Source organism: Lottia gigantea (genome assembly GCF_000327385.1).
Source record: "Lottia gigantea unplaced genomic scaffold LOTGIsca_28, whole genome shotgun sequence".
Classification (NCBI taxonomy): domain Eukaryota; kingdom Metazoa; phylum Mollusca; class Gastropoda; family Lottiidae; genus Lottia; species Lottia gigantea.
The window spans coordinates 2,761,857-2,833,945 of NW_008708898.1; the positions used below are offsets into that span (position 1 = coordinate 2,761,857).

A 72,089-nucleotide genomic window follows, 5' to 3' on the forward strand; every position below is an offset into this window, starting at 1 on the left:
TTTCAAAATACAGTATGGTAAAAGTGAGAACTATCAGTCGTACTTTTTAGGTTACTATTTGTGATGTGTTTATATTTATTGTGTGTGATTATAACGGTTAATGTGAGTTAGAGGTAGATAAATACAATGAAATAGAGAGAATAAATAAATACTAGAGAACAGTAATTACAGTAAAATAGTAGAAATAAAAGTAGATAGCAGCCAGTAATTATTGTATTACTGATTCTATTGTTACTACTTGACATTTACATTCGTTCTTCTATTGTTTAAACTTACTGACACCGGGATATTTCTAGAAACCAAAACATTACAATAACATTTAGAGAAACAAGGATTTTCAAGCTAAAAACATTGTTGAAGGCTTTTTTAAGAAGTATCTTTTGATTAGCCTGATGGCATACCGGTACTATAAATCCATACGACATAATATGTGTTTTAACCAAATTTGTGAATTTGTTTTTGGAAACATTCCATATTTTTCATTGTTCATCCTAAATTTAGATTAATTCAGAATGAGAACAGCTCTATCTGTTGGAAAGCATATTTTTAGAGGACTCAATCACTTCAGTACTATTGTAAATAGGTCAGGTAAGAGTTTATCTGATCAATATTACCATTCCTTTATTTCAGTATGAAGTACTATCATAGAATAGACAAACAGAAGAAATCCAGATTGAAATGAAATTGGTAAGTTGTCAAACTTTTGCAGAGTTTTAGAACATTGTACAATTTTTTGTAAGCTAATACCAAACACCTCCTCAACAGAGAGAAAATGGACTTAAAACTGGCTTTTCTCAGATTTCATCTGAAGGTATCATTAAATAGCTTTATCAATTCCGATTTTAATGATGTAAAATGTAATAATGTTTGAGTTAATAAGAATTCTAAAGATGTCAATGTTACCTTTTATGTTTGCGTTATGAGCCTCATTCTGGATTCGATATGGCTGATTGGTGAATAAGGTCTATGGTTATAAATGTAATCAAGCTATATATCCTGTGTTGAAACACAAGTAGCATTTTATTTTGATGAAAATGTCAAAAAATGAATTGCACATTGTGGAAGATATCAGCCTACAGTCATTAACATGTTTTTATCAAGATGGTGCTCATTATTAGCAGATTGGTTGTATAGTTACATCATGTTAATATCAGGGGAACAGAGAAATCATACACATTGTCTTAGAATGAGGTAATGATGAAGTTTACCATATGGGTTTCATTGTTCTACATCTCCTGACACTTGTTAAATCTTTATCTAACAAAATCTAACATGGTTGCATCAAATGGCAAGGTGTATGCAGCTCCTTTACACCAGTTTATTGTTAAAGAAAGGGTTAATTGTAGCTACTCTCCTCAAAGAATGTGCCTATGAAAACTTGTTAAGGATGGCGAATAAATACTAATAATTGAGCAATTTGAAAATTACTTGCCAATCACAGCTATGTGGGTGAACACCAGAGTGTTGAATTATTTGGCAATTTTACATAAAGAATATTTCCTTCCCAGTAATTGTTTGAGGTTTTGGATTGTCCATCCCAGTGAAACATGGCCTGACTGGATAATATAGTCCAATAATTGTCATTAGATAATGATTCAATGTTGACACAGAATTTTCAAACTTTGAGCATCTAAATATGATACATACTCAAATATTTCTAAAACTATGTATTGTCACTCTTCAAACGATTGATAATACATGCTGGTGTTGATAAGAAATGAATAATTAATACATTTTTGACTGTCTATGCTGGAAATTGCACACGCTATCAGTTCATTTATAAAGAAAAGTACAATGTAATATAAAGTGCTATAAGACAGTAAATAAGTTTTCTATTAATTCTAGACTGGAGAATGATTCAAGTAAAGTGTATTTTGATGTTTTTAGATTCAACTCCATCATGATTATTGTCCAATCTGTAAAGAGGTACACACAGACAAATTCTCCCTACATCATTATTTCATATCACTTTATATCCATTAGAACCTCGCCTCTATTCATGTCCAAGTGTTTATTAAGTTGTTTTTCAATGTTTATCTGAAAGGTGGCAATTGCTTGCAGACCCAGACATGATCTCACTTCGTGATATTGGTTTTGAAATAGGGATTTTAAGTTTGGTGTATTTGTCATGTCTGAAAACTCAAAGAATTTGGGTATCCATTGGAATATTTGATTAAGTTAATCACTTTCAGAATACTAAGTCCTACCAAATAGACTGAGTATGTGCAAGATTCTGTGATACTTTGAAAGTTCAGGTGAGGTGTTGTAGAAACATTACGCAGCATGCTCTAAAACCATTTTAGATACAGAAATTTTTTTTTTTTTCAATATAGAATGCGAGCATTGCCATAAAATCATAAAAATAAATTGAAACTAAATTCAATTTGATATCTCATTAAATTCAATACAAAGATGCATTGTTTAATAATATGTTCATTGATTTATTATAACACTACTATTTAATTACAACCAATCAATCAAGTCAGGTTTTTGATGTCAGTTGATTTGTTTCCTGTTTCTATTGTTGTTTGTGAAGTAAGATCCATCAGTCATTATTTACCGTTTTATGGCCTATTATACTATGATACTAGTTGTATCCTGCATGGTCTATGATACAGGTAACTGTAAGCCATCCTAGAGGTAAATAGTCGTATATTTTTCTGGATAATTCCTCAATAGAAAATACATTCAAGATTCAAGTTGTACAGATAACAGTATGTTATTCTGTGGGGTGCACGGATGTTAGACTATTCAATCAAAGCAGGTAAAAGTAGCTTTAAGTCTCTTCCCTTACAGTGGTGAGCGGTTTTTATGTTGCTTATTCGCGTTATATTGAGTATAAATATTCTGTTGATACGTTTCAGATATGGTATCATTACGTGAGAAATACAAGCCTAAGTATTATCGATATTATTTGAAATATACAGACTGCAGAACATTAAATCCATTTAATTGCTGTCTGTGTTTATTGATAACTAAATATAAATATTGTATTATTCTGATTATGATTGTGATATGTCTGGAGGCTTCAGCATTTGTAATGAATGTTTGATGTATTTTGAGCTCATCTATAATAATTATACTTATTACTTAAGTACTTCAGGACATATCAATATGTAAATAAGTGCAGTAAAAAATATTGAAAAGGCCTCAAGACGCACAAAGGAGATACCAAATCAAACTAGGTAAGCTTCGTTGCTCTCTCTGCCAAAACACTTGATGCCACTTTGCAAACTTAATTCTTATAGACTCATTTCAGTGGTCTATCCAAGCAGTAAATTTGAAATCTATTGAATTTAAAGTTATCCAAATTTCATAACAGCCATTTGTAACAACCAAGACAAAAACCTTGATCTGAAGCTTTCAGTCAATGATAACTTTGATGTTGAAGCTATACCTGAGTGGCAAACAGATGGAATTTAATAAATATTTGTTATCCATGATCCTGGCTTCTCATAAATGATTTCTGAACAAGGGTATGCCCTCATTTTACACATTGCCTTTGCCTTTATAGTTCTTACCTTTCCAGAGCCCAAACAGAATCAAATTTTATTTCATATAACCTGATTTACAATCAGATTGATATTGTCACTGTAAAATCATTGACTTATCAAAGAGCTTTACATCATACATGATTATCTAAAAGTTATGATGTTCCGATAGTAAGCCCTAGGCATATCAGTTAAACTGTCAAAATTTGAAGTAAACTTTTCTTGAATGCAGAAAATTTCTAGCTGTCCATTGAATGGTTGTGTGGATTGTGTTTTATATGCTGGACTGCTCTGACCTGGACTCCTAATGGGTTATTAAGTTACTCTTCTATTAAGTTGCCTTTGAGGCTAAAAAGTGTGTAAATGAATATTGAGTTAGGAATTGATATTTTTGATGACATTCTGGTTGAGTAGTATTTTACATCAAGTGAAGTAATCAATAGACTCTGCCAATTGGTTCTTGGTAATATCAGTCAGTCTGTGGAATATCAGGACACCTGCCTGTTGGTAGAATTTAATTAATTTTCTAACAGTTTCTCTATCTTCGACTGGGTAGGTTAATTTCATTATAATACACTTGATTTTCTTTTATTAACTTTGCCTTTGAAGTGTTTCTAATTGTGCTGTGGTATAATGTTGTTTTTCTTTGAATTTTTCTACTAGCAAGTTTATTGGGGTTTTTTGTGTAAGAAAATAAGATTTTTCTGATTGAATATTGCAGTTAAATTTATTAGATTGTATTTCACATTCCAAGTAAAATAAACCAGGGTTTTAAAATTTTCTTTAAAGGGGCAGGTTCACCATTTTGATGAGTGATTTTGGTCTCAAAAATAAGTAAAAAGTTCTCAAAAGTACTAGAAATGGACAAAAATCGTATAATTCCTTCAAAAATATCTCAAACAAGGAATTTATCTTTCCATATGGCAGAGTCTTGAGAATGACGAGTCATCATTTTAACATTCAAATGTGGATAGTTCTGAACACACATTAGAAGGCTCAAATTATGACGGTGAGCTGTGTACACTATTACTGATTGGCTTAGCTTAAAAAATCCCTGTTTCTGAGACTAAAGTAAAATCCTTCAAACGGATGACAAACCTGTCTCTTTAAGACAGTCGATTTAGAATTTATGAAAATAAGAATAGATATTTGCAGAGAATATGCAAAGTGAGAAACATGTAACTGAAGAAATCTAGCGATATTGAGGTTTAACTAGTGAATCATACCAATTCACTTAAACATTATTTTATTGATTTTGTTAAGTTGGATTCACATGTTTTTAATTTTATATATCCCTCATTCATGACTATGAAATTCTGATGTGTCTGACCAAGTTTTTATTAGATATATAAGGAGACTGACTGTGATATTTATTTTAAACAATTACACGTGCAATACTCGCAAGTTTGTGATAAAAATACACAAGGTTTGAATTAATGCATTTAAAAGTCTGAAATGAAATTTAAAACCAATAGCCCTAAGGATATCCATTCATTTAATCTCTACTGAAGCAAGATTTTTTTTATCTTTGGGCATTAATTTCTCATACTGCATCATTGTTTAATATTTGATAGAAATTTTTTTCCTTGTAGCTGCTACACAGACCTTCATTATATTGGTAGGTGCTAAATTTTAAAAAAAAAGTAACAACAAATCTGCAATTTTGGCTTTTTTACAAAAAAAACTTCCAAAATGACATAATATGGAGATTAAAATGAAATTTATGTAATATAATTTCGTCTATGAGAATAAATTATCCTAATATATCAATCGAGGAGGGTGGGTGTTCTTAGATAAAACACCAGAAACTTGTCTTATCTCACTTTCTTTCTCAAATCTTAGCATAAATATTTGTAGAAGCAGTTGAGAAGATGGGGGTTAATTCTGTAAGGTAAACTTAACTCAACTGATTTAATCAGAAAATGGAAAGAGATCAGTTAATGAGATCCATATGTTCTCAAGATTTCACTGATAGCGGCTATTTTTTGAAAATTTCAAATACTGTTGTAAACAAATCTTTACTAGTAAATTCCATTAAATTTTATTTCTTTACATTAGGGGTGAGTAAAGGTTGTGTACTGTGACCTCATTTCTTTAATTTATGAGTTAATTATATAGTGTCAGATGTTAAAGCCATCTTTAAGTAAAGTTAAACTAATGTGTTGCTGAAAATTGTTATTAGGAATATGACCCTTGTCTAATGGACATTATATTGGTTAGAAATTAGGATGAAAAATAGCTGTCATATTTGATAATACTGCCGAAGTGTCTGGCTGTCATTTTAAAAAAAGGTGATAATTAACCACTTTTATCAAGTTTTGCAGTTTTAAACCTTTAAAGGAACATATTCGTCAGTTTTTAGGGGTTAATTGGTCTGGAATACATGTAAATTGTCTTCAGAAGTACTAGAAATATACTAAAATCGCTTAATTCCTTCAAAAATATCTCAAACTGGGAATTTCACTTTCTATTTCTGTATGTTTTTTCTCTATATGGCAAAGTGATCTATTTAACATGGATAATTCTGGGCACAAGTCACACATGGTTTTGAAGGCCCAAGTTTCAGTAGTGAGCTATTACTGATTGGCTTATCAAAATTTTTAGTAATGAAGTTGCGAGTGATTATAAAATGAATTACTCTCAACATCTCTATCAAACAAATTCAGTAATATTTAAAAAGAACTATATGGATATTAAATAAATTAATTATGAATAGATACTTCTAAAATATTTATTACTTTCAACTTTCATTGGGTTCTATAGCTCAGACTGTAGCAAGTTAGATTGTTATTTGCTAGGTGATTAGGTTCTGTGCGTTTGAATCCTCAAGGTAAGAAAAATTCTTATTCCTGTGCCAGTGATTCCAAGAGTGAGAGAAAAAAAGTTGGTTTTCATTGTTGAATATCCTGATCAAGGATATAATGATATATCTTGTATTCCTAATGACAATGTCACATTAAACTTTGAGAGTAATAAATATTCTAGAATTTATCCATTATAAATGTTTTATTTATCTGTAACTTGTGCTTTTTATGTACAATTAAAGGATCAATGAATATTATCACTTTAACAGAGCTATTTGAAGGATGAATGAATATTACCACCCTAACAGAGCTATTTGAAGGATGAATGAATATTATCACTTTAACAGAGCTATTTGAAGGATGAATGAATATTAGCACTCTAACAGCTATTTGAAGGATGAATGAATATTACCACTCAAACAGAGCTATTTGAAGGATGAATGAATATTAGCACTCAAACAGAGCTATTGAAAGATTAATGAATATTACCAGTCTAACAGAGCTATTTGAAGGATCAATGAATATTAGCACTCTAACAGAGCTATTTGAAAGATGAATGAATAATAGCACTCTAGCAGAGCTATTTGAAGGATCAATGATTATTACCACTCTAACAGAGGTATTTGAGGGATGAATGAATATTACCAGTCTAACAGAGCTATTTGAAGGATCAATGAATATTACCAGTCTAACAGAGCTATTTGAAGGATGAATGAATATTACCACTCTAACAGAGCTATTTGAAGGATCAATGAATATTACCAGTCTAACAGAGCTATTTGAAGGATCAATGAATATTACCACTCAAACAGAGCTATTTGAAGGATCAATGAATATTACCAGTCTAACAGAGCTATTTGAAGGATCAATGAATATTACCAGTCTAACAGAGCTATTTGAAAGATCAACGAATATTACCACTCTAACAGAGCTCTTTGAAGGATCAATGAATATTACCAGTCTAACAGAGCTCTTTGAAGGATCAATGAATATTACCAGTCTAACAGAGCTATTTGAAGGATTAATGAATATTACCACTCTAACAGAGCTATTTGAAGGATCAATGAATATTACCAGTCTAACAGAGCTATTTGAAGGATCAATGAATATTACCACTCAAACAGAGCTATTTGAAGGATGAATGAATATTACCACTTTAACAGAGCTATTTGAAGGATCAATGAATATTACCAATCTAACAGAGCTTTTTGAAAGATTAATGAATATTACAACTCTAACAGAGATATTTGAAGGATGAATGAATATTACCAGTCTAACAGAGCTATTTGAATATTACCACTCAAACAGAGCTATTTGAAAGATTAATGAATATTACCACTCTAACAGAGCTATTTGAAGGATTAATGAATATTACCACTCTAACAGAGCTATTTGAAGGATCAATGAATATTACCACTCTAACAGAGCTATTTGAAGGATCAATGAATATTACCACTCAAACATAGCTATTTGAAGGATTAATGAATATTACCACTCTAACAGAGCTATTTGAAGGATTAATGAATATTACCACTCTAACAGAGCTATTTGAATATTACCACTCAAACAGAGCTATTTGAAAGATTAATGAATATTACCAGTCTAACAGAGCTATTTGAAAGATTAATGAATATTACCAATCTAACAGAGCTATTTGAAGGATTAATGAATATTACCACTCTTACAGAGCTATTTGAAGGATGAATGAATATTACAAGTCTAACAGAGCTATTTGAAAGATTAATGAATATTACCACTCAAACAGAGCCATTTTTCACCCCAATCTCTCACTGTATATATTTATGGTGTAATATTACTCTGAGTTAATTTGATAACTAATTTCTTTTCACCATGTGTTTAGTTGTTTTAGTTAAATCTGAACCTAAACACTGGAGATTATGTGCCGTGCTGTGACTTATGACTTTTATATTAACTCCTCTTTCAGCTGGTCGGATTTCAGTATAACTCGTGTTTTCACTGAGTATTGTTCTATAATAATCTGGTTGAAGCTATCCAGGGAATAGAGAGAAACTAGAGGAAATTATTGAATAAGAGAAGTGTAAAACTTGTTAAGTTGTTTATGATTTACTTGTCATATAGCGTTAGAGTGTTTGAATTAGGAAATTAAATTGGATTCCTTCAAGAAGAAAAGGTTTATTTTTTTCCAATTTTCTAATGTGTCACACTCAATCAATTACACAGTATTGGTGAGTAGAATTCGTTCTCTATTGCCAGATTACATTCTTATCTCATTAAACTATGCCATGTATCAATGTCACAGAATAACAAGTGAATGGAAGTGTTGCCTGAGCGTTGGTGAGTCAGTGACTTTGGAAGGTGCCAAAATCATACCAAATAGCCATAAAACCAGATTTGCTTCATATTGACTAAGGTCATCATTTTGTTCAATCACCTTCAGTTGATCATATATCTGTGTATTTTTTTTGGCTTATTTGATAACAATGATTACAGGCAGTTTGAGGTTATTGGAGTTGCAGGGTCATAATTTGTGCATTGAAACCTGTTATTGAATGAATTGCCAGCCAATTTCAAACTTTCAACATTTGTTCAAAGGCTATCATAAAGACATTGAAGCTGTTGAAGAAAAACATAGTAAATGAATGCTATTTTGATTGCAAAAAAACTTTCTCTTCTATTTCAAACGAAGAGAAAGAAAGAGTTGTTCTTTTCATGTTTTCTTTTAAGAATTCTTTGATTCTTCCAGTTATCTGACAGCCTACATTTGTCTTGGAATTCCATGGTATCTTACAAGTTAGCTGTAAATTTAATGTGTTGGTACTTAGTTTAGTTAAGTCTTAATGGATATCTAATTGGTCGTATGAAACCTAGAGCAATTTTCTTTCATAAGGAGTTAGTTTTCCAGTTGTGTTAAACATCTAAATGTGTGGCAGTTGTAATAAACATACAGACATTTTGACTAGAATTCAAATTTTTTATGGTTGAATTGGCTATATTCATGCCTTATTAAAGCTTTCAGTTGACAGATTTTTACGTGTAAGAACATTTTATTTTTTAAAAAGCCAACTCTTTGAGAGACAAGCGTTCAGAATAATAATATTTCTTATTCTAAAATATTCTGCAAGAGCATCTCTATCCGATGTCATATTGTATGTAATGGACTCAAAAAGCTCCCAAGAATTTGTAAATGTCTTGGATAATTGCAAGAGAAATCGTGTATGATATAAGTGATGAATGATTCAGATCTAAATAAATATGCAGGTAAATAGTACCTAGCCTAATGTATTGTTTATAAAGTTTGGGCACCAGATGTGTTTATGCCTGCTGTCAATATTCTATTGCTGCCAGGAATCCCCAGAGTTCAGGGAATCCCCCTGAGGCCACATCTAAAGGTTTGTAGATCGAGATAAAAATAAACAATATAGGTATAGTTATATGATTAAAATCAGTTATATTTCCACATTCAGAACAAAGGAATAATTTGCAGCATCCTGTTTGATTCTTTTGTTCCATCTCTGAATCTGCTTTAGGTTTCCTGCATATTTTTCCAATTAGTGATTGAACTTTAACTGTAGATGGTAACAAGAGAAAATTTTACAGCACAAACGAAATTTGTAAGCCTTTTTTTTTCGCAATTGTAAACTGATGTTTTAAGGTGATATGAGAATAACATTAACACAAAAAGCACAGGCCAAGGTCCTGGTTTTGGTGATTGTAAACAAATGGTTTCAGTTGTTGTTGGAACAAAGTAATCATAAAATTACATGTTATTCTTGTGGAATGATCCTAGATAGTTTTTTGGGATTCCTTTCATATTGACCTTGTAGAAGATATAAGTATAGATTGTAGTTAAGATGGTGTGTAATTGTGGTCACCACTGATGTCCAAGGATATCATATTAACATATATTCTATACACTTGTCAGTCATTTCTCCTATAACCTATCAGGTGAAAACTAATTTTAATAGGTACATTGTTTTGTACTTGTTTCACCTGAATCTGACCTACAGGTAATAACCTAGGTAATAACCTCCCCAGGTTTAATATGGGTTATATTATCCAGTGAATCCTCCTCAGGATATAGGCTGAACTGTATCAATATTCTCAGATAATAATGTTTCAGTTTCTCACTGGACACCAAGGTGGTCTCTTTTTATTATATTTCTCATTCATTTTACGATCTGTTTTTAATCAGATTGTTGGTGTAGAATATTATGGGATGTAAATGTGTTGGTAGATTTCTATTCACTCAAATCATACAAAACAGTGGATATTAGACTTAGGTTCTGTTAAGTATAAGTGTAGTATATTACTATAAAGTTGAGTGCTATTTGGAATACAGTATCTGTATGTGTAGTATTTGAATTGGTCTTTACCACAAAATGTCACTTCATCATTATTATCATTATATATAAGTGAACCATTTATAATAAAAATACAAGTAAGCAATACAAATCTCTGACTTTCTTTTTTCAATTTAAAGTTATTTTTTTCTTTGCAATATTAAATTAACGTTTCAAAACTTTGCCCTACAATGATTTTCATTATTTTTTATACATGCATAGATCAATGACTTATTTAAACCTATTATCATATTAGTATATATTTGAAAGAGCATTAGAATGTACAGTTTGATCTTGCATGTATTATACATGTAGTTCTATATACCAGTAGAAAGCAGTATAGGTTATCTCTCACAAAGACAATAGATAAAACATAATGTCAATTGTATGTATGTATATATTTATATATAATTAGGTTGACTGTTTTAATGTGCATGAACATACCCTAATTATCATACAATTACATTTTTTTATTTTTAACACAGTATAGCAAATTGAAGAATTTGAAAGTGTTTTTGAGATCTGTTGACAGTTGTAAATCTGTCACCACAATGGATATTGTTATAACAGATATGTAAATACATTGCTAGAATAATGATTTGACAGTTGCAAATCTGTCACTACAATAAAAACCTTAGTAATTTTCTGGTCCGTGGTAGACTCGATCCCATTGAATCCAATAATACTTGACCGCCCTCTCTATTATCTAGCTCATTAAGTATAATATATTCTAATCCTTATATATAGATGTTTATCTTTTCAGAACCTATTCATACTCTTTTCCTTTAGAACTGGTAACAAGAAAACTTTCATATTATAGACTTTTGTTTATTGTAGATTACTCGTGGTTGTTTTTTTAACTTAATACTAACTATGCTAACTTCACCTTATCTTGTATTGAACATTTATCTCTTTATTTGTGACCTTGGCCAGTGCTTTACATGGAAGTTTTTAGGAACTTCTTCACTCTTAACCATACATGTGTACAGGTCAGGAAAAAAAATCTGGAGATTGGGTGAAAAGTCGTGAGATTTTTCCAAAGCGCGTAAATTTGTGATTTGTAACTCCAAATTGATTGTTTTTTTCTTCTTTTTTTTTCAAACAAGCTTTAAGCCTTGTAAATTAATCATAGGCCTACATGACACAGTTAAAATTAACAATCTATAATCATGGATAATTCTAGAAATAGTGCCTGATATTTCAAATTTAGAGGCCCAAAAAAAAATTGATATTATCATTCTTCAGTAGGCCCTATTGATTGAATCAAAAATAATGTCAAGGTGAAATGATGTTTGAAAACAAGAAAGCAAGCATAATCCCAGCCCTCTAAATTAAATGGTACCGGTAGGCCTACATGTAATACCATATTAAAAATCAGTATGTTCTGAAAGCAATATTTAGTAAATAATATGTACTGGCAATGTTACTTTTTCCAAAGGTGTAATTCATGACATCTTAAATATCTCCAGTCCGATCATTAAATACTCTTCCTGCAACACTCTCACGAAGTATTGAATTGAATTTTCCGCTTCCATTTTGACGTTTTTCGGAAAGGTAAGACTTGTAATAAGTAAGCCCGTTATGCAGGCAATCAAATGAATGTTTACAGGCTACAGTAAAATTACAAAACGATTTTATGAAACGAAGTTTGAGTTTACATAAGAATTAGACATCCAGTCGCGTATGATAATCTACCGATAATGAAAAATAATTCTGAAATGACGTCTATGTTATATAGGCCTATTATAGACCTCTCAGATTGGCACTGACGGTATAAAATACTGAGAAGACTTCAAGATTTCGTTTTTTAGTAAAAGTAGGGCTACCGTAAAATTTATTATAAAAGCGAAAGTAGAATCTACCGGATGTTGTTATAAAAAGCGTGTCATGTGGGCTTAAAATACACATTATCGGGTGAAAATAGATCAAATTACCATCATAATTGGGGGATTAATTAATCAGGCAATGATAATATTATTACATGATGAGATTAACGCGTGTTACTGGCAATTGAGATACAAGTGATGATAGATATTTTGTTGATTTATGGTAGAGAATTTGAACATTGAAAACGGTAGGTCCCCGTGAAAATTTTATCAGGAAAAAAAACCCAAAATCGGTAGAATCGGGTATCCCGCCAGTAGAGCGGTAGACAACATGCAAAAGCGGTAGAAACCTGACAACATCGATAGATTACACATGTATGCTCTTAACACTACAATGAATATTGTTGCATCCACCGCCATAAGAATATAAAATTACATAACGGATATGTAAATGTGCATAGCAGTAAATTAATAACATATTTTTCAATTATTATGCATGCTATATGCAAGACAGGTATGCTATGCTTTTTTTTTTGTTTTGTGCCCTTTGAAATTCTAATGAAAAAAAACAGCCCCCTCCTTTTTCCTCCAGACTTTTACCATGGCATTAAATTAAGTAATTGGTCTAAACGTAAGTACTTAAAGTTAGTTTATTATAAACAGGTGTTACAGGCCAATCAAGAATTATTGTATTTGTTATATACTTTTACTGAACTATAGACCACATAATCAATATAAATGTTGGAAACAATATGTGTCACAGGATGGTTAACTCTTCAAATGTGGGTTTCTTGTCAATGTAACGGTACTGTCATGGCTGTTTGGTACAACAACCTACAACCCTCATTCATTATTGTTAGTGCATCATCCCTAAGCGTTTAGCAGAAGTGATTATCTTGTCTTTGAATAAGATAATTTTTCTTCCAATATGTTTCACTGGTTTGAGGTCTCTTAGCTTGCTTTGACAAGCAGTTGTGACAAGGTAAAAAAAAAGTAGTTGAATTGGATGATTCTATCTTTTGGCAGTTTACGTCTGTAGTCAGACAAGCAGATACAAACCACATCTAGGGCTCTAGTTCCAGATTCTTTATGACCAATATTTTACATCAGTTGGTAATAGTGGAGATTACTCACTCTGGATAATGAATGGCTATAACAAATTATGTTTAAAGCTAGGAAGTACAATTGATTTATGTTGAATCACTTTCTTGAGAAATGAACATCTCCAGGAAGATTCTAATATATTTGGCGCCATGTATGACACAGTGGAGATAAAATGCCAATATATCAACAATGTTTCTCTGGATACTTTTATTGGATCATTTTATAGGCAGGAATATTGAGGTTTTCACTTATTAAAGTTAGGGTAAGTGCATGTTTTAATAAACCAAGAGTCATGGGATCAATCCTTGCTAAAAGGGTGGTAAAACCTTGGATAATGTGTTGTGCTATGAGTGAATGAGCACTGGACAGGGTCAACTGTTAAGAACAGTTGCTTCAGAATTAGATGAGGAATCATACCTAAAGAACCAATGAGACAACAAAAATTGATGCTAAGTATCAAACTGACAAACTTTCTAAAATTTATCCTACCACTTACATTGAAAGAAATTACGTCAAGTTAAAACTTTGAAGCATAACTTGTGTGACATCTCTCTTTATTGAATTATTAAAAATTCTTCATCTGAAGCACATTCCAGTATGTCAGTTTAATAATGGCCAGATCCCTGAGAGAATTGCCTGATTTGTAATAATTCTAACTCAACTTCAAAGGAATGTCTCATAAAATGGAATAGAAAATGACATGCCTGGTTTATTTATGGCTTTCCATTTATTCTGGAAGTGACAGTCTAGGAATTTCAACTGATTATTTTATGAAGCACTTGAAATAAAGTGGAAAAGCCATATTGGTTAATAATATAACATTGATTATTTTGAGTAGAAATGTATGAAAATTCAATGAAAATTACTATATTTAAAGAATTAGATTGATTGAGAGTTATGTTGATTTGTTTTTATCAGACAAGAAGCTAATGATCAGAGGTAAATTCAAATTCAATTTGTACATAATGTTATTCTGAATATATAATTGTTGTTTCAATAAGAATTACTCAAGAAATATTTCAATGGATGTCAAATGGTTTGAGCAATACTGACATCATAATCTGGTTCATTTTTATTATGAAATCTCAGGAATTTCGAACTTTGAAAATAGCAGTTTAAAGGCTGGAAAGTATCTTTGGAATCCCTAAAATTTAAAGTCATCAGATCACCATATTTTATCTTTAAGAAACAGGGACTAAAAGTGTGGTGAATGATATTGTTCAACATAGAAGTTGACTTTAAACTACCAAACAAACAACAAAGTACATTATTCCTTGGACAGTTTTTTTTTATTTATAAATGTAATTTTTGTTTTATATAACAGCTCTATTCTGAGACCATTATAATCACATCACATCTTGTGAATTATTTTTGAAAATCATCCAACAATTCCATTAAAGAAATACTGTACATTATACAGCGCCTAATTCAGTTACTATTGTTTATTGAAACCTGAACAAAAGCCAGTAATATGAAGGATGTTTAGAATTAATGTGTGAAAAGGTTGTGTCTGATGACTGGGGAATATTACTACAATGTATAAACTAGGATTCTATAGTTTCTATTGTTTATATCATGTCATCATGAAAATTATGACTCCCATTTAACAGTTAAGAGTTGCAAAAAGATGGAATGGCCATTAAGCAGACTATGAAAGCTGGGAAAAGATCAGACACAGTGTCTAATGCACTTTACGATGCGGGTGCAGGATATTTAATTCAGTAGAAAATATAGACAGCGAATAGGATTATACAAGGTATGGGTCTGGATATGATCTGATACAATTGGCTTCTTCTATTTTCTGCTGTATCTTTTATCCTGCACCAAATCCCATACTTCATCTAATCAAACCTTTGAGCCAAATGATGTTCATCAGATTGAACAATGGTAAATCTATTCCCATACATGTGTATGTACCGATGTTGTCGTGCTTCTACCGCTTTTGCATGTTGTCCATCGCTCTACCGACGGGATTGTATTCCTGTATGTATTGAAATATATTTAATGCTCGTTTGGCTCTGTGAAATTAGTACCAGTATGTATTAATAGCTCCACTATATCAGCATTATGTTGTGATAAAACTCAGTGTCCTGTTCATGAAGAAAGATAAGCTACTATAACCCAACTGATTATAGGCGTTCATTTAACTTTTTTTTTTAACTTAATTCTTTAAAGGAGGGTTTAGATCTGAGAGCACTTTAAGAAATTTTGTTTTTATTATGGCCTAATGGAATCATAAAAACATTTGTCTATAGTTTGGTCTAGAAGAAATGTGAGAATCTCAGAAATCAACTCAAGACCATTAGATTTATCTGATTAACACAGACTAAAATCAGGCTGTGGCAGGAATGGTTTAGACATGATTCATTTTGGAGATACTTACAGGATGAAAACCTATATTAAATATAAGATAATATTCAGAATATATCAAGTACAAGTTTTACAACTTTTAGAATATTTGAATACTTTTACACAATTTTTCATGATATTTTGCATTTCATAATTAGCATGAGGAAGAATCTTACGAGTGACAATTACTGTCACAATTTCTGTTTGAAATTTGAATTGATATTTTTTGTGTAGTACATAACCTTAAAAGTTTTTATTCTATGATTTAGAAATAATCTGCACCAGCCTGTTTCTTATGAGAAGTTATCAGATTAAGGCCACAATGACAGAGGTTAGAAGATAACATCTGGAGTTTTAGACTAGAGCAGGGTTGGTGTAATTGTCTGAATGTCCTCAAACCGACAAAAGTAACAATATTCTGTTATAATTAAATCATGGTCTTGTCTGACATGATAAGCATGCATATCTTCATTATATCAGATAGCATCAATTGAATATCAACCAGGTTTTGACCGGTGAGGCAATAAGAGTTCCAAACATATTATATCAACCTAAACACCAGGGTGGGATGAAGTCACTAACATTGTTTTTCATAGACAAGAAACGAACCATTTGGTGAGGACTGTTTGTTATGACAAGAATCTAATATCTACATGTGAACATTAAAAACATCCTGGCCAGTTGGAGGCTTTCCTATTTAAATTGAAATTTGGAATAAGAATTAGGAACTGTTGGTTTTGGTAAGTTGGATATATATCATAGGAATTGGAATTGCTGTTGTGTTGATATTTTGATTATTTCTGACACTAGATTTAATATTTGATTGAAAATGTGTTGAATACTGTAAGTTATAAGTTAGATTGGTAAATTGTAAATCTGAATTGATTTGACCTAAGGCATATGAACAAATTAAGCGAACTCACTGAACAGGTGCTTGTTAAAAAAGTGACATATTAAAAGATTATAATATTGAAATATTAAGTTATAATTATAGTTAACCTATTTATATTAAGAGAAGAGAAAACTATAGAAACATAAATAAATCAATATTTGATTGACCTTGTAGGACTTATACTCCATTCTCTCTATAATCACTGTGTGTGGGTTGCTTTATTGACAACGACACTTGGCTAATACTATTTGTCATTATGTTCGTGATCATTTGATGCTTGGAGGTTTTTTGAATTTAATGTTAAGGATGATTTACTATAAAGGTATGGTAATTTGATTATGATTTGAACTATGTGTTATTACAAGGATTTTATAAAGTCCAATATGTGATGCTATCATTGTGTTGGATAGTTGCATGACACTAGGCTAATATTATTTGTCATTATGTTTGTGATTATCTGATACATAGATTTTATATTAACTATGAATAAAAGATACTAATACATGGTACATTTTAATGATTTGATCTATTATATATTATAACTCTGTCATTTTCTGTGTGGAGTTGAGTGACACAATTTACATCAGCCTACCACTTGAATAATTGAAATAATTTGTTCTTTGAATGTATTTTGGGTTCGTGTTAACTATGAATCAAAGGTACCATTAATTTTTTAAGAATTGAAGTATGTTATATTTCAAGGTATTAAAGTTCTAATTGATGCCAGTGCCTGTGTAGGTTAGTTGCATGAAATTGAAATCAGCTTGGTTAATACCTAGGCTAGTGCTTCTTTAAGTGAGTATCTCTTATAAAACCTGATACTACTTGACAATAATGTGGGTGGTCATTTAATGCTTTGAATGTTGAAGTTTTGTAGGCTACTACAATTGATAAGATACACAAAGACACTAGGACGGATGGAAATAACATTTGTCTGATTATTTTTCTTATTTGCTAAATTATTCTGACCTGTTATATAGTGAATATTGCTTGGTTTATGAACAACAATATTTATATTGAAGATTACTGAGCTAGAGAATTATTCTCAATAATTTTATCATGTAGATCTGTCTGTAGAATATTGTGTAGGTTGATTTTAATTGACACAACTAGCTGATCTTGTCTCTAGGATTTAGAAATGTTTATAACACGAATGTACAAACTGTCTGTCAAGATGTTAAATTGTTTATAGACCAATAAAAAGTTGAGTTTTTTTCTCAGATGGATTTAGAATTCCTTATGATATGTACCAGTATTTGTTCATGAAATTATAAACGTAAAGATTTGAGGTAAAAATGACAAGTTGGTCTGCTTGGCAAGTGTTCAATTTGATTGACTTATTTTGGAAATTTTATCTCATATATTGCATTAAGATTAAGTTAGCCAAGCTCAGCACTGTAGGATATCAATTTGATTTCTTTTATTTCAACTTGCAGTGGAGAACTCATTAAATCTGGATTCATTTACTCTGGCAAAAAGTACAGAATAAATAGGATAGATTTCAGAATTTGGCTATGGGAATGTTATCTTCAGAGTATGCTTGGCAAGACGTGTCTATTATTTCATGTCCGTTTTTTGGAAATAAAATATTCAAAATAAATGTCTATTCCTTTTAAAAGTTTTAATGTAATGTAACTGAAACCTTTTTTATACTTGGCAGATTTATTGAAATTGGAATGAATCTACCAGACTGCAGGTAATCAATAAAAAAAACTGTTGACATCAAATCTCAGTGATTACTGTGATAATCTGACACAGTGTGAACTACTTTTACTAATTAAAGATAGATTCCCACAATATAAAACTGTTGACATCAAATCAAATTGGATAACTGGCTTGACATTGTGTGAATAAATTTTAATAACCAATTCTGGATTTCGTCAGATAAAATGAAATTCTGAGCTCTAAATGCATAAAGTGGTTTAGGTGATTTATTTGATGGCTATGAGGATGAAGGTTTGTTCCTAACAGATGCTTAAAATGATGTATTTCTTATTTGTGCCACTTATCTTTGTCTAGCAGTGTTAACATTTCATTTTTAGAATTTTTATGACTTCACATAGTTTTGTTCACTAAGTGTGAATCTTAAACATCATTTCCAGTGACACCCTGATAAAGTCGTGATGTGAAATCTATGGAAATCCTTTCCATTTAGGCTGTGTTCACTAAATTACTTGATAATAGGTATCATTCTGATCTCCTGCTGGATGACAATCCACAATAATACTATCATGTAAGCCACAGATCTCAAGATTCAACCATAAAAAAACTAGATATGCAATGAGTTTGTATGATTGATATATTTACTGTAACACATGGTGAAGCCTAATATAAACTTTATCAAAAAAATCAATTATAATAAAGGTGATAATGATTAGGATATAAAAACTGTTTGAACTTAAATTCATTTTATTATTTATTTTATTGATTATTGATCAGTAACTCTCTTTTTATGATGAACTCATTATATGTATGATATAAAGTTCAAAGTAAACTTAACTATTGAATGCATACCCTTCCATAACACCAGATGTTAATCTTAGTTTGTCAACTTACTTAGAAAGTCCACCTAGCTTATGATGATTATTCAAAATGTTATGCTTCATGTGGCCAACATGGAACAAACCATACCATGGTTTTCATTCTCAATATGATACGCATATTGGTTCCTACCAGCAACCATACATTGTACCTTGTTCATTCTTGTGACTGAGCATTTAGTGTTGATTTCAATATGTTGCTTACAATACTGGTTGAGGAAATATTAGACACAAATAATCTCTCAACTATGTAGCAGATATTGTGATATCTATTATTCAGTATGTAACAATCCCAGCTGTGTGAAAAGAACTAATATCTTTACATAATTGATGACTACACCACTGGACTTTTCTAACTAGTGGGACTGGGATAATTTAGAGACTGGAAGAACTAAATAAACATTGAGTTTATTGATGTATATAATAAGATATTTATATATAATGTAAACACCAATTAAGAAAACTGTCCAATATTTGTTTTAAAGAGGACATTCATAAGTTTTAGCTCATTATGTTTCCCCAGGGAGTGAAGGAATGACACAACAAAGAAGCTGAAAAAACAAGGTTTTTACTTCCTTAAAGTTACTGGCCACAAGAGACTGTTGCTTGCATTCTGTTTTTCATTAATTTTCATGAAAGGTTTTCAGATACATCCTGTAGTATGTGCTGGATTGACCCAAGGGGTAGTTCCGAAAGCCTGGGCTCTAGGACCTCCTGGTTGAGAACCTGGTATCTAGTACCTCCTGGATGGGAATCTAGGCTGTAGTATCTCCTGGTTGGGAACCTGGGTTCTAGTATCTCCTGGTTGAGAGCCTGGTGTCTAGTACTTCCTGGTTGGGAACCTGGGCTGTAGTACATCCTGGTTAGGAACCCTGACTCTAGTACATCCTGGATAAGAACCTGGACTCTAGTACATCCTGGTTAGGAACCCTGACTCTAGTACATCCTGGATGAGAACCTGGGCTCCTGTACATCCTGGTTGGGAACCTGGACTCTAGTACATCCTGGTTAGGAACCCTGACTCTAGTACATCCTGGATGAGAACCTGGGCTCTAGTACATTCTGGTTGAGAACCTGGGCTCTAGTACCTCCTGGTTAGGAACCTGGGCTCTAGTACATCCTGGTTAGAAACTCTGACTCTGGTACATCCTGGTTGAGAACCTGGGTTCTAGTACCTCCTGGTTAGGAACCTGGGCTCTAGTACCTCCTGGTTAGGAACCTGGGCTCTAGTACATCCTGGTTGGGAACCTGGGCTCTAGTACATCCTGGTTGGGTACAAGGGCTCTAGTACCTCCTGTTTGGGAACCTGGGCTCTAGTACATCCTGGTTGGGAACCTGGGCTCTAGTACCTCCTGGTTGGGAACCTGGGCTCTAGTTCATCCTGGTTGGGAACCTGGGGGCTAGTACCTCCTGGTTGGGAACCTGGGCTCTAGTTCATCCTGGTTGGGAACCTGGGCGCTAGTACCTCCTGGTTGGGAACCTGGGCTCTAGTTCATTCTGATTGGGAACTTAGGCTCTAGTACCTCCTGGATGAGAACCTGGGTTGTAGTACATCCTGGTTGGGAACCTAGGCTCTAGTACCTCCTGGTTGGGAACCCGGGCTCTAGTTCATCCTGGTTGGGAACCTGGGCTCTAGTACATCCTGGTTAGGAACCTAGGCTCTAGTACATCCTGGTTGGCAACCTAGGCTCCAGTACATCCTGGTTGGGAACCTGGGCTCTAGTACCTCCTGTTTGGGAACCCGGGCTCTCGTACATCCTGGTTGGCAACCTAGGCTCTAGTACATCCTGGTTGGCAACCTAGGCTCTAGTACATCCTGGTTGGGAACCTGGGCTCTAGTACCTCCTGTTTGGGAACCCGGGCTCTCGTACATCCTGGTTGGCAACTTAGGCTCTAGTACATCCTGGTTGGGAACCTGGGCTCTAGTACCTCCTGGTTGGGAACCTGGGCTCGAGTACATCCTGGTTGGCAACCTAGGCCCTAGTACATCCTGGTTGGGAACCTAGGCCCTAGTACATCCTGGTTGGGAACCTAGGCTCTAGTTCATCCTGGTTGGGAACCTAGGCCCTAGTACATCCTGGTTGGGAACCTGGGCTCTAGCACCTCCTGGTTGGGGACCTGGGCTCTGGTATGAATGGAATGTAATGATAAACTATTTAATATAAATATATAATTATACTCACTGACAGTTTCTTAATGAGGCACTTCAAAGAATAACTTTCATTTTAATTTCTTTACCATATTTTACAGTAAACCCAATTATACCAGAACTGGCTAGAGGTATTACTCACTACTTGAATCAAATTTACTTTTCATAGACACTTTGTTATTTAGCCCATTGCATGTTTATCAAATATATATTTTGGTTCAATAGTGAATCTAATTGACACGAGCTAATCTGAAGCTGTTGACACATGTATAGGATATAAATTCAGTTGGTTTTGAGGAGTATTATTTGGAAAGATGATTTTACTTTTGAAATGCACTATTATAAGGAAACTGACCTTATAGAAGGAAGATAGTGATAGAAAATTATTAAAAAAAAACAATACCAAATATATTAGACAAGGAGTAAAAGAGTTGGAATTGGAGAACACTTTGATTCAACAAGAATATAAAATCATTTGGTTTGGAGGAATGAAAGGAGAGAAGGGAGAAACGAACTGAAAAAAAAGCAGATATGTAAGCTAATGAGTTAAAAAAAAAGCAAGGGTTGAAAGTTGAGGCGACTCTGGTGCAACTGGGCTGACTTAATTAATTTGAACTAGTATTTACGTTTCCGTTTAACCTCAGAATATGAACCACTACCTTATATATCAAACAAACACATTCTCTTGAATGTTCTATTATTATATATCAAAGAGTAAATTGTTAATATCAAAGACTTTGTTTGTAAGTGTTAATTAGGCCTAATTAGCTTACTAGTTTATGTCAGAGTATTTATGAAATGTTACACAGTTGGTTGAATTGTTAACAACTGTTAGCTTCCTATTAAAAATCTATTTATTTACAAAATTCTGTAACATAATCTCATGGTATTAATAGGCTGTAGGATCATTTACATCATTATGTATGTTAGTACAATTTTAGACCTAGGGTATTAACAAGGAATATTCATGAACCAACAGTAATCTTTCTGTGTGCTAGAGAAAATTGTCACACTTCTTGTTGTGGGTATTTGATGTTGTAACATTGTGGTTAAGTAAAGTACAGGAATGTAGACAGAACCTCTAGTAAGACAATATTGTTTGTGAAGTTAGTTGTGGGATTATCAAAGCTAACCATCCATGCCAATCTGCTTGGTTGGATTAAAGGAGACAAAATTTTTGTCTAGTGGTTTTTACCTGTGGTTTATTGCAGTACATTGTATTTTATTGTATATGGAAACTAAGTTGTCCTTTTAAAAGATCGGTCTGTACTTTAAGCATAGGTATAAACTTATTTCATTGCCTCATGTTAGACCTATATTATCACCACTTCTTCAATTGATTATTCACTGAGATCTGATATTTTAAATTCATAGTTTCATAGTTGGTTGAAATATTCAAATTAATATGAAAGAATTAAAACATGTTGATTTTCAAAAGACACCACCACGCAAATGTTTTTTTATTTGTTTGGTTTTCATTTTTTGATGTTGACTAAATTCTTCAACATAGTATTGTGAGTATTTTCTATGTGATATGCTTCGGAATGAATTAGAAAAAAGAATTTTATTAGTTTTCTTAATATTTATAATTAGAAATTTTTTACTCTATATACTGTATTATTGATTGATAAAATCTTCCTTCTATTTTGATGTGGTTTTTTGTCTCTTGTTCTGTGAAAGATTTTTCCTAATTGTCTTTTCAAATAGATCTCTGTATTCACCATAAAAAATAAGCTCTTCATTGTTTATTTATGAAAGTAATTATAGTTTCTATGATTTAAAAAAGATAGCTGCTTTTAGTTTAAATTTTTAATGAATATTGAACAACATATTCTCTGTCAGTTCATTTTGAAAATGTCAAGTTGACCAATTCTCTATCATGCTTGTGTTTTCTGTATTATATAGTTTTCATTGTGGACAAGTCCTGAAATTGGACTATTTTTCCTCATGGGGTTGTAACTTCAGGCTGGTTTATTTCAAGATTGTTCTGTAGGTCAGTAAAATTATTTGATGTCTTGTTTAGATGTTGTCATTATTACCAGTACATTATATAGAATTCTGGAAAAAACAAAGGTCATCTATATATGTCATCTTAATCTGGTATTTATTCAGAGAGCTTGAAATTAGTAGCAAGAAGTAAAATTTCCAGTCTGTGTTTTAAATGTATAAAATGATCTGAGAAAACATCTCAAATGACATTGGCAAAAGTGCTCTTGATCCGACTATCAGATGCAATGGCCAAGTTAGGTATTATAGATGAAATTTCGGTTCTTTCATTATGTTTGTGAAACCAAGAGGAAAATAACTCAAAGTATTTGTTGTCAGTAACTTGATGTCTCATGTGAAATGTCGTGAAAGATATGCTATTATTTTTGATAGGCAGTGAAAAGAGTTCAAGTTAGAAATAACATCTGTGAAAATATTGATATTACCAGCTTACATTGTAATTTCTACAGAATACACAGGATTAGGAGAAAAAATTCAGTCTTCTTTTATTTCAATGTCATTGTGATATACAACTATGTCAAAACATGTGATTTGTGGAACAATGATGTAACATCTTATACAGTGATTTATTAACATCTCAAACTCAAGGGAAATCTTGGTTATTGTGTGATTTTTTCACTAGTGAAATTATTGAAAGGCAGTTGATTGTTAGTCCTGTTAGGGAATACTTGAAATAGCATAGGGGCAGTTATAATAACTCCTAATTATCCAGAACTTGGTTTCTGAAAAGTTTTTTGAATCAGAACTTGTAAAAATGAGAATTCCTTTTAAAAAAAAAGTTACACTCGCTATGACAACAATCTGTTCATAAGATATATTGAGAAACAGAGACCTAATTCTAATGTTAGAAAGTGCTATTGTTAATTGGAAATGAGTTGATACTCAGATGAAATAATTAGCCAGGGATTATTTTGTTAATAGTATAATATCAGAGATGAGATGACCTGTGATAATGTAGAAACTTGTGTTATGATGCCATGGAAGTATTACTTAATAGTGTTAAGTGTTCAATATTTCTATGCTGATAACAAAATAACACTGCACCATTAACAATATGAGCATCAAATTCCCTTCCAATTATTACCTCATTGAATGATTATAAAAAAGAAAATTCAACACTGAATATTGTGTTAGTGGAGGTTTCATTTCTTTCTAAAAAAACTTGAATTACTTTTTTTTTTTTTCTCATATTTCCTTACATGCATATGTTATTGTGATAATTTTTTCATGCATTATTATTGCTTCATTTTGTCAATAATTTTTTATTATATTTTTCAGATAAGTTAAAGTAATGAAAATACCTCTTATGATGACGTCTGGTCGAAGCAGCATTAAATATCATATCATACAGCAGGGAGAAAGACTGGATGAGACCAGGAAGAAAATATTGTGTCCAAAGTTAACAAGATATAAGTTATTGGCTATTGTGTTTATTTTAGTGGTAACTGTATTCTGTATTGTTATATCCAATAGTCAGTTACATTTTTTACGTGGAAATTCAGTTTGTTTATCAGGGAATTCGTCAAATCATAAAGAACGTTTAGAGCACCTGCCTCATACTAAACGTCGTCTACCTCAGTGTATTATTATTGGAGCACGGAAAGCAGGCACCAGAGCTCTACTTTCATTTTTAAACATTCATCCAGATATACAGGCAGTAGGGCGAGAGTTACATTTCTTTGATTTTGATGAGAACTATGAACTTGGGTATGATTGGTACCGTAAGAAAATGCCTTATACTTATAAAACTCAATTAACTATAGAGAAAACACCATCTTACTTGGTAGAAAGTGTTGTTCCAGAACGTGTCTATGCCATGAACTCGTCCATTAAACTAATACTCATAGTGAAAGATCCAGTAGAACGTACCATATCAGACTATGCTCAATTCCGTGAAAATAAAATCATTCGTCACAAGCCAGTGATACCTTTTGAGAATTTGGTGATAGATGCAGACACTGGAGATATCAATCGTTCATATAATGCTGTTCGAAGGTCAATATACTGCAGACATTTACAAAAATGGTTGAAATATTTTAGTTTTGATCAAATTAAAATTGTGGATGGTGACAATTTAACTAGAGCTCCATGGAAAGAAATTCGTAAAGTGGAATCCTTTTTAGGTATCAGTCATGAAATAACCAAGAGTGACTTTGTTTTTAATGTGTCACGAGGTTTTTATTGTATTAAAAATGACGATGCATCAGAAAAGTGCTTATCACGTTCCAAAGGTAGAAAACATCCCAGCATTCAGCCATGGATTAAAAATAAACTACGTGCATTTTTTCATCAGTTTAATTTGAAATTTTATCGATTAACTGGTCGAGATTTTGGATGGGATGACTCGTATTATGAAGATGAAGAAGAAGAAGAAAAAGGGCAAGAATGAAGTGTAGAAACATTTTTAAAACTTTCTTAATTTATTTTAACTTGTTAACAAATTCCTAGCCAAAGCCACTGTTGCTTCAATTTTTTTTTATATTTTATTTTAAGTGTTATGGAAGCACAAGTTTATAAATCTTTTGAAGAATATCGAAATTGTGACAGATATGTTTATGAGTAGCCAAATTGAGATTATTTTTTTGTAATTGTCAGATATTTTCCTATTATTTTTCCCATCGGAGAAACAAAACAAAATATACCTCTATTAAAGAATGGCAGATGACATTCCAGTACTGTCAAAATACAGTACGCTTCATTTACTAACCACATTTTAACATTCACGGACCTGTAGTCAGAAACTTTATAACTTCCTGATATCAGGCTATGATCGTAGCGCTAGAAAATGGTGTTAGAAGACCCTTCGTATCATTTCAAGTAAGCGGCCTGATTCTTCAATGAAATATACCAATCAGAACTCTTGCATTGTATTTTTGTAATTTTTGAAAAGTTATGAAGCTTCCATCAACCAGCTCCTTAATATTTTACTAATGGAAGAGTCCCACTATTTTTTAATAATAGTCATTAAACTAGTCATTTCTTCTAAAAATTCAGAAGGGCCAAGGGTCCAGCTGCAGAACCACAGTCACAGTTAATAAGCAGCTTTCCTGTTAATATTGTTAATATTATTTTGAACTAGTTTCAGGGTTTGATTTAATCAAAATATAAAACTGTATTATAATAAGTATCTAGTCATTGTTGTGTTCCTTCTATAGCATTATAATTTGTTGATTATTGTTTCAAATTATAAATTGCAATGTTTTTTAAATTATCATTGTATGCAGCAAACTTTGAAGTGCAAAAAACAATTTACATTGTTATGTTTCTTGTATAGCATTAATTTTTGTTCATTGTAGAAAGTTGAATTTTCGCATCTAATTTAAAATTATTTTGTACATTTGAAGTCAATCAGATGTTTTTTGTTATTTAATGTTACAGTTATATATAAAAATTGTTAAATTTTAAAGTCATCATTTTCAGACAATTAAAAGACAATCTTTATCATTTTTATTTGCCCAGTTTTAAGTCGAGAATTATTATTATTTAACAGATAAATAAAAGTTTTAGTAAGCATTAGAAGAGCATTGTCACCCTCATTAATATTTCAGACCACAATAAACTAGTAACTTGTAAGAGGTCTTTCACAGAAGAAATCGCTACCACAGTTTTTACCTAAAAAGATAAATATTCATGGTCAATAGACATGAATGGACATGATTTGTAGAGTTTCTTCTTAAGTTGTTATCCAAGTAAAATGTAATAATCCATGGATTCATTTTAGTATTTTTGGTATTCTTTTATTATGCTATATAAGTTTTACATTCATGTGCCTATTGAAATAGAACTCTGAGTTGTGAGTCATCTATAAATATATATATTCTATTTATTATAGAATATAGTAGATAATTAGACTTATTATTGTAATTATTATGTAATAATAAGTAATTAATATTAATGTCTCATAATGAGATATAATTAATACAGTATTGGTACACTGATATCGGTCAATAGTTGATCAAAGAAAGGAATTTAACCTTAATTTTGTATATTTTTAGACACACAGGTAGTCAAAATAAAGGTAGTATTGTAGGGGTGAGGGAAAAAAATATTATTGTAATGAAATCAGTGCCAACACTAGATGTCCCATATCATATCTTGAAATAGATGCACATGCCAGTAAGTCAGTCAGGTATCTAGCCATCTAGACTTCTGTTGAGAACGTTTTGCTGGACCCATATGCTGTGTCCTGACCTCAGCTAATTGTTGAATATATATAGTCCTTTCATGGTTGATTGAGCCACTTACCATACATTACTAAGGGCCTATCCATCCGCTCTTCATCACGTTGAAAATTATTATATTTGTATCATAATGGAGCTAACTATCATGAGGACCAATTGTCTTAATGCTTTCCCTGTCAAGAAGTAGTTGACATGATTTGGCTAATAGTTCTACAGTAATTCCTTTTGAAGTCCATGATATCATTATTCATATTCTTGTGAAATTCATTGTTAAGACAATTGTTATACAATTATTCCTTGTGAAATTCATTGTATCATGATTAAGACAATTGTTATACAACTATTCCTTGTGAAATTCATTGTATCATGATTAAGACAATTGTTATACAACTATTCCTTGTGGAATACATTGTATCATGATTAAGACAATTGTTATACAACTATTCCTTGTGAAATACATTGTATCATGATTAAGACAATTGTTATACAACTATTCTTTGTGAAATATATTGTATCATGATTAAGACAATTGTTATACAACTATTCCTTGTGAAATACATTGTATCATGATTAAGACAATTGTTATACAACTATTCCTTGTGGAATTCATTGTATCATGATTAAGACAATTGTTATACAACTATTCCTTGTGAAATACATTGTATCATGATTAAGACAATTGTTATACAACTATTCCTTGTGGAATACATTGTATCATGATTAAGACAATTGTTATACAACTATTCCTTGTGGAATTCATTGTATCATGATTAAGACAATTGTTATACAACTATTCCTTGTGGAATTCATTGTATCATGATTAAGACAATTGTTATACAACTATTCCTTGTGAAATACATTGTATCATGATTAAGACAATTGTTATACAACTATTCCTTGTGAAATACATTGTATCATGATTAAGACAATAAATAAGACAATTGTTATACAACTATTCCCTGTGAAATGCATTGTATCATGATTAAAACAATTGTTATACAACTATTCCTTGTGAAATTCATTGTATCATGATTAAGACAATTGTTATACAACTATTCGTTGTGAAATACATTGTATCATGATTAAGACAATAAATAAGACAATTGTTATACAACTATTCCTTGTGAAATACATTGTATCATGATTAAGACATGTTATACAACTATTCCTTGTGAAATACATTGTATCATGATTAAGACAATTGTTATACAACTATTCCTTGTGAAATTCATTGTATCATGATTAAGACAATTGTTATACAACTATTCTTTGTGAAATATATTGTATCATGATTAAGACAATTGTTATACAACTATTCCTTGTGAAATACATTGTATCATGATTAAGACAATTGTTATACAACTATTCCTTGTGAAATACATTGTATCATGATTAAGACAATTGTTATACAACTATTCCTTGTGGAATACATTGTATCATGATTAAGACAATTGTTATACAACTATTCCTTGTGGAATTCATTGTATCATGATTAAGACAATTGTTATACAACTATTCCTTGTGGAATTCATTGTATCATGATTAAGACAATTGTTATACAACTATTCCTTGTGAAATACATTGTATCATGATTAAGACAATTGTTATACAACTATTCCTTGTGGAATTCATTGTATCATGATTAAGACAATTGTTATACAACTATTCCTTGTGAAATTCATTGTCTCTTGTCAGTAAATGAAGGTAAAAAAAAAGTCAGTTGTGTTTCTTGACCAAATGCAAATAATATCATAACTGTGCAATTGTACCACAATAATTGATGACTGTTTTCAGTTTTCCACTCCACTTTTTTGACTTTTCTGGTCCTGAAAGCGCTTCTCTAAATATGTGTTGATTCCCGAGAGGTTTTCTGGACTTTTCACCATGCAATGTGGTCTCTTGCAAGCGGCTTACGACCCTCACTAGAAATTATGTTAAGCATTCACCGCCCTATTATACGATATTTATATGACAAGAGGCTCGAAAATATATGTGGTCTGAAACTATAGTCGTGATTATCTCCCCTTTTTGTCAATTGTAGTCTGTGTTTTGAATGTGGAAAGTATAATTACCTCCCATGCTATTCATTTGTATCTTGTCAGTATGGCATTTTGCTTCAAGATGTTTAGAGTGCTGAAGTGGAATGTATTATAATTTATTGTCCATTTATAATAGTTTGTACACGCTAAAGATACAATGTTTTTATTGCTGAATATCTGGTCACATACACCGTCCACTTGGTAATGAGTGAACAAATAATATAATATATGCGGCTTTGATAATAAGCATGCTTCAGATCAGTTGTAAAACTGAAAGGGGTATAGAATCTTATAAATCGTAACTTTTTCCGGTTACCAAAGTTGTCGTTGATTGCTCAGGTTTGCTGCTTCATTCGACGTCCAGTTGACGCAATTAGAGGCCATATTGATCACAGTTGCTAGTTAACGGTCAAATTGACTTCGACTGATCTGATGGGATCATTTGAATCGTCTGTCGACTTCAGCCCACCTAATATGAGAGACTCGTGCTGTAAATCCCAACACCCCTTTTAACAAAAGATATTCAGCGGTTTCAGATTTTAAGACATAAAGAAATGTTGACCCCGATTAACTCGAATTAAATCTTATTACACACATTTTTATATTGTGTGTTTTTGTTATTGTATATAGAGTGTCCTATTTCAGTGTTTTATATTCTGTTTGTATCTTGGCTTGTTTTTATGAGCCGAGAAGGTTCAGTGAGCAAAGCGCTTCAGATTGCTACCAGATCTTGGTGATTCTATGAGGGAACGCATGCTCGCCTGTCAGTAGATAGCCGAGTGGTTTCTTCGTCTTCTCTTCTTCCTATAAAGTGAAAGACCGACTCTGAAGCATTATCTCACTATGTATAAAGAGCGTGTGCGGGATGTCCGCGCCACTATGTACGAAAAAACTAATAAAACACACACTGCCTCCTCTTATGGTGTTTCCAGACTCAAAATCGTGGAGTCCAAGGACTCGATCAAGATCCCTGGCTTCCCCAATGAAGGATAGACGTAGTTCAATGCGTAAGATCTGTTCTTTAGATAAATTACGTGTAATTCCATATCTCATAATAATCATAGATATGACACTCCTTCGAAAGCTGTGAAAAGGCAGCGTGACTTTCACATATAATTACCTGTAATTGCCTTTTTTAAAAATACTTCAATGTCCTAACGATCGAGATGACCAAGTTTTTACAAAAGTGAACTGTATACGATCGATTAAACGAGGTGCTAAAACATTTCAAACACAAATCAACCTTTCTGTTGAAAAAAAGATCAAAGTAAATCGACCTATTGACAGTTAAAAACGATGATATTCAGAAACATTATAATTGATAAAATCCTGCGGGTTATTTTCTTAATGATATTTTAACTTGTATTAGCACACACCAAGACTTGATAAATATTACTACCTGCAGTTAAAGAGCATGTACCGAGATATTACACAATTTATCATTTAATCTATAAAGTGCCTAGGAGATATGTTACTCAGTCGACCCAGGCATGACCTTTTTCAGATTGAACGTCCGAGGTCAGGTTTGTCTATAAATTTATCCAAAACAGAACCTGTAACCAATGCATGTGACTATACGGTAGTTGATTTTGGTTTCAATTTCACAACATTTTGACAGCATATCCCTAAAAATTAAAAGTAGAGCTGGAACATTTAAACATCAAAACCAACGACAATACCCATATCCTATACGACATCGACAGCGCGTATCCCTCCTCTTTCATTCACTTAAGCGCATCTTAACCCTATAATGAAGGAGGAAAGATTTCAATCAGTTGGTATACAAAGGTGAATTAAGATCTAGCTCTATCTGGCGACAGTTATTCGATCATCTGGCTTATAAAAAGGTATGTATAAAAGTATTTATTTACTCATTATGAAATGGAGTGAAATTCGGCAACTAATTCGGTAAATGAAGACTGGCAACTCGATGTAGCGTGCAAAAGGGGAATTATGCAAGGGACATGGACATAAGCATTCTCTATTTCAAGAGATTGCACAGTCTGCAGCACAGAAGGCGTTTCATTTTAAGCTTTTTCTGTATCGGTCCTCAGACTCACATTGCTGACGGGAAGAAACCGAGTTGAAACATCCGAAGGTACTATTTCGACCGACCATTGCGGAGATCGTAACCAGGATAAGTTCATGTAGAAGTTAAAATGAAAATGTATTAGATGGCACGTACGCGATTGCCGAGGAATTTCGCTGGAAGGCAAAGTGACAGAGAGCCGGATCATTACGTGGTCTACAAATCCTGACGTGGTCAAACAATGCGTCAAATTTGATCCTAATCCGTCGATGCTATCATATATATAGTGATATGATATTCGTCAAGTTGTCTCTGTTTTCGTATAGATAGATCGAACTAAATAGCAATGTTTCTTCCCATAAGGTGCATGGAGGACTGAGGAGTATGGGCCCTGTGACCCGAATTCAAGGGCCGCGATAATTTCTCAAGATTGCGATATTTCTAGCCACTACGGAAATTCGTCTGCCGTTTTGACCCTAGACTTCAGTTTAAATTGTTTGGTTATTGTAGATATTTAGATACCTATATGATGTATTTTTTCAAAATCTTTGACATCCTAATCCTAAAACAGCGTCATGGAATACGCCGGTTTGACAAAATGATTTATATCATACACAAATAAGACGACGATTGAATCATAGCGATCGTATATCTAACACCAAAGCTGGATTACAGAAATAATTTTAAAAAATTCCAGTAAACTGATATATGCTTAATTTAGTTAGTATTATTTGTATTGTATATAGAATGTCAGCAGTTGGTTATTCCATACTGATTAATGACATAAATTATAAACTTACTTCTATCGTTTCATGACTGGGCGTTGGTGGTCGTTAATATGTCAATCACCATTTTAATGGTCTGTTTAGCTGTATTCACATTGCATAATTACTCTCCTAAATTCAAAAAAATGAAAGACCACGGAATACCTAAAAAAAATAAGACGTCGTTATAGCCCAGTCACGCCAGACTGCGATATGAAACTACTAGGTCGCGGGCAAACACGAGGAAAACTAGAAAAAATAAATAAAAAAATTACAAACTTAAACACAGTCGACCTTATACCACGAGTTATAGTTCTAACGTTTTGCAGCGTCTTTGCCGAGACTGTACCGCGCTTTCAAACCGTTCAAAGAGATGGTCTTCTCGACCCCATGGTGTTCTGAACGCGTTCCAGAACAGATCGTCTAACATGTCCAAAATAAACGCCGCGACGCGAATAGTGGCCACAATGGCGACGATGTCTGTCGTGGCCTACACGCTTATACCACGCTTATGCCGACCTTACCATGCTTTGAGTTCATTTTCCGTCGCAGTAGCAGCGCAATAAGAACGGAGCCAATCTCGGGGTCAATCTCTTTTAATGGTCTTCCTAGCTGTAATGAGATTGCTTAATTGCTCTCCCCAAATTCCCTCAAAAGACCACGAAATACCTAAAAAAAAAATCGTTGATCACATGAAAGACGTGGTAGCTATTAAGTTTAAAATTCGATTGAAATAAAATGGTATAAAAGTGGCGTATCAAGACATGGAAATTATATTCTGACGTCTCGAAGTGAGATATAAACTATTCAGTGTGATAGAAACTATTCAGTGTGACATCCAAAGCAAGACAAAAACGGGAGTAATAATTGTGTATAAGGTCCTCAAACGAGAGGTACAATCAGGTGTTTAGAAAAGAGTATTAATACTCTGCTTCTCTCATATGAAGTGTGACTTATACTCTTTTTGTGATCTATAATTTATAATGTAACACATTTTTCAGTGTGGTATAATTTTCAAAGACGTACCTTCTGTGTGGCATTTTCAGAGCATTTCAGGGTGACATTTATTCAGAGATGAACTTGCACATTGAAGAGGAGTAACCTTTGTGTTTATTAGAAGGTAAGAAAAGGCTTTGTTAATGTTTTTGGTATAGAATTAAAGACGCAATACTTGTATTGTATTATATGAACATCATACCTTTTAATACATTTCTATTAGAATATTGACCAAGTAAAATGTTATGTGGCGTATATTGCATCTATATTAAGCGTTATTAACAAATATCCAGTATATAGTATAATAAGAAGATAAGTGTATGCAATTATAAAAATGTAACATTCTGAATACTTGTCTCTCTGGGCGAACTGAGTAAACATCGTGGATTTTATTAGGTCGAATGAAATGCTTTATAAATAAGATATGAGCGTTTGATAACAATCTAAATATTTCAGGAGTAAATTGAATTATTATGTTTATTTCATTTTATGATGATTTAACTCTAGGGATTAAAATCTCAGTTTAAGAAGAAGAAAATCGTATTATTATAAATGATGATATTGGACTCCATAGAAAATTCTTAAAGTGTAAGTTTAATATTATATTTATAAGCGACATTTACTCAACATTTATAATACAATAATAAAATATTTTCACTGTTAAAATAGTCCCGAATACATTAATTGTAGAGCAATATAGAAACACCACTGTTAAAATAGTGCTCAATATATCAATTGTAGAGCGATATAGAAATATTAAAACAGAACCTTAAAACCATGTTGTTACACAGGTCAGCTGTCTGAAGATCACAGCGTACATCTCTACGTAACATCATATATTTTGTTTTAATATTTCTAATATAATAATTATAAATAATAATTAGATGATAGTTTGTTATATGCTAATTTTCATTAGCTATGAACAAGGTTTGAATTGCAATTCCTGAGTGTTCTGCATGTAATATTTTTAAATCTATTGATTCTAAATATGTTCAACAATGTTCAACGCTCCATTCTTCATTTACAGAATCATTCAATACGAAAGCCAATTTTCGATGTTGGGGCTAGAGCACGATATAATAGCAGTGTAGTTATTGTTAGAATGGACTAGAAGACATTTCTCTTCTGATAAAATGCAACCTCACAATGTCTGTCATAACTACAATGAAAATGCTTTTCATAATTGGTATTGTTTATGAATGGAAACAATCTAATGCCCAAACCTACCTACCATTTGGTCTTTCGGAAGGAGATATACAACCGCCAGTTGATGCTCAATTCGCTCAAATAAATTTGACAGAGAGTTTTAAATTGTATGGAAACCTATACAGCAAATTATACGTAAGTGCCGAACTTGTATCAAGCTAAAGTATAAACCGTATCTTAATAAATATGTTATCTTTGATGGGTATGTGTTTATAATATATTACACAGTACCTTATAGATATAGATTCGACTGATAGTTGATAATGGTTGTAACTGAACGAAAATCACTATGAGCACAGTCAATTTTAAAAAGGTAAGATCAGGCCGAAGACCTATGTAACTGGGTCTGATATAACCCCTTTAAACAGGCTGTATATAGATTCACATGGATATAAACTATTCATTTGTATTTCATCATACGGAAATGTATCTGCTGACGGCCTGATGGACAAGAATGTGCCAAATACTGCATCTGTAATACTGCAGCCTATAAAGCACTATCCGATGTTGTGGGCCGGAGACCAACAATTACTGTGGTGCTTTTTTGGAGGGCCACAATAGTCAAAAGTTCCAGAATATGATTAATTGATTATTTTCATTTCAGATTAATATCGATGGTATTATAAGTTTTAATTCTGAATTAAGAGTGACACAAATTCAAGGCGCTTTCCCAATTGGTGATGGTATAACTGTCATCTGTGTACTGTGTGCAGATGTTAAAGTTGCTAACGGCGGAGAGGTTTGGTACGGGATGAGATCTGACACCACAACGCTGAATAAAGTTGGTGATGATGTGAAGACTTATTTTGAGAATTTAAATCCATCTTGGGTGTTTGTTGGTACTTGGAACAATGTTAAATCTTTTGCTAATGATGAGTCGGAAGGAACGGTGGGTGTTGTTTTTTTTTATTTCCCGATTCATATATCAAGGTTGGATCGCCGTCAACTATTGTAATGATGTGATGCTTTAATAACATTGCTTCTTAAAACCATTGCTTCGAAAACGGTCTTGGTTTTTTCATTTTCGGGGGTAGAATTGAGTCTTGAATATATATATGAATAGTCTTCAGAACTACCAGAACAGACAATGACATAATTCCTTCAAATATACCTCAAACTATAAATTACTCTTTCTTTCTCTAGCAATATCTATTCTATATATTATGAAGTAGCAAGGTTCATTGTTACCTTTGCATTTCATCGTCGGCTAACTGTGTATCCGTATTAATCGGTTTTAAAAAGTTGGGATTCATAATATAACATTTATTGCAACGTGTGCATTATCTCAAGCTGTGAACATTGCAAAACGTTTGCGTTTGCCCACGTCATGTATATATTGTTAAAGATAGAAGTGGCAAAATCAAAACTATATTGTTAAGCATGTCATATTTGGCTTGACTTGAACTCTGACCTACAACACATCCTATTGTAGGTCGTAATGTTGATCATTCTGTAATTTCAGGGGAATGTGTTTCAAGTAATCCTAGCTAGTGATTCTGAGATGTCTATAGTTATATTTCATTATTTTAACATCACATGGGTATATGATAGTAAACCCTTTCCTGATGTATCCATTCAAGTAAGAGCCAAGGTAAGACTTGTGGGTAATGAATAGTGCGATTCTGTTGTGGTGTGTGTCGCAGTGGAGGGACTTGGGGAACGAAAGCGTCAACCCGTAGTCGGGGGTCTTATCTCCTATTTGAACCGTTATATCTGTCACCCCAAACCGTCCTTTTCTCCAGGGACTGGAATTAAAGCTAGCAAATTAAGCAGTCTTCGATTCCATCGATTTATCTTTATTATATTGCAGACAGATATGATTTTCATTACGAAGATTAAAACTTAGAACTGAAATGAAGTTGGCTTTCTAAAATAGGTCTTTCATAAGTATTTATTTTCAGTCTGGTTTTAATGCCGGAGACGGTGTGTCTTACTATATTCATCCTGATTCTAAAACTGAGGAAATGGTAAATATAGATGAAGATAGTAACTATAACGAGTTAGGGATGTTTATGTATAAGGTTGATGCGATAATAGAGCAACCAACTCTTGGTAAGGAATTAACTAATATATACCTGCTAAAACATGTCCAATAGGAAAGTCTAAACTTTCCGATCGTTTCTAATATAATATGACTATTAATGTCGGAAATCCTACGGAGCCCCTAAGGCGCAATTGTAAACATATTAATAATAATTTAATTCGTTTAAACGAAATAATTATTTCGTTTAAACGAAATAATAAATAAATAGGTTTACAATTGCGCCTTAGGGGCTCCGTAGAAATCTGATAGTAGACTATAGTTAGGTGTCTTCGTTAGTCAAATTCATTGTAGAATCGCAGGATTACGATTATTCTGGTGGGTGCCGCTAGCCAGACAGAACTCTCTTTCAGATCACTTGATGAAACCATCGTTTGTTACCGCGATATCTTGAAAGCTTCCTACAACAATAGATAACAGTGTCTTAGGTACTGTGCTTTACAATGCCCCTCAAAACAAGAAATTCTTACACCATTCCTGTCATACTGTGTACTCTCTGAATTCCGATATCCGAGGTTCGAAATTCTCCGATATCCGACAATTTTTGGTCCCAATTCATTTCATTCTTATGACAGTTGAAATTAAAAACATTTTTTGTAGTACTACGCTATTATATAGTGTGATTTCTTTTCAACAGTGTCATCAACAATTGTAATATCAACTGCTCCCACCACACCCATAACGAGCACAGAAAGTGTATCGTCTTCAGCATCTTCAGAAGCGTCATCTGGACCTACCATGTCCCTAACCAGCACAGATAACATACCATCTTCCCTTTCTAGTCAAACAAATACAGTTTCACATAATGATCTCACAACATCCTCATCTCCGGTGGTTTCTACATTATCGCCAGACCAGAGTGGATTACCTGGGTATCTCACAGTGATATTCGCTTTATTAGGGTCAGTCTGTGGATTATTGATCATTGCTGGGGTTGTCTATTTCTTTTGCTTTAAGAAGATACACCAATCTCTGCCGAAGCCTACAAAGATTCAAGTTATGAATAATAATGTGTTGAGTGATTCGAGGTAGGTATATCTTGTTTTGTGTACATTTATATTGCTAAAGGAAAATTCGCTATAACGTTATTCATGTCAGTTGACTCATAATATTCTTGTGACTAAAGAGATTTGAGACCTAAAGTAATGTAGTTCCCAATGATAATATAATGATCATATTTAACAAAATGATCCTTGAGTGGGTTATACGAGTTAGAAATACTGCAAGCTTTTTTGCACATGCATAATTGGACGAGGGGCGCGTAGTGGCCACAGAATCGTCCCCTATGTACAATGATATAAAGGGCGGCAAAGTGTGGGCCCGGTCACTTTTTCTGTGGCCTATCAGTAAAACACCTTTTCAGTTCGTTTCTTTGCCATTTATTTCAGCGAGGAAAGAAAATACGAAGAGCCATTTAAAATACCAAGACCGAAAATATCACACAATAAGATACATGTGGTATGATGAACTGTTCTTTTAGAGCCAACAGCCATAATGGTCGAAAACGGTACGACTAACATTTAAAGGGACAGTTCGCCATCCGTTAGACCAATCGCACCTTAGTCTCAGAAATGGGAATGTAGAAGCTAAGCTAGTTTTTTACAGCTCACCGTCGAGCCTTCAAATCCACGTGTGTCTTTTTGAATTTGTATGTGTACATCACCATCAATCCTGAGATTTCATACAGGAACAAAGGGAAATATAACCAACAATAAATTATTTATTTAAGTCCAACAGTTTATCAATATATTTCATTCATTATTATCAAAGCTAACATCTATAGTCTAATCAATGTTACTAAAGCGACTATGTGTTGTGCCATTTGTTAGAACATTCAAAATCAATGCACTTAAGCCTTATACATTTCACAACGATTAAAAGTTTCTTAACCAAAAACCAAATTTATCGGACATTGCAGTATGATTTGATCCAAAAAAGGATGACTATTTGGTCACGACACTTTTCTGTGAAGCCTATTCATTACATGTATTACCAGTGGAGTGGTTTCTCTGATATCTGTCTAACAATTAATTTAGGGTATAAACATTAAGACAGATTGTTTGAAATTTTGTGAAAGATTCCTATAATCAGAAGACCAGTTGCTGAATAGAAATAAGCTATGACGTCCTCGGAATTTTAACACTTATATAAATTAGTCTGAAGACCTGCATTGGGAATTTTAACACTTATTGGTTGACTTAAGATCTGTATATCGTTTCTTCATGGTATGGACTGTACTTGTATGAATGGGCATGTTGAATTCTTCGGTGAACTTTTTGGCAGAAGCAGTGGTTCCGTATTCAATAGCAAACTGAACTATTTCTAGGCCTTGTTCGGGAGTGTAGACGTTTCGAGGGCGTCTTTTAACATAGCGTCTTGGAGTAGTGAGAAGGGTTTCAATGGTTGGGCTTACTTTGATTGAAGCTTCGTTGCTCACTTTGTGTGTAGGTGGTTCTATGGTGTCTGTTGTGGTATTGTGTGTTACTGTTTGGTTGGCTGGTTTTGTGGAAGCATATTTATTTGGTCGATGATCTAGATCAATCTGTGTGATTTTCAAATCGGATCTATCGGGTTCATAGTCGCACAAAACTGAAAATTCCGAATTTAGACATCGGGCGCGTTTACTTCTGAAATACATGTTATCGCTGGCTTTACGTTTACTGGTGGTGCTTCTTGGGGATTAAAATAATGGAAAGTATGTATCGACGATCTTTAATGGAGTAGTGTCCCTTGAATTACGAGAAAACGCTGTTGGTAATTTTGCCGAGTGGGTGAGTTTAGAACGTCCGGTATCACAAGCACTTTGGTGGACGCCGTCGTCATCTGGATTTGGGTTAATACTATCACTTTTGGGTTTAGCACTTGATTCATTACAGTAACGAGGTTCCCTTTTAATGTACACCGATTTGACATCAACGTCCTTGCATATTTTATCACTAGAGTCTTGCGGTTCACATTAAATAGCGCTAAAATCGGTCACTGTGGTATTATCTGTATACGACTCTAATTTCACTCTGGAATCTCGAATGCGCATGGTTGTAGTGGAAGACTTACGTGGTGTGCGTATAACGAATTTCAACATTGACATTTTTGGATAGATGTGTCTACAGCACCTACTTGTACAATTAAACCTTAGCGAAAATTGTACTTTAAATATAAAATCATAGTTAATCCGCAATTTGACAGTATCAACTATTGAGTATAGGATTTATTCTTAAAACAATATGGCGGCATGACAACAAAGTAGAATTTTCTTGTGAAGTTTGTTTTGATAACAAGTTTATAACAAGGTATTACCGCCTGGGTATGACAAATCTCATGTTAGGAGATGATTTCCTCCGCAATGATCATCATTTTGATTGTTGAACAAAATCAAAACCTTTCTATATGATTGAACATTCGGTACTGGTACAACTACCTAGTCTTCGATATAAGCTTCAAGTGGACGTTAACTGTCATCTAATGACCACCGAATTCGGGTCTTTTGGTGAAGATGTAATGGTCATGGTGTCTTTATATCTATATTTGTTGGTATGCAACCAGATCCATTTGGAAATAACTAACACTGATCATTTGACATATCATTATTGAACTTGGTCTTGTAAGCACCGGCGATTCAAGCCTAACAATAGAAAACAATTCTACAAGTAGGCGAAATCAATAAGTTTCGGACAAGCTTCTTGCTTCATAGAATAGATGAATATAAGTGTTTGTGTTTTAAGAATTAACTTCGTCAGTTACGATCGCCAACTTCAACCTCTGTCAGGATACATGATAGAATTTGGAGGTATATGCAGATAAACTGTAACCCTACAGATTGTAGCAAATGAAAGGATTTCAGATGTAGTATACGAAAACCCATAAATAATTTAATGAACATATCGGCTGGTATCATAATAAATACTGTTAAATTGTAATCAGAATATATGATAGAAGGAAAGATGTCCTATTACTGATGGTAATTGACATGTAATGAGTAGATGGGATTCCAGTTATCCTGACACTTGTTATAATTATTGGCAATCACAGTGGACCGTCACTCAATCATAATCAACATAACAACTGCACTGTGGCCTTAACCTTATACCATTCAAGTAGTTTGAAAGGGATTTTTGAAAGGTTTTCGATAGTATAAAAACTTCCAGTTCGACCTATGCGTTTCCCTTATTTCAGAAAAACATGATTATGTGTTTATCGCAAATACCTATACCAAGATATTAAGGAATTGCAGAAACAACAGATGTCAAATTGATAATCGGAACGTTGCAAAAGAACCACATAGAAGATTTTTTTTTGAATATCTTGAACACTCACAGCTGTATGACTATTATTTGCACTATTTTAGTTTCCAGCTCGACTTATGAGTTCTCTGTATTTCTACAAAACAGACTTGCGTATGATGTTGTTTTCTTGTATGTGCACTAAATATGTAATGATTAGTTAATGCCCCAGTGTACATCGTTCCAAACACTGGGCAGAAGAAGAAGAAAGACATAATTACAGCTATTGACACTATTGTTGTCAATCAGATGATCAGAGTGGACAGTCACTCAATAATAATCAACATAACAACTGATATCAATGTGGCCTTAAAGGGATTGTAAAGATGGTTTGTAAATTTTATAGATGAATCGGTGAAGATAATAGCATCAAATTGCATCATTCCAATTTTCGATCAGACGCCCGTTGGTCATGAAAAATGGAATGGTGCAAATTGTACGACCTCGATCTCTTTTTAAAAGTGATAGTTAATCATAGCTAACGGAGCACACACATATCTATTCGCATCTGAAGACAGTTAAAAGACATTGTCGCAGGAGGATATTATAAGTTCAATCTGACTGTGCATTATTTATTACAGATGTGTTGTCATGACTTTAAACAATCTGAGATAAACCATAGTTATAGAATAAAACATATAAACACATAAAAACAATGTTTTATAATGGCTTGTGACTAAAATTAAAGCAACACATCAAAAAGGATGTTCTCCTTTACAATTACAAAAGCTGGAAAAAATCTTTTGGGTGTTTTAACGGGGTTTTCGGTATTGCTTTAGGTTAAAGTATGCCGACACATGTAAATGCGCTTAAAATAAGTCCATTAATGCATAATTTATAGTTAATATGCATTTATAGTTTGAAAAATATATTGATTAATACCATAAATATAGAGTTTGTAACACTATGAAATAACGATTTGAAGTCAACAGCCTATCATAGTGCATGTATATGAATGCAATTTTGCGTAATAACGGCACTCCATTATCTAAGCCATATATACCTCCCTGGCGGCCCCCTGCAGACTTTATAGTAAACGAGTTATGATGGGAGCTTAGTGGGTCTTGCCCTGGAAAATTTTGTTATGTTGAAAGCCAAAAACACATTTAACGCGATTTCGTAAGTGACAGTAGGTTAATTGTTCCATTTGTTATTCCACTTTCGTACTGCACACGTAGCATCATAATATCATAGGAATGTAATAACACTCTTACTTATTATTAGTAATTGTATAATATATCTGAATGTTGAATTAATTGGTAACAGATTTATGTAAGCTCGTTTCTGAAACCATATTTATATGTATGAATACATAAATTGTGACGCATAATGAATAAAATATACTCTTCAAATTATCTTTGATTAATACCACAGAAAAAATATTGATAACACCGTCACGATCTTTTTTATCAAGATCCTTATCCAAATCACTGATCACATCGGATATCGATTATATAGAAAGTAAACACAAAGACGTTGCGAAGATGACTCATATGTAAAATTTTCAAAAGATAGGATAGGAGATTTTAAGTAACCTCTTGCATTTTTTCCACTGTGACAGAGAAAACTATATCTGTTGATCTTCCAGCTGTAGACTTTCTTGTTTTCGAAGTATAGGCGCCTCAGGGCCCTTTCTTTTATAACTACTATACCCCTTAGATATTGAGATCTGAAAAAATAGAACATCATAATATTATAATTAACTGAGAATCAAAATATTATCAAGCAGTTCAGCCGTGCTGGTATTCAGTAGTAGCAGAACTAATTTCTAGCAGCTCATCACTCCTGGTTCCGCTATGTACACATTCCGTCTGCGTGCCTGTTACAAATAAATGAAACATAGTATCGAAAGAGTCTTTAAATCCAAATAGATATTTATACGGTAAAGTGTTACGGTTGACTGAAATTGAGCCCTGGACTTTTGAGGATAGAAGAAGCTAATACACCAGGTAAAGATCAGGACACAATGCGCACATTATTCGCTTCTTCTTTTTTTAGAGTACCGGGAACTATACCTCGTTTATTAGCTCCTATAGACGTTCACCTACTGCAAAACGACTAAAAGCTTACCTGTCTCTCAAATTTAATTTTACGGCACTGACACTTCACCAATCTAAAGATACACTCCTTGAACTTCCGGTGCATAAAACAATACAGTATTGGATTCTGCGCACTATTTGAATGTCCCAAGAGTAGCGCGAAAGGATAAAGGGGAATAACTTTTCTTGATATCCGGGGACTGAACACCATTAATAAGTTTAATATATAATATGGCAGCCAACAGACAGCAAATAACACAGATATTATGATCATCATTAGTGCCAGTCGGCGTCTGCTCATCATAATTTTAACTTCATTGTTCATGTAGGAATTCTGGCGCGACAAACTAGTGTCTTTCACCCACAGTCTGCACCCGATTAACGCATACAGCAACATAACAGCTACTCCGGGTATAATATAGATAAAACAGAACAGAAACACGTCGTAAATTTGTCTGTATTCTGTACTCGGCCATTGTTCAACACAATAACTGATTGACAGGTCATTGACCACCAGATTATAATCGTCCAGCTTCCTGACCAATATCAAAGGAACCATAACTCCAATTGCCAGTAGCCACGTAGTCAGGATCAATTGCTTTGTCTTTTTCACGGTGAATATTTGACGACTTTTCATTGGATATCTGATAGCCACAAATCTGTCCACACTCATACAGACGATTGTTAGAACACTGGCTCCCACATAAATACCTGCAAATATAAAGTATTCAAACATCAGCTTCAGTACAGAATATTCCGCAACGTGTTTGTGCACATTGGGAGAAGAATCATAATAAAACCACGAGCGGTCAATTTTGTTTTAAGATATAATATAAGTAATTGAAACTACGTAATCTGTCTTACTTTAAAAGAAATGGTTTGGATGGTTTATAATATATACTATAAGCGAGCAATGGCATAATTGTATGGACGGTGATGACGGGTCGGCAATCCAACCCACAAATTAACAAATATAATATACAGATATTGCGGAAGGATATCAATGTTCCGCAAGTTAAAGAATCAACAGATATACGATTTTAGACGCACCTTGTAAATATCCAGTAACTTTACACATGAATTCTCCAAAAATCCATACTTGATAAACTATCTCCGCTACCGTCATTGGTATACAGCATACAGCAACTGAAAGTACAATACAGTGGTTTTAGTTTAAAACAAGATTCGTTCAATCTTAGCAGGTACAGAACATTGGACTGAATGCGTTTTCGCTTCCGTGGATTCATATGACTTCGTCATTCATTTCCAAATGGAATGACCCATGGCAGCTTTGAAACTCATGTTATGCCCACTTCCATCTGAGATAGGTATCAGAGATTCATCACTCCACAGCCATTGATATAATATTATTTTAACGAATAGAAACTATAACTAGAAGTAGGCTAACGTGGGATGAAACAACCTATTATGCATTCCAACCTCTGACGAATTCGATTGTGCTAAAACAATGCTACACATTATTTCTTCGAGGAATATTTTTGGGATCATTTAAAAATGTGAAGCTTGTGTTCAATTACTCAAATGGTTTAATCATTTTATCTTGATCTGTATGTGATATAAGTTTTATTTTCGCTACAAATTATAATGATATGCGTTATTTTTGTTGAATCCTATGGACACTGATTACAAGCAAAGAATGCTTACCAGTTCAGAATAACCAGGGCGACTGAATTTGTAGACCGGGCATCCTTTCGGAGTCCAAATATCACTATTCACGATATTGGTCCCTTTATTATCATCAACATAACGTTGAAAACAACTATTATAGAGCTATACCACTGCTGTGAGAAACACAACATACAGTTTGAAGATAATTTGTGTAATTTCACGGTGAAGATTTCCACTGATGTGATCTATTCATGTTATTTGGTTTAATAATATTGATATGGCACAGTTTGTGTTGGTCTATCCCGCTCTGAACATACTTCTAAGGTAATTACTTGTAACAGTGAGATCTTGTCTTGATCATTTGATGGTTGTATTAAAATTACTCACTGAGAGCCTCTTTAAAGATTGACCAGACTCTTTCACTTATTATCATTATCAATATAAATCAGCATGCTATTCATTACTAACTCTCCAGATTGCTTCTTTCTGGATATTTTTTCTTGATATAATTATTTCTCCAGTTCTTCACTGATCAGTAAACTTTCAGATCTTCTTAGAAACCGTCTTGAATAAACAATTTGTGAAAAACAAAAAGATTTTGGCAAGCCTCTCTAAACCTTCGTTCATGGAAAACTAAAGCTTTTGCAGTTTAACTTAAATATCTTTTAATCATATATAGTGTACAGAGTCAAATGTGTAAAAACTCCAAAACCGAGGTTCGATATCGAGTGAGGAATTTTCAAAATAGCTTCTATTCATTAACATCAAAAAAGAACATCTAAAGTAATACCACTCAGTCGTCATTAAGAGATACATTTCCACGACACTTCAGTCATATGTAATGCAATTTGATGAAATCACTATTGAAAGTTTCGTTTCAATTTTTTGCGGGTTTAATGAAGATGAAGGATGAGCTTACGTGTTTCAGTTTTCGTGTGTCGAATTTATTTTGTATTTTATAAAAGTTTAATGGAACAACAAATGTACCATAAATGGTGTTGGCAGATAGAAATGATACATCAAGAAAAAATCACTCTGTATCACGAAGGTAGGGTTTTGATTAACTTGAAATGAAAAATGGGATATACCTTAACATTAAGAAGAATCCTCAATTACGATGACTGGTTGTCGTAAACTTACTAAATTACATTGGTATGAAACTAAATATGACAAAAACGAGAGGTAAACGAACTTGTTCCTTACAATCAGGAGAACAATCACGAATAAAAGGATAACAATGGACTGTAATCACGATTAAAAAACACAAATTTATTTTTCTTTTATAAATTAATCATCTTTTGTCTCAAATTAATGTATCTCGTCATTTATAGTTAAAAGTTAATCTATTCCTAACTAGCTTTTGACAAACAGAACAAATCAAATTGGTTTAACCAAAGAAAAGTTAGGGCAATCAAACTTAACTACCACAGTCATAAACACCCACAGACAACTAAAATATTACAAAAAAGAATAGATTGGTACAACGAGTAACCAGAAAAATCCATCTGACAAAAAGTCAACAAGCATTATGAAAAAAGCAAAAGAATCAATCAAGGACAGACTGGCACAATCAAGGGCAGACTGGCACAATCATTAACAGACTGGTACAATCAGGAATAGACTGGTACAATCAAGAACAGACTGGCACAATCAAGGACAGACTGGTACAATTAAGAACAGACTGGCACAATCAAGGGCAGACTGGTACAATAAAGAACAGACTGGTACAATCAAGAGAAGACTGGCACAATCAAAGGCATACTGGTACAATCAAGAACAGACTGGTACAATCAAGAGCAGACTGGCACAATCAGGGGCAGACTGGCACAATCAAGAGTATACTGGCACAATCAAGAGCAGACTGGGCAGACTGGCACAATCAAGATCAAACTGACAAGGGAGAACAACAGCAAACAAGAATACTCAAGAGGTACCAATGTATACAAACGTGGAACAAAACCACACTGAGTTTTCTGTTATCAATTTTTTATGAATCTATATAAAATGCTATCAGATCTGGCAATATTGGATTTTTCCGATAAGCAGTACATCTTTTTAATCAGTTTTCATGAGCACTTTAATGGAGCAATCTCGTTTTATTAGTATTTTTTACCACAAATAATCAGTTTAAGTACCTTGTTTACTAGAAATAAATGGATTATGAACATTTATGTTTTACTATCAGCTTAGTGAACTGGTAGTTGGTCAACCCACTGTCTCCAGATATCTCCTTCTTTACGATTTACAAGTTTCATTTCTTAAGAAACTTGAAATACTTCATAACCCATAACCCTGGAGATCTTCGGATATAAATCCTAACTCAAAGTGTCTGTACCAAGAGAATTTATTAATCTTCTATTATGAAAACTTTATGGTGCATTAATTCTTCTATTCATCAAATAAAAACTGTCTACAAGAAATTATTTGTAATATGAGTAGATTGATGAGTTCTATTGGTCTCCAATAACTGTCTGACGTAGATTCCAGTTTTAGGATCCTTGCGGTCCAGCCCAATCGAAGCATTGTCTTCAATGCCATTTATTAACCCCTCATTTTTAAACTCAATAACAATCATTATTGTACCGAACGTACAAATGAACTGAAACACCTGTCTCTATGCCAGCCTTCGATAGGTATTTTGAAAGTTATAGGCTGGCTTAGTGACAGAAAAACTAGGCCGTGTTGGTATTTGCGGACCTCCGGGGGTTTTAAACCTATTTATTTTAATCGGATCCGCTAAACCCGAGATATTCGGAAAGATGAATATTTTTGTAGTTCAGTCATACCATCACAATCCTACACCAAAAGTTTACGGAGATGCTCTATACAAATTGTAGACAATTTCATAGTATGTTAGATAAAATGCTTCTTAGGAGATGTGGAAAATCTCCATTAGACAGGGTCTAAACTCTTTTTCGGACTTTTCTTTTTCTATTCCAGCTGTCAAAGTATCTATCAGTAACTGGAATAGAGGCATATGTTTCGGACTAATTAAAAAAGAAGAAACGTTCAAGGTAAATCGTGCCTTATCAGCGACAATGACCATAAATAAATTTGAAAATTCTTGTTACTGTGTGGACTCTCCGAACGAGAGTTGATAAACCAATTTTTAGAGTGGCTCCGGGTGTCCTAGATGATTTAGAATATCTCGTTAGCATCGTACACACGCCACAGAACTGATTTAGTTGAAAGGAGCCGAGTCATTGGTTTATTGCTATTAAATGTACCAAATGAAGAATATTAGCTATGTGGATTCTCTCGGAATAGGATGGCGATTTGACATACCATGTCCCAAAGTGGCACCAAGTATTTCGTCATTATAAAAAGTATGTATGCATCGAATTGGAGATTTCCGCTCACTGAGAGGGACATGTAGATGTTATGAGCTTGATTCTATATGTAATGTGTCAATTTGGTATCATTACGCTGTCTGCAGTGTCAGTCAATCACTGGTAATTTCACTATGGTTAGGAATTAATACTACATTTTCTTCTTAATATAATCCAATAAACTATCATTAAGTCACGTTACAAGCAAGGTTGTCGATAAATCAAAATTATATTTTTGAGGACAGGAAACTGAGTTAAGAAGGATGGGAAACCAATACTCTCCAGAGTCATTTCCGGTTCAGATCATCGCAAGTTTCTCCTGCTATTCTAACCAAGATATATCGACTTTTTCCTTCTTTGTCTATGAAGGACTCCTTACGGGGTTTCCACATAGCTTAACAAAGATGCCTTTTTGCTTTGGAAGGGCAACGTGGATATTTGATTTTGAGCCCGCTACTTGAACTTGATCCTGAGAGATCTTGGCAGTGATGTTTCAAATTTTCACCCCAATAATTTTTGTAGTGTTAACATAATGCAGTGAAAACGTCGTGATTAAAAGAATGGGGGCGAATTCGGTTAACGGTAGTTGATGCGATGAATCTGTTAAAGGTCTTCCTCCTGATGTGACTGTGTGGCTGATTCATGTGATAATTAGCCTAATTTCTATATTAAGCCGATTCATTAACACCAGGTTGTAAGGAGGTGTAAGCTCATACAATATTGATAGACGTATAGAATATTCAGCACATATAATAAGATTTAATAGATATAGTCATAAGGGTCTAGTCATCGATATATTTATTTTCTTCATTAGCTGAAGCCTTCGGCGATGACATTTTCAGAATGATACCAGAACAAAACAAACCACCATAGTGTCTTACCATTAGCTTTCAGGGTACTTGGTGCTAAACTGACAGAGGCCATATGGTTAAAATAGGATGGGTCAAGGGTAATTTAATAATAAACAATACACTAAATACTTTATGGTCGACATCCTATAAGGCCTATCATCAACACTTCATACGCACTATCAACAAGAATAAAGGTATAATATACAGCCTAAAGAGAATTTCACTTTGTTCAGTAAATATGTCATCATATCTCTTTCTCTCAACATGTTAATACTGATAAATACCTGCCCGATAATAAACTTGATGATAAAAATCATATATTATACCAAAACAACAAAAACAATAAAAACAAATCTAATACATGTACTCCAAACGATTGATGATCCTCTTGTATGAGGAATCATTCTTACCGTTACTTACGTTACTGGACAAACTCCTTCCAACAGACAACATGGGTCTTCATGTGATGAAAAGGGCAATTGAATAACCACTGTGGTATAGAATGCACACCTTCCCGATCATCTAATGGCATTCTGCCACAGAGATTGTTAACTCGGCACCTCTTTCGTGCAATCCTCATCGGTAATAATTAGCTAAAAAAATTTGTATCAGCAATTCTTTTCATTTGAAATTTTTTTTTATCGGTTTGTATAGGCTACTAATGGTATTTTGATTATCTATATAAAAGAGAATAGATACAGGCGACATTTGATGCCTTGTATAGTTAGGACTATTAGAATTATTAAATTTTTAATACAATAATATTAATCCTTTAGATAAAATGTGGGTTTTAACAACCAACAAATACAGCTTAATATAAACCCTTAATTCAAACACTGCCATAAAAAAACAAATGCAAACAACATAGAAATAAAATAGAAAACGTTGCATCTGCTTGTCGTTCCGCGTGAGCGGATGGATCTTATATTACATATTAAATTGAATATTTCGAGGTAACAATTTTGAACAAGATGAAAGACAAATTTGTATAGCCTTTGATTGTCAGGATATTACGCCTATATAAGACCACTAAGGCCGTATCAGATGCTAGAATCAGCAAGTTTTGGTCGAAAGAAATATTTTGTTTAAAACCATCAAGACGGTATCAAAGGCTGGAATCAGCAAGTTTTGGTCGAAAGAAATATTTTGTTTAAAACCATCAAGACGGTATCAAAGGCTGGAATCAGCAAGTTTTGGTCGAAAGAAATATTTTGTTCCAGTTCTGAACATAACATTGGCCTAGTTTTGTTGCACCTACTACTAAATGTAAGTGGTCACTATTATCTAGACGAGGAATAGTCAGTCTATGTTCAATCTGTTTAAATTACACCTGATTAGTAGCCTGCCTACTAAAGAACTACTAGTAAAGGATTAAAGGCTTCCAGTTCAATTCTACAGTCAGATACTAATGACCTCCGTCCAGACACTAGGCTATTATTTCTACTCTTATTTATCTTGATATTTACGAAAGGATACCTCTTATTGATATAAACACGTTGCTTTTTAGATTAACAATTCTACTGCCAGGTTATTTAGATATTTCACACAATCAACTACTTTTCTTGAAATACACTTTTCAGAAAACTATTATTACATACTTGACTTATTTAAGCCCTTTTCATACGGCCACATTTACACACGTATGATTTTTTTGCATATAATATCCAGTATTAACAGATTATAAAACATGGCCACAGGCCCAATGCATAATGTAGTTTTAACAACTATTTCTACTTTCGGCATTCGATGTAACTTTCACGGTAGACCGTTTGCTATTTCCGATCACATTATTCTGTAACAATGGGCTATGCACGAAGTAGGTTTAAACTTCAATGTTATGCTTTTAATACTTGTTCGTCATATCAGGGTTGCTAATTTTTCAGTGTATAATGGATGGTGGTTGTAGACGAATATTGGAAATGTTCACTCGATGGGGAAGTGATTTCCACTCCATTGAGGAAAGACTGCCATTCACTTCACTAAGCATCAGTGAGATGCGAATAGAGGTATGGTGTCCGTTGGTGTGCGGTACAGATTAAAAGACTAGAAGGACACGATTGACATCTTTTGTTTTCAATTGTATCGACAATCACGTACTGAACGCTGCTACGGAGACCGTACCATGTCTACCCAGAAGTCAAGCTTTAAAGGATATTTAAAAGATCGTGTTACTTCCAAATCAAATGGCATGTTACCATTAATAATCGTTACAATATTCTGATAGCATAACGATGGTACATTATAGAATAACCATCAGTATATTTTATTTCAATATTAAACTGTTTGAATGATGTTCATTAAAATGAGTTCAATCTTCATCCATCGTCTGTCAAACGATATTCTAAGAAATGACTAATCTTTGTTAGAAAATAAACCAGGGATCAATACTGGAGCACTGAAAGAATGAACTACCTTGGATGAAATATACCAATAAAATTCTACAAATGGTTTGGACGTAATCGGATTGAATTACTCCGAATGGTCGGGTTTGTAGGGAAAAACTGAGACATTAATGATTCTTGATTTGCCTGTTGAAGAATAGTCTTTACAAACTCCAGAGAGATCACCCTCACCCCCTCTCTTTGATTCTAGCTTGGGTAAAATTTGACACAGCTTCACGAAATTTGATCTCTCATTTAGGCCAAGAGCATTTGTTCAGGCTTAAACCTGAACATTTCCCATTCTTTTCACGAAAAGTGGACTGACCGATTAATTGTACGCATAAATTTTCTTTTATCGTATCCGCGATCCACGATGGCGTCAAACTGGTTGCCCATCTTTACTTTCTTATGACTTATGAAAAAACCACGAACAAAACTTTAAATGTCTTAATATTATGTTTTTAATTTTATCATAAGAAACTCCATGGACTATAATTTCGAAACACACTTCAGTTGAGCCCTTAACCTTCTGATGTCAATTTACATGAGCATTCAGCTCGTAGAGAGTGTGATGGGTATACATCATGTCTCATGCTTGCTGTGATCCAACATGCTTACCCACTTTTCCAAACAGATATGTGATAACATGTATTATTCTTTCAATTGTCATGGATCCCTAGCAGTCAATCGAAATCGAAAGGGGTGTCATCGGCCATTTTCTAAAGGGCGGCGAAAATGTCGACAATTATTTATTTTGTTTTCTCCCATAAATAGGAGGATTCTACTGATACATGCCTTGTATTATATTCTTAACAGGGTTTTCAGGGTCAAGAAATTCAAATATGTCAAAATCGTTCCTATCCCCGAAAATCCAATATGGCGGCAAAAATCTATGCCCAGTTGACAAACCCAGTCGAAGTGTAGTGAGTATTTTGAAAGAGTAAGCAAATGTCAATCACAACTAATAGCATTTGACTTTAAATTCAAGAGAGAAATCGAATCAGTTTATGGTAATCAATGCATTTATCTTAGGAGGTAATCGAATTGATTTAAGGTTATCGAATAAGATATTACAGAATAAATATACCTTAACCACAACGCACGTACAGTGGATGAATTTTGTAAAAACAATACAATTTCTATTTCTGTTGATTCTTTTAAACTATTTTTATTGTTTTATAAATTATAGTTGAAAGAAGGAATCGTAATTGTTTTATGACCATTCTATGCTAATAACTTTTTTAAAAGATTTTTTTCGAAATTTAAAAAAAAAATGATTTTGTGTCGCCTAATCTGAAGAAACTGTAACTCTAAACTTGAAATTTCAATGATATTTGAAAAATTCTTTTTGCAATTAGTTAGAATTGTTCCGATAAAGATTTCGGAATGAAATATTTTGATCCCGAAGTATAGGGTCAGACGCCATCTTGATATGACAAAATAATTGTAATACTCATTTCCTTTTTTATGTTTCAGTAATTGTCAAAACTGTCAAGGCACATATCTCGTGACTTTGACCTTTGATGACCTTCATACTTGAACAATAGTTGCTGCCCCTGACGAGATCTGTCCAAAAGTATATTCACTTAAGTTAACTTCCGGTTCTAGAGCCATTTGAAAATCGAAATTTTTATCTTTAAAAAGCTCTGTCACGTGACCTAATCAGCAAACGACAAAATTTATTTTCTGCGATCTGTCCTCTCTGAAGACGTATCACACTTGATATTTTGAAATTTGAAAATTTTGTACTGACTTCTAACTGTGCGTAAATTTTTTATAACGCGTATGCATTTGCCAACCTTTAAACGTTGCATCAAATAGGACACCAGTTTAACCAGTTCATGTCTGGGATTTTATTTAAATAATAGGAATAGGTTTTACAAAGTTTAAATATTTCATATTTTATATGGAAGATCTTTTCAAGGTCAAAGGTCATTGATCTTTGATGTCCGACGTATACTTCCGCCGTTCAAAAACTTCAATTTTCAAAACTTTTAAGGCCGATGTCTCTTTTATTAATCTTATAAACAAAACAAGAATTATTGTGCTTAACGAGATCTGTCCAAAAATATCTTCATTTGTGTTGTGCGATGTCGACTTTTTACTACCGAATGTCATCAAATTCGTGCGTCTTTTCACTACCGATTTTTGTACTTTTCTGTACTTTTTTACTACCAAATTTCGACAAGCTTTTCTTTTTCGGTATAAAATTCCACTATGACTTTAAAATGCAACATTTCACCAATGTATTAGGTCGGATGCGCAGTGCATCGGTACCGTCCACGGTTCTAGTTTGTATTTTGTTCCGTAACAATCAACTGTTTGAGCCGCAACATTCAATTCTGCTTTTAGAAATTGAAGAGTACAGATATTTCACAACATTGGCCTACATACTTGTAAGTTAATTGATACAGACTCCATCGGATACAGCAGACAGTATTTTTAAAACAAGAAAATATATGACAAAACAACTTTAAGGAGAAGAACATCGCTAAAAACACCAATTCATCAGAAAGAAAACAGCGAGATGAATGCTATCTCAGAGACTTAAATTAGAGCTACTTATTATAAACTTAACATAAGTAATAAGTACTGAAAGTTGTCAGAATGTTGAATTACTCTCAATTGAATTCTTTCAGTTAATACTTAGGAAAATTGGCACTTTATTAAGACTGCTTACAGACTCAAATTGGCCTCCAATCCTGTTGAAATAAACATAATTCAAGAGAGGCAATTCTACGTTATTTGTGTTCCTTATTGCACAATCCTGTATAAAATAGTTACATTTGAGGAGTCGTAAATATTGTGATTACTCCCAATGGGCATTGAAATAAAAATTTAAGAGATCCCGGTGAGGTTGAAATAGGTATTTATCAGCTTGATCAATAGGATAATGATACCACCAGAATACTAATACATGTACTTTAGTCCTAGAAATTAAAATAACTTAAGTTACAATACAAAGTCAAGAATTGAAATGGGATGAAGTTTTATTTCTTGCTTTTCAATGATCCACATTTTATAAAGTTTTAGGTTTGAGAAATTGCATTAGAAAGTCTGAAATGGAGTTTTGTAATCGTGCAGCTTATAATGGCAACGACGGACTGTAGCAATAGCTGTAATTTTTTTCGACTGTCTTTATTACGCAATGATGACGCATTCATAGCTCAGCTTTGATGAATACATTCAACATTTTGGAAACTTGATTCAAAACTAATCATAAAAGATATGATATGACAACTCGGCGAGTCTTGAATGATATTATTACTATATAAAATAAAATTTTATTGAGTATTGATATATTATCTCGTATTTTATATAATCTTATTACAAAACAGTCTCTAGATATTCTCTTTGTTTATTTTCTGCTGGTTACTTCATTTATTCTTGATCAATATGACAGAACAGTGTGTCTGGCCACTATATATATAATAATTGTCAATCTGTCAATCCAGTCGTTCCACACCTGGATACATGGTCCTAAGCGATTCAGTTATTCTCAGAGAGAGTACCAGATATTCATGATTACGACGGGAAAAGGACACCAGGAGATTTCAGGGTAGTCCAAATGTTTCTGAGACCAAATGTTTAGAAACATAGATCCTTCTGTAATATAAAAAGTTTTGCGCGTTAGATGGACACGATAGTTACGTTATGCTCTTATCGTGTTTGTCATTGTTCTTCGCAAAGCAATAATTGAGGTCACGTTCTTAACCGTTCAATTTGAAGTAGGACGTAAAACTCCATTCATTTCATTTCATTTAACCGTTCAATTTGAGATTTTACACTATTTGACAGGGTTGGTAGATGATTTAATATTTCAAGCAATGTATTTGCAAAATATATGAAGACACGGTCAGGTTTTCCAGAGCGTAGCCTGAATTGAGATTTCTTAATAGCCGAATTTACAGTGTCATATTTTCAACATAAGGGCGAAGGGGAGGGGGGTTGCAAAAGTTGTTGATAAAATATAAACCTATGGAATTGTTGAGATTACGACGTCTGTGACTTCTGTTGCTGGATCCAGACGAATCCTTCGAAACCTCAACCTGATCCAGTCTGGTTTTTATTCCTAGTGCATGTAACAACCTGACAATTTTTCAATTACCATATATCAGGAAAATCGTTACGAAAACGTTTCATTTCCCCGAAGCTTTCATGAATATAAACCTTAAATTATTCAATTCCGACTGAACATACTCTTATCGCTTTGATTTATCATTCCAGACACTGTATTTAGAATCTTGACAAATTAGTTTTAGAAATATCAAATTTATTTTGACACTAGTCATTATCTTTATATAAAAAGTTCGATAAGTCTGACAGAGCTTCAGTTTTTATCACAGAACACAATTGATATCCTTCGTTTTACCCCAACGGACTTTGCTTTGTGCCGATTGCAGGATGGTAATGCCTTGGCTACATCCCAAAATGTAATTTAATTAGCCTACATCAGGAAGAGGAAATTATGTTGTTTCTAAATGAGCTGCCGTGTCTTAAACGGTTACAAAAATGGTAGACCTATTTAAGCTTTCTCGTAAACTAACGGTCAATCGTGGAGGTTCTGCGTGTCCCTTGCATCATAGAAGTGTGCGTCACGTGTCTTTCATTGAACAATGTGACAGGGATAGGAAAACTCCATTGTAACAACCGAAAATAGGCCAATACCGGAAGTAAGGGAATATGATCTGTAATTAACAGATGATGGACGAGCACCTAGTAGAAGGTCTGTTGTTTACTAACGGAGCTGTTTCAGAACTATTCTCTTCCTCGCTCGTTTCTTAAATTGTTAACAAACATGCTATTTACTCTTTCTCGCAACCATCCAACTAAACATAGACAGATCGATGGACACGATGAAATAAGAAACATGGCGACTTATAATTTAGTTTACCTATACAGGAAGTTAAGGAACGTAATCTGTAACTTAAATATGCCATGAAATAGCCGGCAATAAATGATGAATGAGTGTCCGCCTATTATTTAAATATAATCAATATTACAGCCATAATTCCCCCTACATAAGTCTGTTTTCTTTCTGAATTAACAGATACAGACAATTAAGATGAGACGACCTGTCATTAATCACTATTCTTTCACTGGAGAATTGAAGACGATATGGCGAAATCTGGAGTTTTATTGTTTTCTTCAATCTACAATTTCACGAGAAACATAAAATGATTATATGGTGCCATGATGCTCTCTTCGAGCTAATGTGCTCCTTTAGTCCTTAGGCGACTATTTGGTGCGTTAGTGCGTAAATACTATTCTTGGGACAAGTGCCCGAAGTGCAAGGATACCCATTTTGTGGTGCTTATATAGAATTCTACTGAAATCCCCCCTTCGTCCTGAATGTTCCCTTAGTTCTTAGATTCTTAGCTTAAGAATGTCCACTTTGTGCTGCATTGCTTCCTGCATGTTAGAATGCTCCTTCTGTATCGAGAACAGTGTTAAAGCTAGACCCTATACTCTATATTTCTGGTATGTACTTGCTATATATTCGGATGCCCGTCATTTGACTTATTTGACAAAAAGGCACTTGATTGAAACAGACCCACAAATACTTACGAACAAAGGTTTAGTACTGACTATCAAAGAGAGTTATTAGACTTGTCAGTTCTCACATGAACCACAATATCGTCCATCTCCAGCCATTGTTTTTCTTGAAAGCTCTCATACAACTTTGTACGGAATTTCATCCAATTAATTTAGTGTAGGGCGACGCTCAAACATGGTAAAACATGAATAGACCAGTGATTCAATTATCATGGGAACTGGTTGAACCAATAACACGGATCCCCACCTTTGAGGGGCCCCATCTCCATTGATACCAGATTCTGGTAAAAAAAATCATTCTCCTTATAGTATCTAAATATAAAGGTACGCAAGTAGTCATTTTGTTCTTCAAATCTCTGGAGTATCTGGAGCGGAAGTAAACATCGCCGAGTAGGAGTATGATGTCCAGAAGAAAATGGCTACATGCGTACCTTTATATTTAGATACTATAGTCTAAGAGATATGATTTTTTTTACCAGAATCTGGAATCCTAAGAAAAAATAAAATATTAAAAGTAAACAACTATAATTAAACTAAGAAACCAACAACATACCGGCACCCCCTCTAAACCGCAACCCCGCATCAAAATTTATTGGTGAATATTTCGCCTATATTACCCCTTTCCCACAAAGATGTAAGAAGAGGGATGTGATTGTTAGTCACACTTTATGTCATTGTGCCCGTCGGAATTTACTTTGTAAAAGCTAAGACGGGATGCTAAGTTGGCTAAATACTATGGCTAAATATATGAGGCACGGTGTCCAGTGCCTAACACGGTGCGGGATAGGTTTATCAATTCAGTACAAAACATATAAAGCAAACCGTGCCCAGACTCGTCATCCATCGTATTAGCTTGTTCTATTTTGACACCGCACCGCATCGGACACCGCACCTCGTCTATTAGCACCTTCAGAAAAAAGGAAAATATAGTTGTTGATAGTAATGGCGTTTGGTTGTAAGGAATCTACTGAATGGTACATGTATCATTAGGATAATAAAATAGCGAGTAAATACCAGAGATGTGTTTTAGAGTAGTGATAGCTCGCACCATGTTTTATGAGATTAATTATATTAATGCCAGTTTAACGAGACGTAAGGTGAAATACCTCTTTAACCTTGCTTTCATAATATTGCCTATTAGTCCTATAGTTAACATGGTATCCATTCGAATATAAATCAAATCAGGAACTATTAGATATGCATTATTTCAGATTGTGGCATTAAGTTGGCAGCCACATTCATTAGTTGACATCAGGTGTATACGTGACAATCTTCCCATGGTAAGGCTTCTTAATACCTTTCAATGTACAATGGGTATCATCGTCTCTCCACCCATATAATCGGGCGATTCTATAGACATTTTGACGGTAACAACTAAGTATATTGAATGTTTATGTACCATTTATGTTTTGGTTAGCTTACGACCCATTAGCTTTACATTTACAGTTCGTGATAGAGAATCTAATATTGAATTATAATGTATTGTTAAATGTAACGTATCTGTAAATCAATTCTGTTTCAAGCGACCAATAAGCTTTTGTCAAGATAACCACCATTACAGACCTCATGATGCCGCTCAGTTATGGATCTGTCAACTTTCACTTATTCCAGAGCGTGCAAATAGCTGAATATCTTTAAGTATTTTTTTTATGTCCACTGAAATATTTGGAATTTGAATACGTATGTTCTTATTCCTTTATCAAACCTCAAAACTTTTTTTCACACCATTAAATGTTATGCGAGTGATTAATTTGAATTCTAATAAAATGTTTCTCTTAATTCCTCGGCTTTATACTAGTGGAATTTTATAGAATTACTTACAATAGAATGTCAGAATTCTATTAGATTGTATTAATTAGAATCGAGTCTTCCTATTAGAGTCTTTATTAGATTCATTATAATAGAACGCTGTAATCAGCAACTGACAACGGTTGGCATTTAAGTATTTATCAAACGATTTGCGCAATATATAGCATTCGTGTTCAGTAACAGTTTTTTGCATATACAAAGTCTTAGAATTGTAAGCTGTGAATGAAAGTAGTTGTTCAATGTATATCAGATCCGTAAACAATTACAATATCTTGACCCAATAACTTATTGGATATTTGTTCCTACCCAGGTCCCAAACTGAAATAAAACATACGCAAAACTTACCTAAAATATCAGCAATGGCCATATTGACCAGAAAGTAATTAGCTGAATTACTTCTCATCTTCTGATTGAGTAAAATGACGATCAAAACAAAGATATTTCCAATTACTGCCATCAGAAAAATTGGTATGTAGATACATATCAAAATAATTGTTCCTATATCATGATTAGCTAATGAAGATGTTTCTAAATTACCACCCGTATCCATAAAATAGCTACAGTTTTCAGAGTAGCAAGGCACCGGTAGGTCTAGAGCTGTATTGTTCACTTCCATTGTTAGGCTGGTATATTGAAATTAACAGTTGATCTTCAGTTGTAACAATTCAATTATATGGAGACATAGTCATTTATCGCAATTCCGAAAGTTGCCTTGAAAGGTAGCAGGCCTGATTTTCTATCCAAACACAAAACTGTGTTAAATCCGACGGAATAGAATGCGCAGATTACAGAACACACACAAACCAGATCATCATAGAAATGAAAGAAAGAATTTCAAGACCAATCCTCATATAATTCATTCCATTTTGCTGGTATCTAAACACAATAGAGGCACTTGTGTCGATCATCCAAATGCAAGAACGACCAGTCTGTATCCAGCAATTAATTTCGCTTCGGCCTCTATAAAGGTATACTAAAGTTTTCAGTTATTGTCCTCTTTTATTGCAGAAGGTGTTTGTCTCTGTAATGTAACTTCTGGACCTCGCTATGTCTTGTTTTAGATATAGCTACGACTCGTTCTGGACCTCGCTATGTCTTGTTTTAGATATAGCTACGACTCGTTCTGTACCTCGCTATGTCTTGTTTTTGATATAACTACGACTCGTTCTGTACCTCGCTATGTCTTGTTTTTTATATAACTACGACTCGTTCTGTACCTCGCTTTGTCTCTTGTTTTAGATATAGCTACGACTCGTTCTGTACCTCGCTATGTCTTGTTTTTGATGTAGCTACGACTCGTTCTGTACCTCGCTATGTCTTGTTTTTGATGTAGCTACGACTCGTTCTGGACCTCGCTATGTCTTGTTTTTGATATAGCAACGACTCGTTCTGGACCTCGCTATGTCTGGTTTTTGATGTAGCTACGAATCGTTCTGGACCTCGCTATGTCTTGTTTTTGATATAGCAACGACTCGTTCTGTACCTCGCTATGTCTTTTTTTTTTGATATAGCAACGACTCGTTCTGGACCTCGCTATGTCTTGTTTTTGATATAGCTACGAGTCGTTCTGGACCTCGCTTTGTCTCTTTTTTTAGATGAAGCTAAGAATCGTTCTGGACATCGTTCTGTCTTATTTTTGATATAGCTACGACTCGTTCTGGAAGCAGCTACGCCTGGCTTTCTTTTCAAATCGACTTTTTTATAAACCGGCGTTTCGTGTTCCTGAATTAACAAAGTCTTCAATATTTTGGATAATGGCACAAATAAATGCCTGTGGAATTCAAATGGTCAACGACTTTAATAACAGAATTCTCAGGAATCACGGATGTTGTCTAGTAATGATGGAATGGTCTGTCGTTTATCTCTACACCTATAAACACTGTCTTAACTAGTATATTTTCTCTTAGATAATTAAAACATTCACAATTCTACCAGGTGTTTTCGTCTTTTAAACAAATCTACCTTATCAATAAAACACTTGGAATAACTCAATAGCAATCCTTTACACTCAAATACCCACAGTCCAACCTGTTATTTCAATCATTGTATATCAATTCTTATTATGATCTATGTTCTACGTTTAACACTTTTAACAGTGTGGGATATCTTTATAGATATTGACATGTACTATACTTATTAATTGTTTTTGTTGTGAACATTCTTTCTTATGAACCATAGTTGTAATCGCACCCGTACCTTGGTAATTTTCAATATTGGGTTTCTAAAGCAATCTTTCAGTGAAATTGTCTTACAAATTGTATACCACACTTATATTTTTATTTGCAGAAGTAACCATATTAAATATTTCTTATCCTTGCGATTTCAACACTTTCTTGCTGAGACAGATTCTACACTAATATTTCCTTTCTGATAATACTTGTACATGTAAACCTATCTTTTACAGGTTGTCAAGCACGGTAAAAATGTAATAATGCTTTGAAAAGTGTCAAGTCTTCCTTTTAGAAACGTGAGTATAAACCGAACCTAAAGAATTGTCAATCACGATAAATCTACAAAAGTTATAAGTCTTCTGGTACTTCACCACAGTAATCGGTGAAGAAAATTCATTTGAAAAAATGCCACAATCTGACAAAATCAAATCTTTACATTTAATTCAAAATCAATACACTTTTAATTTAATGATCCCAGATGGAAATCACAAGCGACAGCGTCCGCTCGGATTGTTTAATGTTTATTAAAAACTCCACACAGTCACGTTATAAAAAACGCTGAATTTTTCATTTGCATGAAAAGGTATTCCATTTACCTTTTAGAATTCGAAACAAATCCATAAAAACACATGAAATAATCAGCACACTTATTCCCAGATGCAATGATGTTAAATTGTTTAAAAACTATGTTATCGTTGTTTCGTTTCCATTTTAACGTCCTTGTTGAAGCACGGAATTTATAGAGACCGCGTTACGTTGTACATTATCTATGTTAACTGGCCAATGGAAGAAGGTGCGTGACTGAACCACACTCCATGCTCCGTTCAAGTTTATCCGCTTACATTGGTCAGAGAAAGATGAAGTTAAAATAGTATAATCGTCTACATCACGTGTTGTTATTGAGACGGTATGATTGATTAATAATATCAATAAATTGCTGTCTACCAACTCAGTACTTTACCAATAAATAATTCCAGTACATAACACACCTGTTAATGCCATTATAAATAATTTAAACATAATAATCAGGTAAATCAGAGTAATCTGTCCCTTACTACATGTAGATAGTATGTGGTTCTTGTAGTCGTCCAAAGCAAACCACAAGAGACTTCCTTATACCTACGATAGCAAACAATAAAAAGCATTTTTTCTTTTAGGCTATATCTGTCTCCAAAAGACGGACAACGCCATGCAGTGTGCATTTGAAGAGCTTTACCACAATACTGGTACTCTATTCCAGTTTGCAGCTTAGGATTATTAATAATATTAATAATATTGTAACGTGACGCTTAATCAATGACCAAAAAACTCAATTGTTATTGAAAATAAAGATAAGAATCGATCCTAGTTTCTAATAATGAAAAAATAGTGGCATTTTAATATGTTGAAGTCTGGATAAATTTTTCAATCACTCAAGAATAAGAAATACAATTAAATTGTTTTTAAAAATCAATCTGATGATTTAGGACAAAACAACGATCGCCTGTTTGTCTTTCCTATCACGCAATGGAACAATTTAAAAAGTCTCCCATATCTAAGCAGAGGTTAATGGGTTTTCTAACTTTTTTTAAGCCCACCACTTAGAATATTAGTTTATTGATCTCTTGAGAAGGTTGTATATCCTGAATGCACTTGATAATTATATATAAAGCAAAATGATAGTCTTGAAGGAATTGACCACAATAAAGATAAAAGACATCGATTCCACAGCTTTTCTATTCTATCCGAAGTGTGTAATGATACGCGATACAGACTATCTGAGCTAGCCTTGTCAGAAATGAAGTGTAAAATTTCCATTAAATATGATGACAATATTTTAGGAAATTGGCTGGCCATGAAATAACTGTTGTGTTTCTTCTGGCAGTCGATATACATGTATTATGATATGAATTATGGTCAGTATAATGAAGGGTCGATGTAGCATATGGCAAGAATGATTAGTTTAGTGTCAGTGTGTTCGAGCCTAATTTATAATGTATACACTGATAATATATACAGTAGATACCCAATGTTGATGGTAAATAGGTAACAATTACTACTAATTAAATTACTTTAAAATATGGTGCTTTAAGACAATTATATTACGCTGACTTGGCGCTCTTGCCAGTTGTTACAAAAAGAATAATCAAGAATTATAATCAATAAACTAAGGTATCAATAAGATCGATCTATAACAAAAATATGCAATGAAATGAATTTTATAGTACTAAGGCTAAAGAATAATATAGAAACAAAGGCCTAGTTTGTTGAATGGGACATTAAATCTTGGATGGAAAGCTTAAAAAGAGGTGTTTGAAATCGCTGTTCTGGTTGAAATTGCTATTCTAGCAGGATTCCCTTACTTGCTTCATGTCATTGTCCTCTATTACAAGCTCAAGCAAACAGGCTATCCTATATTCATACGATACCTACACTAGAGGAGTTGTTCATTTTGTTGATTAGACTTGACCTGCCTCAGAGAAGATGTTATTCTGATTTGACCTACATCACAGAGGATGTTGTTCAGATTTGACCTACATCATAAACGATGTTGTTCAGGTTTAACCTACATCGCAGACGATGTTGTTCAGGTTTAACCTACATCACAGACGATGTTGTTCACTTTGTTTATAAGATTTGACCTACATCACAGACGATGTTATTCTGGTTTGACCTACATCAAGAAGATATTGTTCACTTTGTTTATAAGATTTGACCAACATCACAGACGATGTTGTTCAGATTTGACCTACATCGCAGACGATGTTGTTCAGGTTTGACTTACATCACAGACGATGTTGTTCAGGTTTGACCCACATCACAGACGATGTTGTTCAGGTTTGACCTACATCACAGACGATGTTGTTGAGGTTTGACCTACATCACAGACGATGTTGTTGAGGTTTGACCTACATCACAGACGATGTTGTTGAGGTTTGACCTACATTACAGACTTTGTTTATTCGATTTGCCCTTTCATCAGAGAAGATTTTATTCACTTTGTCGATAAGATTTGACCTACTGCACTAGAGAAGATGTTGTTCATTTTGCTGTTTAAGTTTGAGCTGAATAAAGAAGAAGTGAGAGTTTAATTCGCAAAGAAAATCTACTTAATCAAACCCTGGTTCACTTTTAACCTTTTGTCAATTGAAGTTAATAGGATAAAAGCAAGGAATTGGATTGTTTTTGACAAAAGATTGACACACGCAATATCTGGCTTAATTTTGTTAAGTCAGTAAATATTCTTTTACCGTTTATTTCGATTCCCTTCTATCAATTGGAAATTTGTCAGAATTACTAAAAAAAAAACGTTTATACAAGATTGACCAGATTTGTATTTTTATTATTATTTGTTGAAATATAGCTTTATAGAACCAATTTCAACATAGAGAGGAATAGCTAGGTCAACGGAGGTGAAACTCCATCTTTGTTGGTAGTTTTAGAATTTATATTTCTACACCAAACATAATCAAAGTGCTTCACAAACTTCTGGGGGATTCATTCATTATTCAAGTCGATTGTCATAAGGTGATAGCTTGTATGAATTATTTAATCAAACTAAGTGAAAATTAATCAATTTCTTGTTTTCACGTTAAATAAAACTGAGTAAGTGAAATATTTATAAATGGCATTACTCAATCATTACACCTATATAGATAGTGTTCACGGTGAATTATTACATCAGATTATTCTGAACAATTCAACATGACTTCTGAGTTTTATTTTCTTAAAGGAGAGTTCTTGTTTTTTTTTAGGGAAATTGTCCATTAAATTATCTGAAAGTTTTAACTTAAACTTAGATCAATGGATATGTTGGCCAAAGCCAAAGAAAGCTACAGAATAAGAATATTTAGATCGGATTTATAACGAAAACAGAAAGTACGCTGATGGTGTTTGGGTTCTGAAGGCAGCTGGTCTAATAGAATTAACTCATTGATACAAACAAAAGGTCACTAATGGTGTTACCAATATAGAATGTTGTTGCTTGAATGTTGTCTGTCGGTAGTCTGATCTTCAAGGGATATAATCGACTAGTTACCCCTAAAATTTGTTAGAAACATTTGACGTAGAGGGCATGTTATACTAGGTCTTAATTATGGTAATTTTAATATTTCACTCATCTTATTAATCAATCGCGAAAATTAAGTTTAAATCACTCATTATTAGCCAATCAAATCTCTTAACTTATTTATTTTAAACTGGCTCCTACATTTAGAGTTAAACAGAGTCATTTAGTCGAAGAAGAAAGATCTACGTCAAATTTGGAGAATGACAATAACGCTTTCGATAATTCAGATCGTCACATCTACCGGTTACATTAGATCGTTTTCCAAACATAAAAAATTAATTCGGAAACAGCACCGATAACAAAATATATTGTTAAAATCCGTTCAAGGTATCAAAGGGATTGTAAAGAGGTTTTCTAAACTTTTTATGTGGATCGGGGACACTGATAGCATCAATTTGCACCATTCCAATTCGATGTCGTCTGTGGTTCTTGCAATTCCACTAAAACTAAGAGGGGAACTGCATAGATATCAATAGTAGCTTTAGTGACGTGATAAAACGCGTTAGATTTAGTGGAATTACAAGAACCAAAGACGTCGGAATGAAAATTGGAATGGTGCAAATTGAAGCTATCAGTGTCACATAAAAAATTTAGAAAACCACTTTACAATCCCTTTAATTATATCATTATATATATTAGAAAACAATATCCCTAATAGAATAAATAATTTACAAGGACGAAATATGTGACGTGGCATTGCTGATGGTTATTAACCTAAATATTTTGCCAATAATGAATAATGACCCACAATCTGGTTTTCAAATTATTAACTCCAATACTTAATGGGCATTATCAATTTCATAAAGCCCTATATTCTCAGGTGTATATTACAAGTATATGTATCTAGTTTAATTATTTTAATAAAGTCTGATAAAGATATAATTTGTAAAGAGAAAAATAGTGATTATATCAATGTACCATAACCCATATAGTTTAGTTATCGCCAATATTAAATGTAATGACAATATATTTTCACAATTAATCGAATGTTAAGTTTATTTAAATCGGTCAATCGGCCAATATAAGGCCCAGGTGGCACAATGACAGTGAAGTCTGAAAGTGAAAGGCGCCAAAGGCACGAATATACCTCCTGTTTGTGGATTCATATTAATCTCAGAAATTCTGTTATCTTATATTGAGTCCAGAAAACACAAACCAGAAAAGTAAAGCAAGCTATAAAGAACATGGTCCAATGTTTTCGGCGTTCAAGCCAAGTTGCCTTAAATAATCCGATTCAGACTGTATCGGTGTATGTACTCTTCTCCCATCGCCCCATGCTACAATAGGCATAGAATAGACCCATCTATTGAGGCATCCAGAATCTGACCAATGACCTTATTAATGATAAACAAAATACGAATTGTACTCCGTGAAGTCCCAGAGGCATCAACCAAGAAATTAATATTCTAATCACAATAGGCAGTAAGACTTATTTGTGAATACTAGGTTTTTATCCCTGCCCCGGGAATCAACAATTATATCTTATGATATAAGTAGGCTAGATCATAACATACTGCCTGCAAGGGAGATAATTTCTAGACAGTATTATTTTCATAAGGTTTCTCGTAAGCTTTTGATACTTTTATCGCGTTATTTCATCTGATTTTGTAGATAATTGGAAATTACTTTTCAAACTTTTCCGATGATTAGCTGTAGTTTGTATCAAATCAGCTCTAAGCAAGAAGCACTTGCCCCACCATCGACGGAAATTCAAGGGGAATTCATCTCTACAAAATCCCTTTTTATTTAGCAACAGTCCGCAACTGGAACAGCAGCGCCCCTCTCGTTTGATGTGCCGAATTTAATTTGAGCAATTGGCACATGAAAAGTTCAACGTTCGTTGATTTACGTCCTTTTTTCATTCCTGTACTTTCATTCTTGAAAATTTTATTAGCGGTCAACTTAATAGCTAGCGTATTTGGTCAGATAAAATCATTTTAAGGTGGCAATTATCATACATTCTATTAGATAAATTACAATTATAGGTTATGATTTTGTTTTTGTAGTGGTATATCCAGGAATATTAATTGCCTTGTTGTTAGTACCATCATAAATATCATTGTAAACTTGCAAATTTAAATTTAGTTTCTAAAAGGTTACTCGAATTATGGATTTTCCATAAATAATTTGCTGTGAGAAGTTCAATAGCTGCTTGTAATTTTTTGCAAATAAGTTGTTTGGGTTTCGGGTTTCATTTTGCGGTTCGGATTGTTAGGACTTGGTTTATTTACCTTCCATGGTGCAAAACCAATTAGAGGGACTGCTGCTGATAACATATGAGCGGAAGATTTGCTGGTCACTGCGATGAACTACTTGGCGCATTCGGGCAAGGGTCTCGAGGGCCGTTACTCATACTTGGTCTCAGGAAAAAGTGAAGAAAACACTAGAAAAAGCCCGTAAAATTTTAAGACCAACCTGCGACATATGCCAACATAATCCTTAGGCGCGTTTTTAATACAATCTATTGGATTTTTGGACATCAATTTTTAATCGCGTTTACGAAGAGATTATGACGGTTATCTAAAGACATTATCAATTCCGATTCCATCTCATCAGCGAAAATTGGCGACACCGTGCGGTATCTGATGCCCTCCACACGCTTATACAACGCTGGGGGCATCGCGACCTTAACATACTCTGGGCTAATTTTCTGTCGCCGTAGCAGCTCCGTTGTGACGGAGATAGAAGTATCAAAATCACTTATTCAAACACTGAACTGAACGATATTCATATTTTCCTTGAGTGGCATTTAGTAATTGATGATATTAACACGAACACAATTATATGGATAACAATTACTTTAATAAATAACTTGCGACGTTTCGACGATGATTCTTTCGTCTTTATCAAGCAATCATTATCCATATAATTGTGTTCGTGTTGATATTCATATTGTAGGCTCTTATTAAGAATAGATTTATCTTAGCTACCATAGGTAGTATAAGTTAGAAGTGTCTTGTATTATTGACTAACGTGTGATTAAATGTTTTATTTATATCGGATTGTACAATATGCACAGTTGTAAAACGATTTCTGCTCCTCCAGCAAATTTGGAGCCACCACTGAATAGCTTTAAATGTGATATTAAGGTTCTGTTAAAACATTGTAGCCTTTTTAAAAATTCGACCTATTTAGTCGTGTTCCAAGTATATTGTTTGCACGTAAGAATCATGCGCAGTTTCGTAATTGAATGATAAATGGTTTGCAACTTTATAAAACTTTACTATTGCTCACCTACACGAATATGACTTAAAATTAACTACATGTCGTGGTATAGATAAGATTTTGCTGTTGTAGATAAGAATGATTCGTTAGAGAAAATAATTTAAAAACTGCGAAATGAAATTGATTAGAAAATGGGTAAATCATTGATGTAGTGAAAAAAAAAACTATTATTAAGTCTGCGTAGACATGGTTACGTTATCTTTATTGATATTAGAGCAATAAACCATCTAGGATACATCGATTTTCTCTTTTAGAAATTTCTCGTTCATTTCTAATCCTTTTATTTGGCATTAAAAAAAAAATAAATTAAAGGCATAGCAGACATTGATTTATAATAAATACTAGCTTATAAACGATTAAAAACCCAAGATAGAGGGTGGCGAGGTCAGCCGGTTGAAGTTAATGCAACATAAACAGTTATTTAAATGCAATTCGTATTGGATACAATAAAACTCTTTTTCCAATCTTTATAAAATTCATTGCCTAAAACTTGAAATAACGTTGGAATATTATATACCCGGTTTCCTAAAGATCTCATTTCACATACTACCTCGTACTTTACCGCTTAATTAGGGACAAAGATGAAATGAAACGACAAGAGATAGAGATTTCTGTGGCCGAATATGCAGTAAGATGAGTGATCAACCGGAAGGTCACCACACGACCAGATCCTGCTCGACTAAAATTTAAATAAGTTTTTTTTATTTTAGGTGACGTCGTTGCATACAAATGATTAATTCTCTTCAAGTAAATATATGCAGTTTCTCAAATTGAATCAAATGGGTTTTTCATTGAATTGCCTAATACATTTAGATCTTATTTTGTTGAGTTCTGTGTTCTATACGAATCGCGTATATCTAATAGTTGTGTTGCTCGCACGATAAAGTCTTGCTGAGTAATTGAGAAGAAATGAATTTGTGGTCTACATTATTCTTGAGGATTTAGTCACGTAAGTTACCATAAACAGATGAGGAAATCACATCCACTAATGTGTTATCTCTCGGCAATAAACAATGATAACTACTGACCGACATCTCGAAACTAATGAAAACAATCGATTTCTGATTACCAAAACAGTACTTCTGCAGTTGTGGGACTGGATGTTCTTTTTGGTAATTTACAAACCTCAATAGCCTACCAATACCATTGAAATCTCTTATACAGATTTACAGTCCACAAGACCTTGCGACACTGCATGTTGGCAGTCATTCAGCCACCGATGAAATGAATCAATACTGAATTTGGGAATTTTACAAATAAAATTTTGGTGTAGAATTTTTATTTTAATTACATTATCAAGTACCGGTATTTAATATACGGTAGGCTACATGATTATATGAATCAAAACTAGGCTATATTTGATTGACATGATAAAGATCTGACACTACAGGAAAAGGAATTATTTGGAAACGATTTGTTATTTCATTTCTTATTTTCAGAATCCCGATCCACTCGAGCTGTGAAAGACACAAAATAAATGATAATTCCAGAGAAATATTTCACCTTGCGCCACAGTGAACCAAAAAAGTAAATGAAGATAAAGATATACAGTATCTGAATCAGTCATATGAGAGACGCTCTTCGGGTATATCCGATAGTAATCCCAGGGTTTACACGAACTAGGGAAATATTAGCGTATAAGCTGACAGACGAAATTCTGAATAAAGGGAGATAATAGATATCAATATTATATAACGAAATACTGCACACGAAGAAGGGCCGATATATCTCTGCGTTTCAAGGACTTTAGTCTGCAATTGCGTTAATCTGAAATTAATTTTCCTAGTTATTATAGTGACGTAACTTATATTCGTGCATATAAGGATTCAACATCGAATTTCGTCAAATTTAAAAAAACCTAAATTAGATGTTTCTTCAGATATTGTATAAAACAATTACTTTGACCCATATTTCATGAGTAACCAATTCGACAACGGCTGCAAAATGCGTCACCAATTTTCGTGTAAAATGTTTGATCTATAACTAAGTCGAGAAAAACACATTGTATGGATACCAAGTCGTATAATACCATTTCTTTGAATTTATCTTTAATATCAATTCCTTATAATTAATAACAATTCATTCAAAGAACAATGATTTGAAGAAAAAAATAGTGATAAAAATAGTGTCAAAATCAGATAGGGCTAAGTAAAAAGTAAAAGCACGAAATTAGGTTACGTGACTGTACATGTACATGTGCAAAGTAAATCTGGGTTATTGGTTAGTTTGCATGAAATCATAGAACTCTAAATACAGCTAGTTCTATGATGAAATCTAATATTTAAGGACTCAGATCACTAAAACTTTTATATAAAAGATTGGTTAGCCTTTTTTTTAGAAATCCCCATTCTCCCTCCATTTTTGGGTTTTTGCATGCCTATATAGGCCTATATTTGGCTAATTTTTGTTGGTTTAGATATGGAATTTGGTGTCTGAAATTTACGGTGGCTCACATACGACATATTTCACTTTAAATTTTAAATTAAAAACTTTAATTTTCACTCGGTGATTATTATTTTCACCTAGGTGAAAATTATGTGATAATTCCGGTAGTATTTAACTTAAAACTTTAATTTTCGCCTATTGAAGGGCAATAACTCTACAAAGGTTCATCGAAAAAACGTCAAATTCGAACTTGTACAAGTACTCATGAAAATAAGATCTCACTCAAAATTTCATCACAATCAGATAAAAACTGTAGTCTCTATTGTGGACAAGGGCGACAACAAAATCACATTATAATGAGGGCGTAAAAAGGATTTAAGGCTTCTGTTGTATTTTTACAAATGATAAAATACTAAATTGTCCTAAAGTTAAAAAAGGTAAAAACAAGTAGGAAGGTATAAAGAAAGATCGTTGTATGTTGTTCATTTAGGTTAAGTTTAATAAAAGTCAGTTATGATTTTAAAATAAATTATGAATGCATGAGTTGATGTAAAGGAATAAAAACAATGAATTTATTAAAAATGTGTCGCATTCATAAACAAACACAAACAAATATATATTTACATTGAACACATACAATAACAATTTGTAAATAATGCAAATACATGATGCACTGCGAAATAGCTGAGATTGCGCGAATTTCTAACCTAATTATGAGATTTTTGCCCGAAAAACTTGCTGCGAGAGTGGGTGCCACTCTATCCGACAGGGATATCAGACAGCCTCTTTTAAGAGTAATTCCTTTTTTTCTGGACAATGTCTTTATTTTTTTTAATTTTCAAATAAAACCACTAAAAATATAGCTAGAGGTCTAAAAATATTTCTATGTAGGAAATGGCTTAATAAACTTAACATGGTATAATTCTACCCTTGTAGCCAACCCTACCTGGGAGCCTTTGCCTCCCTTGACCCTCGACTGATAGTTTTTCCATTTCCACTATTTTTTAAATCATATACTGGAATCCTTGATCCAAGTTCAGGTAGTTACAACTGACTCATATTTACTCTCATTGCATAGCTCTCCTTCAATACAAGTTTTAATTCAATCTTCATTGATAATATTAAACATTTTACTTCTTTTTCTTCTAACTGACCAACACGACTTGAATCTCTGTATAACAAATTACAATAGATATTATATATATCATATGTATTATGTGGCACACGTGGCCTTGGAGAACAATATTTCTCAGAATTATTTATGGTATTTTGTGCTCCATTACTAGGCTATCAGAGACCGTGCCTGACTGCAATTCCAGTTTCACTTTCGAAATTTGGAACATCATTTTCATTCGGAATAGGTTATTGGGACACATTCAAAAACGGGTTGAAGGCCACTGCACTTTATAAATATTGGTATCAGTACGTCATTTGTGTCAGTCCGTCATGGCTCAATTTGTCATTGGTGTCAGTCCATTAATACCTCTTTCGTGAATGAATCCGTCACCCCGACCTGGCGTATTCATTCATTGACGTAGTGGCGTAGGCCTACTCATTGATTGACGTAGTTGCGAACTCATGACGGAGTGACGAACTCATTGACATTATGACGGTTGAAAGAAGGGGTAACATTTCATCCGCCATTC

The 72,089-nt window shown here is 33.4% G+C and overlaps 4 protein-coding genes across 4 annotated transcripts; 3 read left to right on the top strand and 1 right to left on the bottom strand.

Annotated features, from left to right (window-relative positions):
• Positions 1 to 21,121: 21,121 nt before the first annotated feature.
• On the top strand, positions 21,122 to 21,334 carry LOTGIDRAFT_118214 (hypothetical protein; the record flags this gene model as incomplete). The annotated part of the gene is made up of 1 exon (XM_009056628.1): positions 21,122 to 21,334. A coding segment is annotated over one exon (213 nt), but the record flags the coding sequence as incomplete, so codon positions are not given.
• Positions 21,335 to 24,793: 3,459 nt separating this feature from the next.
• LOTGIDRAFT_118213 (hypothetical protein) lies at positions 24,794 to 25,873 on the top strand (the record flags this gene model as incomplete). The annotated part of the gene is made up of 1 exon (XM_009056629.1): positions 24,794 to 25,873. One exon carries the CDS (start codon positions 24,794 to 24,796, stop codon positions 25,871 to 25,873), a length of 1,080 nt encoding a protein of 359 aa, XP_009054877.1.
• An 8,766-nt stretch (positions 25,874 to 34,639) lies between these two features.
• On the top strand, positions 34,640 to 38,204 carry LOTGIDRAFT_161309 (hypothetical protein; the record flags this gene model as incomplete). Its single annotated transcript, XM_009056630.1, has 6 exons — positions 34,640 to 34,834; positions 35,304 to 35,588; positions 36,162 to 36,290; positions 36,601 to 36,751; positions 37,378 to 37,768; positions 38,129 to 38,204. 6 exons carry the CDS (start codon positions 34,640 to 34,642, stop codon positions 38,202 to 38,204), a joined length of 1,227 nt encoding a protein of 408 aa, XP_009054878.1.
• A 4,907-nt stretch (positions 38,205 to 43,111) lies between these two features.
• On the bottom strand, positions 43,112 to 59,098 carry LOTGIDRAFT_71923 (hypothetical protein; the record flags this gene model as incomplete). The annotated part of the gene is made up of 3 exons (XM_009056460.1): positions 43,112 to 43,770; positions 44,110 to 44,205; positions 58,960 to 59,098. Coding segments are annotated over 3 exons (894 nt in total), but the record flags the coding sequence as incomplete, so codon positions are not given.
• Positions 59,099 to 72,089: the final 12,991 nt, after the last annotated feature.